The sequence below is a fragment of the Arachis ipaensis genome, chromosome B2, assembly GCF_059453495.1.
Source record: "Arachis ipaensis isolate K30076 ecotype BB chromosome B2, ASM5945349v1, whole genome shotgun sequence".
Classification (NCBI taxonomy): domain Eukaryota; kingdom Viridiplantae; phylum Streptophyta; class Magnoliopsida; order Fabales; family Fabaceae; genus Arachis; species Arachis ipaensis.
In genome coordinates, this window is record NC_142437.1 from 43,051,503 (window position 1) to 43,123,591 (window position 72,089).

A 72,089-nucleotide genomic window follows, 5' to 3' on the forward strand; every position below is an offset into this window, starting at 1 on the left:
CATCCTCTAAGTCATTCCTGCCCTGTAATCCCTGAAATCACTTAACGCACATATCAAGGCATAGAATGGTAATAAGAGAGGATTAATGTTAGCAAATATAAGGCCAAAGAAGCATATTTTCAATCATAGCACAAAATCAGGAAGGAGAATGTAAAACATGCATTTTGTATGAACAAGTGTATGAAAGATTGATAAAATTCACTCAATTGACACAAGATAAACCATAAAATAGTAGTTTATCAACCTCCCCACACTTAAACAATAACATGTCCTCATGCTAAGCTCAAGAGAAGCTATAAAAGAGTGAAGAGGAATGGTGGAATGCATGAAATGCAACCTATCTATATGAATGCAACTACATGCTAAGATGTTTATATCTACTTGGTTAAAAGTAAATAAGCTCTTCAAGACAAACATAAATCAGATTTCACTAATTCAAATTATACAATAAAAGACAAGTAAACTTGTAAGAAGACAGCTTATGAAAGCAGGGAACATAAAATCAAGCATTGAACCCGTACTGATGGTGTATATGCTCTCTAGTCACTCTAGTGTATAGGGTAATCACTCTATTATTCTCTAATCATTCTTTCTAAACCTTGTTCTTCACCTAACCAATCAACAATATTTAATGTACCAATACAAACATCATGAGGTATTTTCAAGGTTGTAATGGGGCTAAGGTAAGGGTAAGGGTATATATATATGGCTAAGTGAGCTATAAATTGAATCTTTAATTAACCTAAGCTTTCACCTAACATACATATACTCTATATAACTCTAGAATCATGCCTAGCTACCCAAAATTTCCCGCTTTTGCATTACATACTCATGCATCAACTTTCTTTTAATTTTTATCACATATTCATTGATCTTGGAGCTTAACTTAACTTAGAATTGGGGTAATTTTGTCCCCTTATTTATTTATTTATTTATTGAATTTTTGATTTTTTTTTTCAGCATGAAAATAAACATAGCTTATCAATGCACATGGATTTTTAATTTTTATAGTTTCACATGAGTAGGTACCCAAATTCCTATTATTTTATCATGACACATTCCCTTATTAACCCTTGTTCCCACAATCTTTCCAAACTTAATTAACACACAATTTCTATCTTAAGCTAACCAAAAATTTATTTTGGGATATTTAATTATTTTTCTGCTTAAGGCTAGTGATGTGGTAAAATATAGAACAAATGGGATTTAAAAGTTTCAAAGTGGCTAACAAAGGTAATTTAAAGAGTATGCTTATTTGGAATAAGTGAGCAAAAATCAAATAATGGCCTCAATCATATGCAAGCATGTAAATACACTAAATATTGGACATATAGGATGAAACAAAATAAAGATTACAATCATAGAGAAGCAAACACACAAGGATAAAATATTTATGGTTAAATAATATAACCATGTAATTAGGCTCAAAATCTCACGGGTTGTGTGTTCTTAGCTTTTTAAACTATGTTCCAAATACAACTTCAAATAAGTTTTAACAGAAAAAATTTTCAATTTAAATTAGTAAAATACTATAAAAATTTCTTAAAAAAGAAAATATTACTTCAACCAAGTAGTAACTAAATGCGTAAAATCAAGAAAACATGCAATCAAATATGCAAATGCAACAATGAGCAAACAAAGAAAATAGAATATTGGTGTTGAGAAGGAAATAACTAACCCATGGAGATCGGTATCGACCTTCCCACACTTAAAGGTTGCACCGTCCTCGGTGCATGCTAAGATGTGCAAGTGGAAGGGTTGCTTCAACTAATGCTTTTCTCTAAATATTGTGCTGATGGACTTGTTTGTCTCCCCATTTAGAAGCTTTCTCTTTCTCTTTCTCGGTGGCCAGCCTGAAAGTAGAGGAAAATAAGAAAAGTAACCCAGAAAAAAAGATAAAAAATAAATAAAATATGGCTGGGTTAATGCCAAATAATGAGGATCACAATTAAATGGTAGCTACAACATGCAATTGAGAAAACAGTGGAAGCAAATGGCATATCAATGTTGCAAAAAATTTGCAACAAAAGGAAAGAGAGTGTGGGTAATGCAAGATAGTATAAGCTCATGTCAATGCAAAAAGAATACAGGTATCAGAAAAGATCAATATTGACTTAAATAATATTACCCAACAGTGAAAAACAAGTCACTAAGCACCAAAATAATACAAGAAAAGATGTATCAATTGAATAAGAAAATTTAACACCATTGGAAACTAGAAAAGAAAATAAAAATATGCGCAAAATTAAAATGTAATGGATGAAAGTATGCAAATAAATTAAATAAAATAGAATGGAAGTGAAGAGGGATGAGAGGTTAAAGAGATGAAGAAGAAGTAAGAAAGAAAGAAAGAAAAAAGAAGAAAAGATAGAAGAAATTAGGATTAGAAAAGAAAAGATAAGATAATTGGTGCTGATCTGGATAAGCTGTGCGGCACAGATGACGCGGACGCGTGGGTCACGCGGTCGCGTGGTGTGTGATTCATGCGAATGGCGCGAGGGCAGCCATGCGTTCGCGCAACTCTCTGTCTCAAACTTATTTTGCCAGAATTTAAGGTGACGTGATCGCGTGAATGGCCATATTTGGAGGACAAGGCGGCCGCGTGGAGCACGCGATCGCGTGATGGGGCTGGTGCTTCCAGCATCATTCCAACCCAGCTCCATCATAACTTGCTGCCATACACCTCTTTTACGTCGATTTTTTTGGGGCACACAGTCGCGTGGGTGACGCAGACGCGTGGGAGGCTATTTGCAAAAATGACGTGGCCGCGTGGGTGACGCGGACACGTGGGCATGTTTGTGCCTAAGGCACGCCTCCAGCTACGCTTTCGCGTGACTTTCTGTTCAATTCTCTTTTCTTCAGAACGCAACTATGACGCGGACGCGTCAGCGACGCTTACGCGTCGCGTGCGTTTTTTTTATATGGAGAATGCAAATGCAAATGCAAACTATATGCAGCTAAATGCAGAGATTATGAATGAAGACTAAGGAAAAATAAAATAAAATAAAACTAAGAACAAAAAGGAAAGAATATACCATGGTGGGTTGTCTCCCACCTAGCACTTTTAGTTAAAGTCCTTAAGTTGGACATTTGGGGAGTCTTTTGTTATGGTGGCTTGTGCTTGAACTCATCCTGAAATTGCCACCAATGCTTGGACTTCCAATAATCTTCATTATTCTCAAGTGAATTTGCCAAGCCTTGAGGGAGTTCTTCACAAGCCTTGAGCTCCCAAAGTGGATCCTCATGTATGCATGGATCCTAAATCTTGTTTCTACACCCGTCTTTAAGTGGATCATGATTATTCCATCCGGGTAGTTCAGCCTTAGAATTCTCATTTAGGCACCCAAACATCCTCCTAGACCCAATTAATTGAGAATTATGCCAACCCTTGTACTTCAATTTGGAACATGCAACCATATTAAACCTTGCAAGACGACTCTTACCACTAACCATCTTCCTCTTGCTCTTATAGCCACAAAGAGCTCTAAGTTGACCATCTGTCTCAAGTAAACCATATTCAAGTGGAATGAGAAAGCTAAGGGATATGAATTTTACCCACTTGAATGTTGTATTGGGTGGTAATGGCCTTTGGAGAGAGGTCTCCAGCAACTTTGGCAAGGTGATTTTAAGCTCCACTCCCTTGTGCTCTTCTTGGACAACTTCCACCTCATTGTAAGCTTCTTCAATTTCAACCTCTTCCTCTTGGTAGCTTTCTTCCAATTCAATCTCCTCTTCATTGCTTTCCAAGGGCATGGGAGGTTGTGCTTCTTCTTCTTTAATCTCCATCTCTTGATCAACCTCTTCAAAGTCTTTAGCCATGATATGCCTTGGAGGTTGTACACCCTCTTTGGCATCAAATTCAAATGTCTTAGAAGGAGGTTCTATGACTGGACTTTTCCATGGAGGTTCTGCTTCCCCCAAGTCTTCAACCTCTTCTTCTTCTTCTTCAATAATTGCTGCTTTGTCTAGTTATTTTAGTATAAAATCGTACTCATCCTTGATGATTTTCTTTCCATGACAGCTCCTTTCAACTATTCCTTCATCTGCAAGGGTCTCTTCCACCTTCACCTTTTGGGCCTCCTCTTGCTCTAAGACAAGATCAGACTCCTCCTTGATGTCTTCCTTCACTAATTCTTCAACCACTCCTTCGACTTCAAGGGTTTCTAGTACCTTCATCTGTAGGGCCTCCTCTAGCTTCTTATGAAGTATGGATTCGCGAAGATGATTCCTTCTTTCTTGTTCCATATCAATAGCATAATTGGGATCATCTTGCTCTTGGATTGATGGATGTGAGTGCTCTTCCATGGAGGGTGGTGATGGGATGGGAAGATTATTATGTGGTTGAAAAGGAAGCGCACTAAAGCTTGAGAGTTGAATATTGGAGGTAGAGGGTTGGTCATGAAGAGTAGAGGTGAGACTAGTGATAGAGGCAAGTGTTGTATGAAGCTTTGTTTGTCCTTGGTGAATAACACCAAGGGTGTTGTCATCCAATGGAGGTTGGGGTGGATAAGGGTTAGGGTCATATGGAGGTGAATGGTGTAAACGGGCTTGTGAGTTTGGTGGTTCAAAGGTATGTTATGGAGGTGGTTCATAAGCATATGATGGGACTTGTTGGTAACTACAAGGGGGTCCACCATATCTATCATCTTTGTACGCTCTCTGGAATGGCTCTTGACCATAGTAATTAGGTGGAGGTGGTTTGTCACGAAGGGGTCCACCATGACTATTGTTTTGGCATGCATTGTAGGATGGTCGTCGTCCATGGTACTTTGGAAGGTGTTGTTGCCGAAAGGGTTGATCAGATCCTCGTGGCTCCTTCCATCTTTGATTGCTTTGACCCTGATGCATGTTCCTGTTATAGCTTCCATTCCTTTCAACAACATTAGAACTAAACTCAAAGCGATGGGGTGAGAACTCATAGTAACTAATAAAAATTAAAAACAAAAACAAATAAACAAGCAAAGAAAAATAAAATAAATAAGAGAAAAGGTTTGAAAAAGATTTGATTTTAAGATTAGAAAAGATAAGATAAGGTAGGTAAGAGAAGATAAGTTTTTAATTTAAAAGGTTTTAAAATTTAAATTTTTGAATTTGAAAATTAAATTTTGAATTTTAAAGTTTGAAATTTGAATTTTTGAAAAAGTCAACAATATAAGATAAAGATTTAAAAAAGATTTAAATTTTGAAAAGGTTTGATTTTTAAAATAAGATAAGATAAGATTTTGAAAAAGATATGATTTTTGAAAAAAAAATTTGAATTTTGAAATTTAAAACTAAGATAAGATAAGATAAAAATTTTAAAATAAAAATTTGAATTTTTTTTTGTAATTTTCGAAAAAAATCAATTAAAATAAAGAGAAAATATATTTTTGAATTTGATGAGGAAAGAAAAAAACAACAAAATGACACCAAACTTAAAATTTTTAGATCAAAACGAAGAAAACAACCAAGAACAACTTGAAGGTCAAGAAGAACACGAAGAACAACTTGAAGATCAAGAAAGAACAAGGAACATTATTTTCAAAAATTTTAATAACTAAATAAAAACTAATAACCTCTTAATTTACAAAAAATCAATAATAAAAACAAAAATAAAAACAAATAAACAAGCAGAAAGCAAATATTTACAATAACCAATAATAAGGCACACGTTTGCAAATCCTCGGCAACGGTGCCATTTTGACGATTGGATTTTATGTCGATAAAGAAATTTTATAAGAATAATATAATCGCGTTGTAAGTATAGCTTCTAAACCAACAGAGAATCCTTTCGTACAAAAGTTTGGTTGTCACAAGTAACAAAATCCAATAAAATTTATAACCGAAGTATTTAAACTTCGGGTCGTCTTCTCAAAGAATTGCAGGGAGGTATGATTTATTATTGGTTATGTAAACAAGATATGTTTTTGGGTTTTTTTTTAAATAAGGAACAAGTAATTTAAATGACAAGAAAAATAAATTAATAATTAATAAAATCTCTTGGCAAGGTATGAGAAATTGAAGTACTATCCTCGTTATCCTTATCAGGTGTGATGAGAATTGGATTCTACTCCCACTTTAATTAACCCTTGCTAAACAAAGGAGAGTCAAGTGGACTAATTAATTTGATCCTCAAGTCCTAGTCAACTCCTATGGAAAGACTAGAGTTATTGGAGTACAAATTAACCAGCAGAGAATTCCAATTTTAATCAACAGCTGAGTTTGATAACTCAAGTATTGCTAATTACTTAACCAAAGCCAAAAGGGAGAAAAATCTACTTGAATAAAAATGCCTTCAGATGGGAAGCAGCAGTAACATAAATAAAAGAAAGAAATCTTAAATCTAAAATACTCCAATATGTATTAATTAAGAAAATCAATCCTAACATGGAGTTCATAAACCAAATTGAAAAGATAGATATCAATTAAAGTAATAGAATAAATAAAAGTAGAAAATAAATTAAAGGAACATTGAACCTGTGATTGTAGAAGCAATCCTAAAATAAGAGAAATCCTAATCCTAAATTCTAAGAGAGAGGAGAGAACCTCTCTCTCTCTAAAACTACATCTAAAACCTAAAATTATGTATTATTAAAGCGTGATTGATGAATGAATGGATTCTCCCACTTTATAGCCTCTAATCTGTGTTTTCTGGGCTAAAAACTGGGCCAGAAACAGCCCAGAATTTGCTGGTTGCGAATTCAAACACGCTTATTTTCGTCACTGCGACGCGTCCGCGTGAAGTACGCGTTCGCGTCGCCTAGCTGTACGGCCACTATGGAAAATTATATATCAAATCGAAACACCAGATGTTAGCTTTCTAACGCAACTGAAGCCGCGTCATTTTGGACCTCTATAGCTCAAGTTATGACCGTTTGAGTGCGAAGAGGTCATGTTGGACAGCTTAGCAATTTCTTCAACTTCTTGTATTCCTTCCACTTTTGCATGCTTCCTTTCCATCCTCTAAGCCATTCCTGCCCTGTAATCCCTGAAATCACTTAACGTATATATCAAGGCATCGAATGGTAATAAGAGAGGATTAATGTTAGCAAATATAAGGCCAAAGAAGCATATTTTCAATCATAGCACAAAATCAGGAAGGAGAATGTAAAACATGCATTTTGTATGAACAAGTGTATGAAAGATTGATAAAATTCACTCAATTTAGCACAAGATAAACCATAAAATAGTGGTTTATCAGCTTGTTTTGTGCATTTGTTGTGCTTGTTTTCTCCTAAATATAAGTATTAAGGGACTAAAAACTTTTGATTAAAAAAAATTGAATAGGCTAAAAATTTTATAAGAAATTGAATAGTATAAATCTTAATCTGTGCTTCTAGTAAAAATTGTTTTGAAATTATTTGGGTGGCTAAGACTTCTTATTTGGTAATGGCTTGGCTAGTGTTATTGTGTACAGGTTTTAAGCTTTGAAGTTTTTTGAGTGACCGTGATAAACCACTATTTTATGGTTTATCTTGTACTCAATTGAGTGGTTTTTATCAATTCTTTACTCACTTATCCATATAAATTGCATGGTTTTACAAATCCTTCCTAATTCTGTGATATAGTTGGAAACATGTTTCCTAGGCCTTTAAACTGTCAATTTTAATTATCCTTTATTACCATTTGATGTCGTGATTTGTATGTTGAGTGCTTTCAGGCTTTATAGGGCAGGAATGGCTTAAAGGATGGAAAGGAAACATGCAAAAGTGGAAGGAACGCGAAAAATGAAGTTTTGAGAAGCTGACAGCGACGCACACGCATGGGCGACGCGCACGCGTGCCTAGCGCAGAAGACGAGCGACGCGTACGTGTGACAAGGAATTTCGCCAAATGACGCGCACGCGTGACTGACGCGTACGCGTGATATGCGCTACTTGCAGAAATCGTAGAAAACGCTGGGGGCGATTTTGGGCTGAGTTTAGACCCAGTTTTCGGCCCAGAAATGCAGACTAAAGCCAGGGGACAAGCAGAGACTCAAGACACAACATTCATTCACAAAATTTTAGGTTTTAGATGTAGTTTTCTAGAGAGAGAGGCTCTCTCCTCTCTTTAGGTTTTAGGATTTCTCTTAGTTTTAGGTTTATTTCTTCTCAATTCCAGGTTCAATGTTCCTTTAATTTAGTTTCTCTTCTACTTTTATTTGTTCCAGAATTCTAGTTTATTTATTTTCCCAATTTGGTTTATGAACTCCATGTTAGATTTGATTTCTTTATTTAATGCAATTTGAGGTATTTCATATTTATGATTTTAATTTAGCTTTTTACATTCTTAGCTTGAATTAAGTAATTGGAGACACTTGAGTTATCAAACTCCTTTGTTGATTGATAATTGGAATTTGCTGGTTGATTTGGATCCCTCTAAAGCTAGTTTTTCCTTAGGAGTTGACTAGGACTTGAGGAATCAAATTGATTAGTCCACTTCACTTTTCTTCATAGTTAGAGGTTAACTAAGTGGGAGTAATGAACAATTCTCATCACAATTGATAAGGATAACTAGGATAGGACGTCCAGTTCTCATACCTTGCTAAGAGCTTTTCTTAGTCATTAATTTAATTTCTTGCCATTTTATTTACTTACTCCTTATTTCAAAAACCCAAAAATATACTTTTCCATAACCAATAATAACTACACCTCCCTGCAATTCCTTGAGAGACGACCCGAGGTTTGAATACTTCGGTTTATTTCTATTGGGTTTGTTTTAGTGACAACCAAATTTTTGTATGAAAGGATTTTTGATGAATGGCGCCATTTTTTGATGAACGGATTTTTGCCAGTAAAGAATTTCATAAATGAATTTCCGTTGCTAGTATAGTTTCTAAACCAACAAAGGATCCTTTCATACAAAAATTTGGTTGTCACTAAAACAAACCCAATAGAAATTAAACTAAAGTATTCAAACCTCGGGTCGTCTCTCAAGGAATTGCAGGGATGTGTATTTATTATTGGTTATGGAGGATTATCTTTTTGGGGTTTTTGAATAAGGAACAAGAAAAATAAATTGCAAGAAAGTAAATTAATAATTAAGAAAACTCTTGGCCAGGTATGAGAATTAGACGTCCTATCCTAGTTATCCTTATCAATTGTAATAAGAATTATTCATTGCTCCCACTTAGTTAACCCTTACTAAATAAAGAAAAGTCAAGTGGACTAATCAATTTGATTCCTCAAGTCCTAGTCAACTCCTAAGGAAAGACTAGCTTTAGAGGAATCCAAATCAACCAGCAAAGACCAATTATAAATCAACAAAGGAGTTTGATAACTCAAGTGTCTCCAATTACTCAATTCAAGCTAAGAATGTAAAAAGATAAATTAAAATAATAAATATGAAATACCTCAAATTGCATTAAATAAAGAAATCAAATCTAGCATGGAGTTCATAAACCAAATTGGGAAAATAAATAAACTAGAATACTGGAACAAATAAAAGTAGAAGAGAAACTAAATTAAAGGAACATTGAACCTAGAATTGAGAAGAAATAAACCTAAAACTAAGAGAAATCCTAAAACCTAGAGAGAGGAGAGAGCCTCTCTCTCTAGAAAACTACATCTAAAACCTAAAATTTTGTGAATGAATGTTGTGTCTTGAGTCTCTGCTTTTCCCCTGGCTTTAGTCTGCGTTTCAGGACCAAAAACTGGGTCCAAACTCAACCCAAAATCGACCCCAGCATTTTTTGCGATTTCTGCAGGTAGCGCATGTCACGCGTACGCGTCAGTCACGCGTGCGCGTTGTTTGGTGAAATTCCTTGTCACGCGTACGTGTCGCTCGTCTTCTGCGCTAGGCACGCGTGCGCGTCGCTGCCAGCTTCTCAAAACTTCATTTTTCGTGTTCCTTCCACTTTTGCATGTTTTCTTTCCATCCTCTAAGATATTCCTGCCCTATAAAGCCTGAAAGCACTCAACATACAGATCACGGCATCGAATGGTAATAAAGGATAATTAAAATTGACAGTTTAAAGGCCTAGGAAATATGTTTTCAACTATATCACATAATTAGGAAGGATTTGTAAAACCATACAATTTATATGGATAAGTGAGCAAAGAATTGATAAAAACCACTCAATTGAGTACAAGATAAACCATAAAATAGTGGTTTATCAATCTCCCCATACTTAAACATTAGCATGTCCTCATGCTAAGCTCAGGAGATAAAAGAAATGAATGGGGGAAAGTAAGACTCATGAGATGCAACCTATGAATGCAACTATATGCTAAGATGATTCTGTCTACTTGGTTAAAAGTAAATAAGTCTTCAAGACAAATATAAATCAGATTCCACTAATTCAAATCATACAATAAAAGACAAGTAAAATTGTAAGAAGATAGCTCAGGAAAGCAGGGAACATAGAATCAAGCATTGAACCCTCACTGGTAGTGTATATGCACTCTAATCGCTCAAGTGTCTAGGGTTAATTCACTCTATTGTTCTCTAGTCATGCTTTCTAGACTTTGTTCTTCATCTAACCAATCAACAAAAATTCAGTATACCAATGCAAACATCATGAGGTCTTTTCAAGGTTGTAATGGGGCTAAGGTAAGGGTGAGGATATATGTATGGCCAAGTGAGCTAAAATATGAATCTTTGATTAACCTAAATTATCACCTAACACACACACACACTCTATGTAATTCCGAAATCATGCCTAACTACCCATAATTCCCACTTTTTGTATCACATACTCATGTACCAAATTTTTCTTAATTTTATCACATATGCATTGATCTTTTATTAAACTTAGCATTGGGGTAATTTTGCCCCTTATTTAATTACTTATTTATTTATTTATTTGAATATTTTTTTGGTTTGATTTTTTTTATTAAAAATATAAAAGTAAACATAACATATCAATCCACAAGAGTTTTTAATTTCCTGGTCTCACATGAGTAGGTATCCAAATTCCCAATATTTTGTCAATAGAACATTGTACACTTTCATCAACCCAAGTTCCCACAGTTTCCCACACTTAATTGACACATAATCTCTATTTTAAGCTAACCAAAGATTCAATTGGGGTAATTAATTATTTTTCCGCTTAAGGCTAGTGATGTGGTAAAATATAGAACAAACGGGGATTAAAAGGCTCAAAGTGGCAAACAAAGGCAATTGAAAGGATAGACTATTTGGGATGAGTGAGCTAATAACAAATAATGACCTCAATCATATGTATACATGTAAATATACTAAACAATGGACATATAGAATGGAACAAAATATAGATTGCAGTTATAGAGAGGAAAACACACAAGAATAAGATATTATGGTTAAATAATGTAACCATGTAATTAAGCTCAAAATCTCACAGGTTGTGTGTTCTTAGCTATAGTTCATGTTCCAAATTACAGTCTTCAAACAAGTTTAACACAAAAGTTTTAATTTAAATTAGTGAAATACTATAAAAAGGGTCTTGAAAAAGAAACTCATTACTTTAACCGAGTAGTGGTAGAAGAACATGCACAAAATCAAACAAACATGCAAATGCAACAACGAATTAACAAAGAAAATTAAATATTGGTGTTGAAATAGGAAGTAACTAACCCACGGAAGTTGGTATCGACCTCCCCACACTTAAAGATTGCACCGTCCTCGGTGTATGCTAAGATGTGCAAGTGGACGGGATGCTACAACTGATGCTTTTCTCCAAAGAATGTGCAGATGGACTTGTCTGTTGCCCCATATAGAAGTTCTTCCTTTTTCTTCTCGGTGGCCATCCTGAAAGAAGAAAAAAGGGAAGAAAAGTAACCCAGAAATAAAGATGGGAAAACAAATAAAATACGAGTTGGTTAATGCTAAATAATGAGGATTTCAGCTACATGGTAGCTACAACATGTAGGTAAGACATCAATGAGGAATAAGAAGGCAATTCATAAATAAATAGATGCAAGAGGTAAAAGCATGCAAGTAATGGGCATGAGAAGCATAACTCAATCATCAATAATTAAGTGTGCCAATTTAGAGAATATGTGTATGATGACAATTGTGAATGATAATCCCAAATACATGTGGAGTGCAAGTGATGTGAAAAAGAGGCATTCAAGTAAAAGGGTAAAACAAAATAGAGTTCAAGATGCCATAGGTTTTTTCACGAACACTTGGTGAGCAAGTTAAAGTAAGAATGAAAATAATGTAATCTAAATGTATATGAGAGCCGAATTAAAATAACAATTGTCAAATCACTCCTCAGAATATCCACAAGTTTCAGTATAATAAGGCAATACCCAAGTAAAACTCCAACACCAATATAAGAATGCATGAAAAAGAAAAGAAAAAGAAACCATGGATAATGAAACTAAAAGAAAAATAAAGAAGAAAGAAACATAAATTAAAGTAATAATGAAAGAGTAAAAGGGGAAGAAGAAAAGAAACCTGATGAAGAAGATGAAGAAGGAAGGAAGAAGGTAATAGAAAGTAAGAAAGAATAAGGAAGAAGAGAGAAAGAAAAAGGAAGAAATAATTAGGATTGAAAAGAATTAGGATTGGGGGAGGGTGATTTGAAATCAGGCGCTGAGGTTGTTTAATTGGGTGTCGCATGCGACGTGTACACGTGCATCACGCGCACGCGTAGATCGCGCTATTTTCAGGTGACGTGTACGCGTCAAGGACGCGTACACGTGATATGGGTTGTGCAATTGGCGCGAAGGCAACCCCGCGCACGCACAACTCTCTCTTTGATACGCACGAGAGCAAAAAATGCATATGACGCGTGCGCGTCAAAGACGCGCACGCGTGGAGGGCCATTGTGGAAAAACGATGCGCACGCGTCAGGGACGCGTACGCGTGGTGGGGCTTGTGCTCCCAGCATAGTTCCAACCCCACACCATCATAACTCTCTGGCCATACACCTATTTACGCCGATTTGTAGGGTCATGCGTACGCGTGGGGATGCGTACGCGTGGACTTGCTTGTGCGCAAGGCACGTGTCCAGCACCACTCCAGCCAACTTTCTGTTCAATTTATTTATTTCACGTAGGCACATATGACGCGTACGCGTCGTAGACGCTCGTGCGTCAACTGTGTTTTTTTTTATGCAGAATGCAACATGCAAAATGCAAATAATTATGCAGAAATTATGAATGGACACTAATAAAAATAAAATAAAATAAAACTAAGAATAAAAATGAAAGATCATACCATGGTGGGTTGTCTCCCACCTAGCACTTTTAGTTAAAGTCCTTAAGTTGGACATTTGGTGAGCTCTTTGTCATGGTGGCTTGTGCTTGAACTCATCTTGAAACTTCTACCAATGCTTGGACTTCCAATAAGCTTCAACATCTCTAAATAAATTCACCAAGCCTTGATGAAGTTCTCCACAAGCTTTGAGCTCCCAAAATTGATCCTCTTGTATGCCCGGATCCCAAATCTTGTTCCTATACTCATCTTTAAGTGGGTCATCATTGGTCCAACCGGGTGACAGACAGTCTGAATTCTCTATGCAATACCAAACTCTTCTCTTAGATCCAACCAAATGTTCACTAGTCCCACCCTTGCATCTAGCTCTTGAAGTATCAACCTTGATGAGCCTTGATTTGCAACTCCAACCACTAAACATCCTTCTCTTACGCTTAATTCCATAAAGTCTCCTAAGTCGACCATCTGTTTCAAGAATACCATATTCAAGTGGAACGGTAAGGCGAATAGAGACAAGTCTTACCCATTCAAATGAAGGGATAGATGGCAACCTAGGTGGAGAAGTCTCCAACGTTCTTGACAAAGCGTACTCAACTCTCGTCTACCCTTTCTGAAGGACTTCCGCTTCCACATCATTCTCAGACTCAATCAGAGGGGAGTCTTCATATTCAAGGAGTTCATTTGCGGATGTAGATTCATCATTAGGAGGACTTGATTCATGATCCTCATCACCAAAGGAACTTGCTTCTTGATCTATCCCATCCAAGTCTTCATAAGGAATATGCCATGGGGTGTGCACTAGCCTCCTTGACATCAACTTCAATCTTCTTGGAGGAATACTCGACAACTCTAGATTCCCATGGAGGTTCAACGTCTCTTAAGTCTTCAACCACTTCTTCCTCTTCAACTATTACGGCTTCCTCCACTTGTTCCAATACAAAATCACGTTCCTCATTGTCCACTGGAGTTTCTAGTGTCTCCTTCATGCTACGCTCTTCTAATGATTCTCCACATGTAGCCATGGGAGTGCTTTGAGTATCGAAGTGCAGAGAGGCGAAATTATCTACCACCTCGGTCAAGGTAGCTACGAACTCTTGTGTCGTCCTTTGCATCTCTCTTTGTCCTTGAAGAAGAACACTTAAAGTGTCATTCATTGGAAATCGGGGTGGATATGAGGGTTCATTATTTGGGAGAAAAGGTTCATGATAAGAGGGTGGTTCATCATATTCAGGATGTGGTGGTTCAACACTCTCCATCTTTTCCACTTGTTGCACAACACACTTCAATCCTTGGTCCTCAAGTTGAGATTCTTTAGCCATGTGAGCTTCGGGTGCTATTCGGCTCACCATTTGGTCCAATTGATGAAGGGTTGCATGAAACCGATCCACTGTTTTCTTGAGACGATCCTTTGATTCTTGTTCCGCTCGGATAGTATAATTAGGATCATATGGCTCTTGGATTGATGGATATGGACAGGGTGTATATGGAGGTAGTGGTTCTTGGGAGTAATTGGGTTGGAATTGGGGTGGGTCTATATATGGTTCATATGGTTCATATGGTGGGGTTGGGTGGATAAGGGTTAGGGTCATAAGGAGGTGAATGGTTGTAGGTGGCTTGTGAGTATGGTGGTTCAAAGTTATGTTGAGGAGGGGTTCATAGGCATATGGTGGGGCTCGTTGGTAACTACAAGGGGGTCCACCATATCCATCATCTTGGTACGCACCCCTGGAATGGCTTTTGACCATAGTAATTTGGTGGAGGTTGTTGTCACGAAAGGGTCCACCATAACCATTGTCTTGGGATGCATCGCAAAACGGTCGTTGCCCATGGCACCTTGGAGGAGGTTGTTGCCGAAAGGGTTGATCAAATCCTCGTGGCTCCTCCCATCTTTGATTATTCCGACCTTGATGCATGTTCTCATTATAGCGTCCATTCCCTGCAACATAATTTGAACTAAACTCATAGTCAAAGGGGTGAGAATTCATAGTAACAAATAAAAACAAAAACGAATAAAAATAAGCAACTAAGTCCTAAAACTAATAGAAACTAACAAATAAGCAAAAAGCAAATATTTACAATAACCAATAATAAGGCACATGTTTGCAAGTCCCCGGCAACGGCGCCATTTTGACTAACGGAATTTATTGTGAATTCTTTACCATCTAAAAATCCTCTCATAAGACCGGGTATAACATTGTTGTTGCTTCTGTTATTAAGTTTTTTGTTTCTATAATGTTTATGAAACTGAAATAACTATTGATAGTTGATTTTAATGATTCTAGTATAATTTTGTTGATGGTGCTGTTAAGGCTAGTGATGAAATACAAGAGCAATTAGAGTTCAAGAAAGCTCAAGATAGTGTGGCTTAGCTATCAAGTTATTATTCAGTTTGTTAAAAGTTGATTAGGGAGCCTTTAGCTTTATTATCAACAGTCTCCCGCTATATAAGCCTAATACTTATTGTAATCAATTAGCACTTTTTACTCATTGTCAATTTCGGTCAATTCAGTTCTATTTTTTCATTCTTACTATACTTCTCTATTTCCAAACTTTTTCTGCATCACTATTGCTTCTGCAATAACAAAAATTCTGTTCAGGTGCTTCTTTATGTTCTTATCTCGTGTTTTGACATAAACCTCATTATGGAACTTTATGAGTGTAAAAGCATAAAAAAAAGTCAAGTATACTTGTTCTGAAGATTTTGGTAGAAATTGTGTTTTGTAGTGATTGTTTGACAATTGATACTTATGTAAATTTAATAACTTTGTTTACTAAGTTGTGATTGAATTGTGATTAATTAGCCCAAGTTTATATATTGAATTTATAATTCTTGATAATTTGTATTTTTTGATTGGCTAATTTTAAACTTTGAGAATAGATTCTTAAAGAATTAGTTAATTTTAACTTGTAAATTCTAACTTAATTTTTATTCGGATGAAGATAGTGTTATGTGTTATTTTTAATTTTGGTTTTCATTGTTTATATTTGCAGGTATACAAAATTGATGCCAACATGCTAGACTTTATATTGACTGAAATATGTTTAAAGAGTCAATAATTATAAATTCGATATAATACAATTTTATGTTTGGAAAAAAGTGTGTTTAGTTGAATTTGTAGAACTTATTTTATTGTAAAAGAATTTTAATGACATGTAAGATGTTTTAATTATCTATATGATTATATATTATATAAATGTTGAGTTAGTGGGATTAGTAAATTAATTGATATATCAATTATATAATTAAATATTTTAAAATGAATTTTCTATTTTGTAACTAAAAGAATAAAAAATGTTACAAAAGCAAGTAGTATTTTGTAACAAAATATTATGACACAAAAATCTAAATTGTTACGAAAAGTATTTTAAAAGTAAAAAAGTGTTACCACTTTTGTAATAAATTTCGTTTTTTGTATCAAAAAAATTTGTTACAAAACATTACTTTGAATTGTAACAGTTTCATTTTTTGTTACAAAAACTTTTTGTAACGGGACATACTGCAACGCCCCTTTTTTGTTACAATTTTTTTTGTTTTAAAATTTCGATTTTTTGTAACAATTTTTTTTATTACAAATATTGTTTTTTCTTGTAATGATTGGATATCCTCCAACTAAGAACCTTAGATATTTTACTGACTTTTTTAGGCAAGACTCATATCAAACTACAATTTGACCTAAGAACCCTACATATTCTTTTTTTTAAGCCTTTTCCTAAGAATCACTACTATATCAAGTTTCAATAAGAAACTGTAGAGTTCAAAAAATTGCACTATGAACTTGCCGAAAAGACTTTTTCAACTTCTATAATAGAGTCGAAGAAAATTTTTTCAGATTTTCTGAGACTGTTTAAAAATGTTTTAAATGAACATAGATAAGTTTAAGAATTACAAGAATACAATTTGGTTTAAGATGTAGAACTTTGATCTGCCAATATTACAACTTAAAGAAATGAGATTTCTTTTAAGATAGAAGAACGAAGATGAGAATAAATAGGAACAAATAAAATATGAAACTAAAGAGCAGCATTTCATTCTCTATGGTCGTTCTTATTCTTCAAGGGTTTGGATGACGAAAGATGATAAAAATTAACACTTTTAGCTTGTGTCAACGTCTTTTTCCAGGAATGAAAGCTTCGTATTGTACTATATATTTCATTGAGAGAGTAGAAAAAGCTTTTTCTAATGATTTAACGTTTTGAATATGCTTTAAATTTGAATGTTAAAAGCAAAGATACTTTTCTTAAATAAATAATTTTTCGCTTTCAATTATTTTGTAAGTGAAAGTAAAATAGTTAAATTTTTGAGGTGTGCAATCTCACTTTAAAGCTAGTTAGTCAGTTTTTGAGATAGTCAGATACTCAACTTAGCTTTTGATGAAGTTGTTTTCATTTAAATTTTGGTTTTCTCAAGTTAAGAAGACATTTAGTTTATGTTTATTACTTAAGAAAAATTTCTTAATATATCAACACACTTAACTAAATATTAGATATCACATTAATAAAATTATTAAATTATATTTAAATTTGTTAATCATCAAATATATTCTAAAACATCATAGAACTAATACTTCTTTTGAGCAACATATTTTTTTCCTTTTTATTCTTCTTCTTGAATTCTTCTTCTTGAATTTGGCAAATTGAAAATTAGAAACATTGAGCATTTTGACTTTTGAATTTGAATTGGGTAAAGGTAGCATTGGGTTTGTTGTCATACTCATGTTTATAGATCAAGAGAAAGATAACGGGATGAAGAATTCAGGAGAAAATTTTGAAAAGAAAAAAGGAATGGAGTTTTTTGAGAAAAAAGAAAATAATACCAAAAAAATTGTAGAATTTGTGTGCCGCTGTATCTTTTAACTAAATTATTTTATGTTGTTTTCGTAGAATTTCTTTTTTATCTTGTCAGAATTTTTGCATTATTTTACTAGAATTTCTATGTTGATTTGAAAATTTTTTATATTATTTTAAAAACATATATATATATATATATATATATATATATATATATATATATATTGTGTTAAAAGAAACAGATGAAAAAAGAAAAAAGAAAAGCTTTTTTCCATCTAGTTAAAAATTTGGTTAAAGATTATTTATACCCCTAATAACCTTTCTCTTAAAGAGAATATGCATATGTTAATTTCAAGAATTAATACGAAGATAGTATAATTTTTTCAAATTTATAAATAGATTCTTATATTTTATAAATTTATAATTAAGTTTCATATTTTATAGCGGTTAAAAGGAAGTTAAAAGAAATAAAATATTTCTAGATGTATATTTATAGGGATTAATTTAAAAAAGATTGCAAATAATAATGGCTTAATTGTAAACTAGACTATATTGTCATCATATATCAAAGTTTCTTTTTTAAATTAAAGAAAGCTCTAATTGTTTGGTTTTTGTGATATATGTTTTGGTACCTGTACGGAATAATATATAAAATTATATAAAAATTTTTATTAAAAAAAATTAAATAAAAAAATATATATAATAATTATTATTATAAATATTTTATAAAGTTATAATTAAAATCAAGTTCTAAAGAATTTTAATATTAAAAATAATTAATATTTATCTTAATCAATTTTAGTTTGTTGAGTGATCATCTCACTCATCCGCTTAAGTAAGTAGTAGGATGTTCGAATCACGTTTTACGTGCGTAGCAATCCATTGGCAAGTGATTGATCCTTAATAAAAGGAGTATCGATACGTGGTTAGACTTTGCAGGAGTATTGAAACCCGTGAGTACCCGACCCTTCTCTATCCGGTCAAGACGAATAATAACTCGACCCGAGGTGAGGCAGGATTCGTTCAGGGCGAGTGTTTGAGCGGGGCAGAACGGGGTCGAGTTTAAGGTGTACCCGCCCCAGGGTATATACATATAAACACCTTTTATGGATTAGAATTTGCCTCACATCACAGATTCAATGATTAGTCTGAGTCCATACTCCATAGTCGCGCCAGAGAGACTCAGTCATCCTCACCCAGAGTCTTCTTCTTCTCGACTTATCTACAGTAAACCCCACAGCTCTCATTGTCGTCACAGCTTCGTCGTCTAGCTACTAAGCCCGTCACTGCTTACCTTCACAGCTTTCGTCGTCGCCGCTGCTTAGCCCGTCACAGTCGTTGTTGAGCCCGTCGCTACCTTCTTGCTGAGCCCCTTTTTCTCTAGATAAATTCCTTAAACCCGTCGTCGCTTCCTCCTGTTGAGCCCCTTTTCTCTAGATAAATTTCTCTCTCCCCCTCTCTCTCTCCCATCACATTGTGAGTCTATTAAGTTCTTCTTTTCTTCTTCCACATACTCTTCACTTAGTCGTCGCTGTGACTTTGTGTGAGTCTGTTACCGGAGCCCCTTTCTCATGAGCGTGTCGCTGTCTTCCTCATCTATTTATCTGTCTGCAAATAAGTTCCCCCCCTCTCTCTCTCACATTATGAATAACTGTATCTGTATTTCATTGAATCTCTACTTGGTGAAGTTGTGAGTTTGTGTTGTAATTTTATTGGTGAAGTTGTGAATTTGTGTTGCAATTTTATTTATATATGTGCAGTGGGTCTAATCTACGTTTCAATGATTTCTGTCCATATTATGTACTAATATTTTTTATGATTGATTTTAAGATTATTTTATATAAAAATAAATATGTTTCATGATTGATTCTTCATTGAAGTGTGAATGTTCTCATTACATAAAGTTCATTTTATATTTTTCATTTTAAATCGTTGTTGACTTTAGGTTTTAATTACTGATGTTGGCATGTTGCAATAGTTTATATGTGTTGATTGAGAATTAGAGCTTTTGTGATTTTGGTTGATTTATATATGTGCAATGGATCTAATTACTGATGTTATAATGGTTTGGTCAGTTTTTTCGATAAGTACTTTATATATGGTTTGTTTAGATTTTTCAATTTTTTCAATATATGTGCTTTAATATTATTTCATGGCTAGTAATGTTAGAGAGGACGCACAAAACAACAGTGTTGCTCATAATGATATTGAGATTGACATTTAGAGTAATGCTAATACACTTTATGTTAAATTTGTAATTATTAGACATTAGTTTTTTTTATTTCATGTTATTAGACTTTATATGAATTTTATGTTTGTAGTTTAATTTATGTATAAATTTTAATTTTTTATCTTAATTTATATATGAATATGTAAATCTTAAAGTATTATTTAATTGTTATAGGATGGGTAAGAGTGGGGAGGGTACTCGCAGGAAAGGGTTAGGGTACAATATTTTACTACTCGCAGGTATAGGTGGAGCGAGTAGTTAAGAAGTTTAAGGACGGCGGGCAGGGCCGGGTAAGGCAAAAACCCGCCTCACTGCTAACTCTATACGTAGTGGATTAGTTTTCGATCTGTCCAGTTAAAAAAACATCATAGAAAAAAATAGATTTTTTTAAGTAGAATAATTTCTCATTGATAACAATATTTATGGAAATTTGTTTTTGTTGGAATTTACTTGCGATAATTTTATTTGTTAGCATCATATTCATTCTTGAAGTCAAAATCATATCATCAATATTGTTACCTATTAAAATTTCACATTTTATGACATGATTTTCAAGTTTTCAAACTCAGACTTATGCCATTGCAAAAGCAATTAAGTTAGTTAATATTCCTTAATAATATTCGATATATAATTTATTCTATTATAAAATGAATTATTATTTTACTAAATTGCTAAATACATTTTTTTTTAGTTTCTCACACCATTTTATTTGGCAATGTTCTCATACAGTGTACGGAATAATTAATAAAAATATATGAAGTTTTTATTAAAAAATTAAACAAAAAATATATATAACAATTATTACTATAAATATTTTATAAAGTTATAATTAAAATCAAAGGTTAACAATTTTTAATGTTAAAAATATTAAAAATAATTAGTATTTATTTTAATTAATTTGAGTTGGTTGAGTAGTTATCTCACTCATCTATTTACGGAAGTATTTTCTATTCTCGCTTATGTATATAATAACTCCTTGGCTAGCGACAGACCCTTGATAAATGGAGCTTCAATCCGTGGTGGATTAGTTCTCGACTTACCGAGTTGGAAAATACGGGAAAAAAAAGTATTTTTCTTGAAAGTAGAATAATTATCATTGATAGCAATACTCGTGGAGATTTATCTTTGTTGAAATTTAAATGTGACAACTTTATTTATTGATATCATATTTATTCATAAAGTCTAAACAATATGATCAAAGTTGTTATCGGTTATATTTCACATTTTATGACATGATTTTCAAGTTTTCAAACTTATATATAGACTTATTTCTTTACGAAAGCTATTAGATTGATTAATATTCTTTAGTAATATTACTAAAACATTATCGTTGAGTATTAATTTTTGTGGAAAAAAACCATAATAACTTTGGTATTCTATATATATATATATATATAATTTATTCTATTAAAAAAATTATTATTCCTAGATTAGTAAATATATTTTTTTCCATTTTTATACCAGTTTATTTGGCATTAATTACCGTTAAAAAAATGAATGACTACACTATCTTATAATATGATGTATAAAATAATTTTTTATTTTAAAATTAATTTTGGTTAATAAAATAAAATTAAAAATAATTTTTTACACAAATTTAAATTTGACTTTAAAATTGATTAACAACTCACTTTTTTAAATTTTAATAACAAAAACAAAATTAGTTAAGTGCAAAATATTCGGTATTTAATAATTTCAATCATTTAAATTTCAATTAACGAAAATTGGGTTAGAAATTAATTATAACTTAATAATCGATAATATATATTACTACACAAATAACAATATCTAATATATAATTTATTTATTTTTTTGATAGGATTAATATATAATTTATTTATTTTTTAATAGGATTAATGTATAATTTATTGAAAATTGATTTATTATCTAAATTTTTTTATAAACATTGTAGTAGGTGAAAATAGTGGTCTTATTCTTCTATTATTATTTAAAAAATTATTCATAATTTTTTTATTACGTAATTAACTTAATTAATAACTTTTATTATTATTTTTCTACCAAAAAAATTATATTTCTACTATTTATATATTTTTTAATACTAATAAATAAGTGGATATTTATATTATATTTATTGTCCTAGTTTGAGTTGCTTATTTCGTATATTAATAATATAAATAGAGAAAAAATTATCTCATAAATCATATATTATAAAAATTAATTAATTTACACATAAATTAATTTTATTAAAAATAAATTTTTTATATATATAATCATCGTTAATATATATAATATCATGTATATATTACGATGAAATTTTAATTATTATGTGAGTAATTATTATTATTATTATTTATTTGTTTGTTTTATTACGTTAGTAAATAATATTTAGACTAAAAGAGAAAAAATATAATTAAATTTTTTTAGTTTGATTAAAAAAATTTTTGTAAGCATATCTAACTTTTATATATATTAAATGTAATAATATTTAATAGTATAGTATGTTTTGCAATAATGACTTAAAATATTAACTCAAGTGAGTAAGATCAACTTAGGTCCATTGTTCAGATTCTAAATCCGAATTAGGTTCATTATCTTGGGACTCAATGTAGATGAAGTCCACGTGTCCTCATCTTAAATCGGCTCAAATTGAATTTCCGTTGTTAGTTAGAGATGATAATGGATGCTCGTGTGGACACGGCAGACTTTCATTCCCGTCATTTGCTCCTATTTTTTAAAAAAATACCCTCCGTCCCCTCTCCATTTTCGTCGCAAATCCCTCTTTAATTATCCCCTTAAGAAATGCAGATATCCACAGTTATCTATAGATATTTTTTAATTTTTTTTTAAATTAAAAAAATTATAATATAATAATCATAAAATAATAAATTCAATATAATTCAACACAATTCATAATATATTCATTATAATAAATAATATTTCAAAAAAATATAAAAACATCTTCCAACAAATTACATAACATAATTTTTTGGAACGAAACTGAGCAATGTAGTGACAAATTTAAGAGGCAGAGAAAGTGAGTTAGAGAGAAAGAGATGAAAAATTAAGACTAAAGATGTGTCTAAAAAAAAGTGTTCAAATTGGAGGCAAGAATTAAAGTTACTAAATTAAAAAGTATATATATTAGGAAAAATCGGTAATTTTATATTCACGGTGTTTTAACATATTTCTATTAAGTCTCAAATTGCGATTAATTTCTACGAATATCTATTTGGCTTTTTTTTTTATGATTTCAATTGCTAGTATTCGTCGATTCGTAACGTGAAATTATACCAGTCACTTAGTCAATTCTTAGATAACCAAAGTCCAGATTATATCATTCTCATAAAATTATATATATCTTATTATAATAATATTAATAAAAAATAAAATGTTAAATACTAAATGAGTCACATTTTTTATATATATAAAAATGACTAATATCACATTTTATAACTTGTGAAATCATATTATATACTATTGATAAGTTTGAATTGATGAATTATAAAAATAAATTGAAAAAAGTTAACTATAAATTTAAATGGCCTTATTTTTAAATTGTATAATTTAATAATTTTTTTCAATTTCTATACTAATAATATTAATTTTTCTAACTTTTTTAGTCTATGTTCCCCAATATATTGTTCCTTTAGAAATATTCAATTACATAAATACTATCTACTTCGTTATACAGCAATCCAGAATCTTAATTATTTGGTTTCTAAGGCAAGGGCCGCTACATTTTCAAGAATGTGATGAAATTTCTTTATTTATATCACCATCTTATAGCAAAATACACCAACCTCTAAATGGAGATCGAAATCAATAACCAAATAGAAAAAAAAAAGAAAAGAAAAAAGTCAAATACATGAATGTCTAATTACTATTATACATAAATAAATGTAAAAGGATTCGGATCCTCTAAAGTTTGAATTTGACTTTAGAAAATAAAGTGTGATCTTTCACCATTTATTTCATAGGTGGGACTAAGAATAAATAAGAAAGAGAAACTATTCAAGGGTAGAAGATCACACTTTACTCTCTAAAATAAAATTCAAACTTTAGAGGATCCAAATACACAAGAATTTTTCTAAGCCATAATTCAAAATTCACCTATCCATTCTATCAATTAAACAACATATTCGAGCGTCACAATCTCTGTAGGCGGCTACGTAGACTTTCGAACACCTAAAAAGCCCTCATTTTCTTTAGTGTAAGTCATGCAAATCTTCCGGTTCATATACTTCACCATGCTCTCAAGCTCATTAATTACCTCAGCAGTATCTCGAACAATAAGCATATTTTTTGGCCTCAGAATTTGATCAATCTCAGCCACAACAACTTGAAAATTGCACCTAAGAGACCAATAAATATATCAGCAAAATGACACAGATAATTATTATCTATTGATATGATCTGACAAACTATTGGTTTTGATGAATGAGAAATGAAATAATTATACACACATTTTCTTGAGTCTTGAAAACAGATAATCTGCGTGGAAAAAATTGTAGGACCTAGGATAAGTGCAAAATGATTTACACCAATTCTGATACATGTCAAAAAGACCGTATTCATATATAATAGAAAGTGTATTTGGAGTATCTACTAAAATCACATTCATGACCTAAATATTTAAATCTTTTATAGCTGCAGTAAATCTGGAGACTAAAAAATAATTATAAAACAAAGGTAGTAACAATGATAGATTTATATAATTCGGATTAACATTTCAAAAGTGATTTTTCTTACTCTCTGTAGATTGCTCTTATATCCATAACATTTTGAATATTTGGCCATTGAATTTCTATTCCAACAAATTTTCAGTATTCGTAGTCCATGTTAAAATTGTCAGAGACAGGCTTTTCATAAACTCCAACTTGAGAACTTGTCAACCATGGTCCATGAATATTTCATGGTTAACATATTATATATAGCTCTGAGTGGGAGTTGGAGAGTCTGGTGGCTTGTATCTATAATAAGTCAATAGTTGCCTTCTTGCCACGACATCTCATAGGAAGAAAAAAATTGTTGTAAAAACTAACAAATAAAAGAGTAATTGATAAAAAAAATGAGATCCTCTTCTAATATATATGACCTTTTATAATGATAAAATAAAAATAGAAGGAATAAACTTTTGTATTTTTATATTAGAAATAGAATTTAATATTTATCCTAATAAAATTAAATAATGGATTAGCTATAATTAATATATTTAAATAAATAAAACAAATCAAATAAAAATATTTTTAAGAATTAATCAAATCAATTAATTAATACAAATAATTAGTATAATTGTTTTGATTTGATTTAATTTATTAAATTCAAAAAAAATAAATCAAGAAATAGTTGATTAAATTTAATGAATTAAAAAGATAAATAAAGAAACACTCTCTCTTAGGAGACAATAATTTTTTTAACTAAATTAATCTGTATTTATTATATTTGATTAGAATAAATAATAAATTATCTATTTTAATATGCACCTTATAAATTAATAAATTAAAATAATTGATATAATGAATTATAATTAATTAATTAATATAAATATAAATTATAATAAATTATGTGATATTTAAATATTTAATCAAATTAATTAGTTGATACAATTAATTTATTATAATGAATTGTATTTAATGAGTTAAAAGAAATATATTGAAAAACACTTTTAATAATTAATTGTTTAATATAAATTATAATAAATTGTGTGATATTTAAATATATAATCAAATCAATTAGTTGCTATAATTAATTCACCGTAGTAACTTGTATTTAATGAGTTAAAAAAAATAAATCAGAAAATATTCTCAGAAGCATGCCACGTCAGCTCCATTATTAAGTGCAAAAATCCGATTTTTATATAATAAAATAGATAGATAGATTATAAAAAGTATATAAAAGACAATTATTTTCTTTTTGAACATAAATTTTCGAAACAGATGTTTTCACTTGATGAAAATATGAATAAAAAATGTTAAAATTTTGAAATTAAGAGGATAGTTTCGAATTTCTAATTATTTTTCTTAAATATATCAATGACCTAAATAAAGTTAATGCATCAATTTTAAAACTTTTATAAGATTAAACATATTATCTTTTATGTATTATGTTATTTATTCCACAATATGAAAAAGGACAACTTAATGGAAATTTGTTATTTTTTATATAATTGTAACTTGTTTTTATTTGCAATTAAGCCTTTATTATTTATAAGTTTTTTAATTAATTCCTTATAAGAATATATCTAGAAATAATATTTTATTTCTTTAACATTATTTTTGTAATAGCAAAAACTTAATATGAACATTCAATTATTACAAAATATTAAAATATAGAGATTTAGTTACAAATTCAATAAAATTATAAAAACTTCATGTTAGTTAAATTTTTTAAAGAATTTATAATTGATGATGGGAGCAAATATAGGAGTGGCAAGTGAGTTAGTCCGCCCGTCTTGTCTCGTTCCGCCCTGCTAAAAATCTGTTATGTCCCCATTTCGCTTAGTGAAGCGATCCTAAATTTCTATCTCGTTTTGTTTAATAGCGGATTGTCAGGTTGGCGTGCTAATTCCGCTACTCTCTCTCTTTTAAATTATTAAACTATTAAATATTTAAAAATATATAATTTACAAATATTTCAATAAACTTATAATTTCTAAAGACACAAAAAATTATAATTTCTAAATCACAAACACTAAAGTCTTTATAATTCTAAATATCTAATAAATATAATCATCAACGAAATCTTTTGAAACAAAATAATAAAACCAACATTGTCCAAAACATATAATTAAATAGGGTAAATTATATTTTTTGTTCCTAAAGTTTACTAAAAGTTTTAAAATTACCCCTAAGTTTTAATTTGTTTCAATTTTATCCCAAAAGTTTTCGATTTGCATCAATTCTACCCCTGAACATTAACAGCATTGAAATCACTACCAAACGTTAGTGACGTGGCAATAAAGGAGTTCTATATGGCAACTATGTGTGTGAGTCATTTCTAAAACCTTTTTTTAAAAATTTATATTACAAAAATAAAATGGCTAAAAATACCAACCTCAAACCCTAAAATTTACTTCTTCATTTTCATCTTCATCTTCTTCACTCTCTGTAAAAATAGGAAACCCTAACGAATGGCTTCCCAAGGCTCTGTATCATCACAAAAAAGCAGTCGGTGACGACGAATGCTTACATGCAACTGTGGTGAACCCCCTGTACTGAGATGGTCGAAGACACCAGAAAATTCCGGCTGAAGATTTTGGGGCTGTGTATACATTGATGTAAGTTTGAGTGCTTTTTATTTTGATGTCTTCATGAGTTTCTTCAAGTTTTTTTATTTTTGTTTATGTTGCAGATTGGGAAGGAGTGCACATTTTTTTTCTGGGCAGATGGAGTTGCAGAGACAGAAGAAGCTGAGGTTGCAAAGTTGAAGATGAAGATTTCCACCTTGAAGGCTAAATTAGTTTATGCTAAATGCAAACTGTTGGTGGCTGTTATTTTTGGTGTGTTGGGTTGGTTTATGGTGATTTTAATATTTTATTTGTGGGTGAAGAATGGAACCCATTTGAGATTAGGGTATTAATACGCTTGGGACTGCTGAAATTAGCAGAAATAAGAATAGGGTGGCCGTTTGTAATCAGTTACAAAAGTGTACTCAACTCAAAAATTTGTTAATGTAGTTGTCCTTAAAGTTTAATTTATGTTTCAAAAATATCCCTGAAAGGATTAAAATAGTTTGGATTTAAAATTGGCATTAAGAACCTGTTGTGGCAAAGACAAACTCAAGTAATGAGAGATAATTTCAACAGTGCACTAAAATAAATTTGCATGAATGAATCCATCACATTAGTCATTATCAAAATAACATAAGTTGTTAATCAACATAATCTCTAATTAACATAAGTCATAACCAAAGTAAAAACTTAATTACATAAGCCATAAGCAAAATAATTCATCAACAAAGAAAGAGTTAATCCCACGCATAGTTTAATACAAAATGCCAATATTTTTCAATCTTTCAAAAAAAAACACTAAACACAAGGTGTGACACAACTAAGACCCTGTGAGAGTACTCTGAGTCAGACTCCCTTGTGATGAGGGTTGTCATTGTGCACTTGAAGTTGAGTTGCTCCTAGGCATTCTAGTTGGTCTTGGTGGCTGAAATTTTTTGTGTCCTTTTGGTTGGGTATTAGGCCTTGCTGCAATATTGGCCAACCTGGTCCTCTTATGCACTGAGCCAGCATTTCTAGCAGTGCTGTGTTGGGCTGGCAATGCTGAGGATGTGGCAGTAGTTGTTTCTTATGATGAGGTAAACATCATAAGAAACAGTGTTATGTATGGAACCATAATTAATAGACAAGTACTCATACTTGGCCTTCTAAGAGGGCAGCCTCGCTTGTTGTGACCTAATTTTAGACAACGAGAGTATTTTTGTTGTAACCCGAGCCTAGATGTGCTTGGGCCCTGTAGTTCTTCACCCTCCTCTCTTGCTCTTTTCTTCTTAAGCCTCCTAATTGGCACTCTGTGTGGTGGAGGCATCACATCTGGATGAGTAGTTCTCTCCTACATAATATGTCCATTACAAGGGTTAATCATGGGGTATAATAAGTCACATAAGCAGCTTTATTGTAACAGCTTGCAACATATTTTCGAATATTATCTTTAGAACAATTAATTGCACTAACTGCATGTGGACAAGGTAAACCAGTCATCTGAAACTTTGTACAAGTAAATTCTTTCTTCAGAAGATCTACTACAAATTTGTCCCTACCTCTTATGACTTCAAATTTTGAAATTCCGGCAGCAACCGGAAACCACCACCTAGAAGCATCTATTTCCTTTTGTAACTTAAGCTTAATCCTAGGAAGAATGTCATCCTTATACTTCTCAATTAGTACCCTATTTTCAACCCATCTCTTCATCAAATAAACTCTAATATCTTCTAGCATTGTCAATATTGGTTTTTTCCTTGATTCAACAATTGTAGAGTTGAAGCTTTCACGCATATTATTGACAAGAGCGTCATATTTAGGATAGAATTTAAACATTGATTTAGTCCAATACTTTGGCCGAATTCCTATCAAGTGTTAATAGGCACCCTCACTAATGGCTCGGATATCCATCAACTCCTTTTTCCATGCTGCTAGATATGTACATTTTGCAGCTCTCCACATCCTTTTTTTAAGATTCAGCCTTAAAATTTTTGTTTGAAATTGGCATAAAGGTGTCTCACACAGAATCTATGATCAACACCTAGAAGTAATTCATCAAAAGTTGGCACCAAGACCTGCATATCCGAGGTGCAGAATTTTAGCCCAAAAATATAGTGCGCAGAATTCTAACTAATACAAACTCATCACCACTACGTATAATTATCACAAGAATAAATTCAATATTGATAAAAAATCCTATCAATACTATTTAATACAGCAGCAAATATCATCATTTAATATAATGATCAAATAAAAGAACATTAAAAGATGTAAGCGCAGAAGCCAAATGATTAAATTCACAGCATTTTTTAACTACACATGAATATATAGTGCAGAATCTTAATTACACTAAAATACAGGTTAGTAGATTATCTTTTGTTGGTCAGACATGAACGTGCTACGTAATAATTTATCCGCTCTTATGTCATTAATTAAGTTTGAGAGGAACCACGTCCATGAATCTTTTGTCTCAACCTCCACGACTGCATATGCGATCGGTAGCATCTCGTCATTCGGATCCCACCCCATAGTAACCAATAGCCATCCTCCATATGGTGTCTTCAAAAAGCAGCCATCAAGCCTTATCATAGGCCTACACTTCATGAAACTCTCCTTGCAAGCCTTTAAACAAATATAAATTCTATGAAATCATGGACTTAAGTCGACTGATGTATCGGGGTGCTCAGTTTAGGCTGCTGGAGGTAATTGGACTTGCAACTTCACAGATGAACCAGGATTGATGCACAGCAACTCATGGCAATAGTCGTAAAGTCTTCTATACTACTCCCTAAAAGTTCCAGTAATGTCAACCAGTGCAATATGCTTGGCCCGAAAAGCCTTTGCTCTTGAAATCTGCACATTCCACTTCCTAACAGTCCTACTTTGTATAGTGCCCAGCTTCAACTTCAGATTCTCTTCTACTTTCCTTCTGAAGACCTTCGCCAGTCACTTCGACTTCATCACTTTTATGTCAAATACAGTGTTACAAGAATGATGATCATTAACAGTTCTTAGCTGTCAACTATCTTCATTGGCCATCTTCACCGCATATGCAAACCATTCACAACCATCTCCACACTTAGCCCTCACCTGGACATTGTCCACCATTGGAAATTTTATGTTTCTCCCAGTATGAATAGCATATGATGTCACAGGTTCCTTGAACTCCTCTCTTGTTTCATAGAGAGTTCCAGCCTCCCACTTATAATTGCTCATATCCTTCAACTCCTTGTGAACGGAAAATTTCTTCTTGCTGACTTCGTCATCCTCACTCGATACCTCCTCTAACTCATCACTGTTCAATCCTTCATCATCACTTAAACGAGAGCTCTTTCTCTTTCCAACAGCTACATTTTGAGTTTTCTTTAACTTCTTGACAACACTCTTACTTTTCTTAGACTTTCTTATGTGTTGATGCATCTCCCTAGGAGTTATATCAACATTAAATAGCCCATCATCACCACAATAATCATCTTCACTATCACTAAAATGAAGATCAGAATCAGCCTCATAATCTGGGTCATCAGTGCCATCCTCTTCTTCACTATTGTCCCCATCACCAACATTCTGAAGCACTTCTTCAACATTTAAATGGACATCAACTAATCCATGCATTTGGGCCTCCATATCCACCCCTCCACCTTGGGCCTCTACTTCAATATTTTGGGCCTGTCTAATATTACTTAGCCCACTATCAGCATCCACAAACTCTTCCTCAACAACCTTGCTCCTACCCCCAACATCTAAATAACCAATGTCGTAACAAAAATCATCAGGGATTGAAGTCTTATGCACCACATACAAATCAACCACCTTTTTTTTAACTCCTATATTTGCCATTTTAATTGCTTCTTTATCACCTTTCAACAACTTCAACCCTTCTAATCCTAATTCAGTATCTTTATACCACAGTACCGCAATGTTCTCAATAATGTACCCACATTTTTCAACCACATCATAAGCCTCTATAACACACCATCTATCTCTGTCATACCAGTCAACCATTGTCACTTCACCATCAATATACTCAGTTTTACCCTTATCACTACAAAACCTACCCCTGTGATGAACTCTAACACTGAAATCATCCATTCTGCCGTCGTAAAAATATTTTTAGACCAAAGAACAGAGTAACTAATCATTCAAAAATATAGACCACGTAAAAGTTATATTTTTCACAAAAACAGAACAGAAATTCCTTAATCCCTGAATGTAATAGAACCTTAACAGCAATCAAGAGTGATAAAATAAACCCTAAATCTTAACCGTTCGAACATGCAGTTTCAAAATTAAATGGTGGCCTACCTCGTCAGAAACCTTGATCAGAATGGCGCTATCCCAAACTGAATCGTTGATGACTGAATGCTATCCCAGACTCCTCCCTCTGCCTCGACAGCGTCGCCACCTGCACCGTCCTGCAGGTCGCCGCGGCGGACTGAAGACAACGGTGCGACGTCTGACCACCCACCAAGTTTCTTCGTGTGACTCTGTTTCTTTGGCTATGTTCCTTCGTGCCAAAGGGAAGACAAAACGGGTTATGTTTGAAAAAGGAAGCCAATTGGTATACCTGGGTTTAAACGGCGTCAATTTAAAGGATAGAATTGATGCAAATCGAAAATTTTTGGGATAAAATTGAAACAAATTGAAACTTAGGGGTAATTTTGAAACTTTTAGTTAACTTTAGGGACAAAAAGTATACTTTACCCTAATTAAATATTATCCAAGTCTCTAAACAATCAAATATAGTCCAAATGATAACTTAAAATAAAATGAAGAAACATTCTAAATTCAAACACAAAAATAACATTCTAAATTCAATTATAATCATCTTAAAGCTAAAAGCCCACTAGACAAGTCCACTAAACAAAGCTCCCAAAATTCATGAATTAGATAGTACGAATTAAATAAACATCTAATTATAGCAGTCTCAAATTTTTAATTTGATTGACTTAAATATACAAAATAAATTTAGATTTTTTTGAAAAAAATTATTAATAAAATAATAAAATAAAAAATTAACCACTATTAAATTTATAATTTTTATTATATATAAATTTTATTATTTTAATTTAAAAATAATTAATCTTTAACTTTATTACTTTATCAAGTCACTTACTTTAAAAGAGATGGATTCATATTAGCTATTATTTGAATATTAAATATTAAATTTCATCAATTTGTAGAAAACATCAAGGATTAAGTGAGCGCTAGGTTATCTTTATCCATTTTTCCGCGAGACACCGAACTAATAGTCAATGGCAATATTTCTTGTGCAAATAAACTAGCCAATAAGAAATACAATGTAAAACGCCAACCAATTGCGCTAAAGAACTTGCATAATGCTGAAAATAGGCATTCTTAAATTTTTTATTGTTAACGTAAAGTGTGATTTTATATATTATACGCGTTAAAAATAATTATTTTAGTTTAATGTTTTTTATAGTTATTCATTAATCCTTAAAGAAAGCGTTTAATGATATGTTTAACGGTGAATAATTGTACCAAAATTGTATTAAAAAAATTGTTTCAAAATGCTTGTTAAGGCCAAAATGAATTTCTTCATATTATTTTTATTATTGTCATTTATTTTTAAAGGTCAAAAAATACTAAGTATTGATAAAAACATTAAAAAGAAATATAATTATTAGCTGCCAAAAAGTGCGCTATAATATAGAGATATTGAAATAGCTAGTAGAAATAAAAAAGGAAAAAAAGTACTAAGAACTGTTTATGTACCTATCTTATTATAGCTCTACAATCAAATTCATATTACTCAATCTTATCTTCTTTAACAGTGTTTTAACACAGACTTAGTTACTACCTACTACACTTGAGGTATACGCTTTGGAAAAAAAAATCTTAGGAATTGGTCCGACTTATCACCTTCATATGATTGAGTGTAATATTCATTAATCAATAATAACCATATCTTATAAATTGATAGTCAAACAAGTAGCTAAAACCTTGATGTACACCTTAACCAGCTGACCTTGATTAATTCACATTACCAACCATGGATAAAAAAAAGATGAAACGTGTAATTACAGGATTGGTTCATAAATAATATAAAGAGGAAGGACATTGCTCATTTTATTTGCACCACCATACAAACAAACACACACAACAATCTAAGAGCAAAATCAAACATGTCTCCTAAAGTGTCACTCTATCTTGTAGTATTAGGCTTGGTGCTTCTAGTAGCATCAACTACTACCATGGCTGATCATTATCATGATCATGATCATGATCATGATCACTACCATCACCACTATCCACCAAAGAAACACTGGCCTCCAACCACCACACATGTGACGGACCAGGAAACACCACAAAGCAGTGAAGCACAGGAGGATACCTACCATCACAAGCCTCCTTATCATCACAAACCACCTTACCATCACAAGCCTCCAACCAAAAATTAATAATATTTATGTGAAGCTACTTATTCCGTGCACTCTGTGGACCATGGACTATATGATATGATATGATATGAATATATATATGATAAGACTTGAAGTCGTGAAAATAATAGCTTCATTATTCTACGTTATTTATGTTTATCTTTTGCTGTTGTGTGTATCTGAACTTTGGTTATATATGTATGTCGAAAAGAAATAAAGCTGTAGCATGTGCTACGTGTATGCATGTGATATGATTGGATTTCGAATTTTCATTTCTTTCCATTTATGTAAACTTCTTCTGTAATCGTTGATATTATTTATGAAATAATAATAAATAGTGTTTCCATTGTTGTTGTTCTGGATATGATCAATCTTGTGCATACATTGAAAATTTGAAATACTACCAATACGGTAATATTAATATCTATTATGGTACGTACATATTAAAATTAACTACTAAAATTAATCACCAATATAAAATATATATTAAAATATAAATTTATATTAAAAATAAATTAAATTATATATATTTATATATAAATACATTAATGATTAATTTTTATAGCTGATTTTAGTATACGAATAATATTTTTGTAACAATACGTATGTTAAAATGATACACAAGAAAATTAGGTCCATATATCCCATCCCATATGCGGATAACGCGGTTAAGATTAAAAGTTACAAGAATGTCATCAATATGAAAAAGTTTTTATAGAGCAACATCGTCTTTAAAAATGTTACCAATGGAACTGTGACCATGTTATTAGCAGCAGATATCAAGTATCAACGAACATAGTTTTAGAAGATTAAATCATATGGCTAAGCCAAGTGTAACATCTTTTATATGAACTTATAAATTATAATGATTAGGTCATATGTTCATACTAATTCAAATATCACAAGATCTAAACAATCAAACTCCTATATATTATTATAACCAAGTTGGTTTGATTTAGTGATTAGTTTATTAATTTATTTAAATAAGTGTTGAAGTTTAAATCCCGCTTTGTCCATGCAATAACTATATATTGACCAATAACAAACTCTTAAATGGAGCTCCAATTCAGTATATATTAGTCTTTTGACCTGCCCCAAATACCGTAAAAACTAAATTTCTATATATTATATATTTTTATTTAGTTGATTTAACAATTATATAAATCTTTGTGGAAGTTAAGTTCATCCGACTCAAAATTAAATCTGATACAAATTTAAAACATATTTTGTCATCATGTTTGAATTTATTATTTTTAATTGATATAATTTTCGAGTCGAATTTGGTCATGTTTCGAGTAGACCTATTCTAGTCCAAAATTGTATTTTATATTTAAAATATAATGAATTATTATGTTTTTATTTCAATCAATATATGCTATTGTTTTTATTTTAAAATAATTTATTTTTTATAAATATTAGATAACATTTATTGTATTTAATCTTTAAAAATTATATTAATCTATTAGATAAAGTTTATAAAATTATATACATTAATATATATCAGATGAATCCGCTTTAATTTATTTTATTTCGAATTAATTTTAAATTGAATTAAAGTTTTTAAAATAAATCTAATAAAATATTACCAATTTACCACTGAGTCTGATAAACCCTTTTCGGTCCAATCCATGTGCATCCTACTTGATATCTTCATCTTTTTCTTTTTGGTTGTTTGACAGAATTGGTATGTATGAATAGGCCTTAGAGAGAACCCTATAGTAGGCCAGTCCCTCAATTTAGGAAAACAGTCCGGTCCACGAAAGAGTATTATGGCCCATAGATTATCCCACTAGATTTTACTATTATCGACTCTCACCAAAAATAAAAAATAAAAAATAAAGAAAATGCAAATCCCAATTTTTTATTTTTATGTGAAATAAGTGAAATCTTACGATACCCTAGTTTATCCAAGAAATTCCTAATACGCTTCACACTATCGCTCATTCGCTCTTTGCATCTGAAGAGCGAGGAGCTCCTGAATCCCAAGGTTCGCTTCTCCTAACTAACACCGCCTCCCTTCTGGTTTCTATAGCGGTAGCGATTCTGAATTTTGCCGTTCAGGATATTCCTGTTTCTGATCTTGCGTTCCGCTCTTAAACTCTTTTGTTCGCATCTGTTTTATGTGGTTATGTGGATTTGCATTGTTATTTGGTTTAAATTTCTGCTTTACATTTCACTCTTTAATCAATGTTGTATTTTGATATGTCCATTTAACTAAACTGAATGTGTTATAGTGATTCTGTGGTTTTACTGTGCCCCCTCCTCCCCTCTTTTTTTTTTTGTTGGGGGGCGGGGGGGGGGGGGGATGGGGTCTTACTGTATTTTGACAATCTTCTAACTGTTTTGGATAGATTAGGAACTACTTTGTGGCATTATGGCATCCCATAGAGAATATTGACACATAAATAACTTACCATCATCAATAGCATCACTACTGTTGTATGAGTTTGCCATGAGTAGAACATGGATACACATAAAAGAGCAATCTAAATAATTGAATTTTACAGTAGGAAGAAACTTTAAGCAGGGTGTTAGCACTTGCTTATGAAGGTATAATAATAAATGTATGAAAGGGGTGTCTTTACTACAATTATGTATAAATAAGAAGGTTTGTGTTTCTGCTATTGTTTGGGTAAGTTTATTATTAAACATTTTATTTCATTGTTTCTTTTTCGTTTTGCTTGGTTATGTAAACCGTAATCGAAATGAATACAAAGCCTCTCATATGATCATCGTAGGGATTTACTTCTTTTCCCGTGGACCATTCTATCTATTAATTGCTACGCTGCATAAGATTCCCTTTTATTGTTGATTGTATGATATTGGATCCTCAATTTGTATACCATATCATATGTGTCTAGTTATATACAAGGTTTCTTTTGTGCCTTTCTCAATTCCCCAGATTTATTTGTTTAAGATTTTCAGTTTCTGATTATTTTCTTTCCAAATCTAGGATTTTGAAGCGAAGCTGAAGATTTGATATGGAGGAGGTTGAAGTTTTCCAGGAGGCAATGGAGCCAAAAGATCATTTGGATGATCAGGAAGTAAAGGACAATCATGGAGATGCTGTTGTTGATAAAGGAGATGATGCTGCCACAGTTAATGCTTCCCCTTTAACTGTGCTTGATGAAGCTCCTAGTGCTGCACAGAATACGGATAAATTTGAGGAGTCTATTGGGGTTGCTGAGGAATCTGCCCAAGACAATGAGAAGGTCGAACTAGTTGCTAGCGATGAGGTGGGCAAGGTTGGGCAGGAACCACCTGATAGTGTTCATCTAGATGGAGTTGATTCTGGAGGAACTGGAAGAGAAGTATCTTGTGATGAATCTTCCAATATCATTGATGATGGTTTACAAAGGAGTGAGTTAAATGGCGCACAGGAGCAGTCTGACTTAAATACTGACGAAGTGACAGTTGCTCAGGAGAATGGTGCCATGGTGGATGTAGACTCTGGTTTAGTCAGTGAGAAGTCTGAAGATGAGGATTCTGGATTTGTGACACCAAGAGAAAATGGTGGTGTAATCTGGGAAAACAGGAGCACAGAGAAGGTAGATGATGTTGTTCCTGAGCCCAATACAGAATCTGAATTCAATAAGATGTCAAACCAGGATTTTGATGCTGGGGATTTGAAGGAGAGTAACTTTGATCCTGAATTCAGAGGCAACAACACAAAAGAACAGTTGAATGCTTCAGCTATGCCATATAGCGAAACTCAAGATCATGCAGGTGAAGAAGTACATGAAAATTCAGCACTTAGAAATTCAGAACTTCCAGAGGAAGTGATTACAGATTTGAAGGATAATACCCTTGACATCGATATAAACAATGAGGGTACAGCTGGTGATGAAATTAGTTCATCTTTTGGTCAGAGTACCAAATGCAAAGATTACAACAATGATGATGCTAATGATAGTAAAGCTGGATCAGATTCAGAGGACCAGGAAGCAGTTGGTGAAATAGGAGGAACTTCTCCCGACATACATGATGCCATGGAGGATAGGGAACTGATACAAGCTACTGGAAGCTCATCCTCATTGCAAAATTCTACTGCTGATGAGATACCAGTTCAGATTACTGCAGCTGATTTAAAAGGTCTTAAGGATGACCAATCTCAGGTTTCTGCTGTAGATAATCATGGAGATCAAGGGTTATCATCTGTGGCCGGGGAGCATGAAAAGATACAGGAGAACAATGCAAAAGAGAAGGAAACCACTCAGGCCACTAGAGACCAAAACAGTGAGGTTTCCTCCTCATCTGGAAATCCTGTTGCTGCTAGCAATCCTCCAGTTCGTCCAGCTGGCCTTGGTCGTACAGCCCCATTATTGGAACCTACCCCAAGGACAGTGCCACAGCCTCGTACAAATGGCACTGTATCTAATACACAGTCCCGACAAACAGAAGATTCCTCAAACGGTGAGACTGAGGAGTATGACGAGACTCGGGAGAAGCTTCAGATGATTAGGGTAAAATTTTTACGGTTGGCTCATAGGCTTGGGCAGACACCCCACAATGTTGTTGTAGCACAGGTTTTATATAGACTGGGCCTGGCTGAGCAACTCAGGGGGCGGAATGGTGGTCGAGTTGGTGCATTTAGTTTTGATCGTGCAAGTGCAATGGCTGAGCAACTTGAAGCAGCAGGTCAGGAGCCACTTGATTTCTCTTGTACAATAATGGTTCTTGGAAAGACAGGAGTTGGTAAGAGTGCAACAATCAATTCTATATTTGATGAGGTTAAATTTAATACTGATGCTTTTCAAAATGGAACAAAAAAGGTTCAGGATGTTGTGGGAACAGTGCAGGGTATTAAGGTACGTGTGATAGATACACCAGGACTTTCACCTTCCTGGTCTGACCAACGACATAATGAGAAGATTCTGCACTCTGTCAAGCGCTTTATTAATAAAACACCACCAGATATTGTGCTCTATCTTGATAGGTTAGACATGCAGAGCCGTGATTTTAGTGATATGCCACTATTGCGCACAATTACTGAGATGTTTGGACCTTCAATATGGTTCAATGCTATTGTTGTTCTGACTCATGCAGCATCTGCACCTCCTGATGGCCCAAATGGTACTGCTTCCAGTTATGACATGTTTGTCACACAGCGCAATCATGTTGTGCAGCAAGCCATTCGTCAAGCAGCTGGAGATATGCGTCTAATGAATCCTGTAGCATTGGTGGAGAACCACTCTGCATGCAGAATAAATAGGGCTGGCCAGAGAGTGTTGCCTAATGGCCAGATTTGGAAGCCTCATCTGTTACTCTTGTCTTTTGCCTCAAAAATTCTGGCTGAAGCAAATGCCCTTCTAAAGTTACAAGATAGTCCACCTGGAAAGCCTTACACTGCTCGAGCAAGAGCACCACCTTTACCATTTCTTTTGTCATCCCTTCTTCAGTCAAGGCCACAATTAAAGTTGCCAGAGGAGCAGTTTGGTGATGAGGACAGTCTTGATGACGACCTTGATGAGTCATCTGATTCTGATGATGAAACAGAACCTGATGACTTGCCACCATTTAAACGTTTGACGAAGGCCCAGGTGGGACAATTGTCTAGAGCTCAGAAAAAGGCATATTTTGATGAGTTGGAGTACCGAGAAAAAATTTTTATGAAGAAACAATTGAAGGAAGAGAAAAAGCAACGGAGGATGTTGAAGAAAATGGCAGAATCAACAAAGGAGCTGCCAAGTGATCCTAACGAAAATGTTGAAGATGAAAGTGGTGGTGCAGCTTCTGTTCCTGTTCCCATGCCAGATTTGGCCTTGCCGGCTTCTTTCGATTCTGATAATCCCACTCATCGGTATCGGTATCTTGATTCATCCAATCAGTGGCTTGTAAGACCTGTCCTAGAAACTCATGGATGGGATCATGATGTGGGTTATGAAGGATTAAATGTAGAAAGATTGTTTGTTCTTAAAGAGAAGATGCCATTATCTTTCACTGGTCAGGTTACCAAGGATAAAAAGGATGCTAACGTTCAAATGGAAGTTGCCACTTCTCTTAAGTATGGAGAAGGGAAATCAACTTCGTTAGGCTTTGATATGCAGACTGTTGGGAAGGATTTAGCTTATACATTGCGAAGTGAGACAAAATTTAGTAACTTCAGGAGAAATATGGCTACTGCTGGTCTCTCATTTACTCTCCTGGGTGATGCCCTGTCAGCTGGAGTTAAAGTTGAAGACAAATTTGTTGCCAGTAAACGATTCAAGGTGGTTATTGCTGGTGGTGCAATGGCAGGGCGTGGTGATGTTGCTTATGGTGGCAGTTTGGAGGCCCATTTGAGAGATAAAGATTATCCTCTTGGAAGGTCTTTGTCAACACTGGGGCTTTCTGTTATGGACTGGCATGGTGATCTTGCTGTTGGTTGCAATGTACAATCACAAATCCCAGTTGGTCGGTATACAAACCTTGTTGCCAGGGCCAATTTGAACAACCGAGGTGCAGGACAAGTCAGCATTAGGTTAAATAGTTCAGAGCAGCTTCAAATTGCTTTGATTGGTCTCATCCCTCTACTTAAGAAGATGGTTGGTTATCCTCAACAATTGCAGTTTGGACAATGATGATGATGATGATAATGTTAGGGTACTCAAGCTGCACGACTTGCAGGTAATGAGTAACTGCTTTAAGATGCATTCCCTGCTACTGCCACGAGATGAGACTGATACTAAATATGTTTTTCATGTTATGTTTGCTGTTTTCTATACCTGAAAGTATCTATCATTTGCTTTCAGTAATTGTAGTTTACCATGTTAGATATTCTCTTGGTATTATTTGCTATATTATGCTGCTGTACTCCAAATAATTTATGCCTACTTTTTCCTATTCTCTCTCTCTCTCTCTCTCTCTCTCTCTCTCTCTCTCTCTCTCTCTCTCTCTCTCTATTTTAATTTAATTTTTTATGTAAGGCCATGTAGGCGTGTCAATTCTTGGAATGTTATGTCTTGCCCTTTTCAACCTTTAGTAATCATTTCCTCTCTTTTCCTTTGTCAATTTGGCAAATTTTACTCCCGATTTAAATTGAATGACGGACCTCCAAGAAGAAATTACACTTTGTTTAGAGATTATACATTGATTTGCTAGTAATGTCTATGTTTGCCAATTGTAGATTGAAAGTGTGTGTTTGTTCTGTCTATGATGGGATGACGTTTTGCAATTGAATTGTTTTTGGGTATATCTGGCATTCACTCCGGAAACATGTTGACTAGATTAGTAGATTATGCTGCATTGATGCCGTGCTGATGCTTGGGAATATGTTTTGGTCGTTTAGTTTTCAACCAGAAGTATGTTGAGGTGGTGTTGGTTGCAATGGAATATGTTTTGGTCGTTTAGTTTTCAACCATAAAATATCATCCTTGTGGTGGTGTCTAAGGTACCTTGCTAGCGTATAGTGCATGAGTCAATTACATGGAGAGATGTCTACATGGGGTGGTTCTTTAATATAACATTTGGTGATTTGAAATAGTGTTCTTGTTGAAGTTGCCTACATGGGTTTAGGGTTTAGGGTCATGGTGTGCCGGCACCCATTGGGGATATACTTCAGGGTGATCTTAATGCTAATATGATATAGGTTTAGATGGCATTGATAGTACCCTCGCGGTGGTGTTTTAATTCGTATGTTATTTGTTGTTCACCACAGTTTTTCTTTGGGGTTAGGCATGGTAATAATTTGTTTGTTGTCGTTGTTGGTACTTGTTTTTATGCTTCATGCTCGCTGTTTTTCTCATTCTTCCTGTTTTGATAAATCTGAATTGGTGGTTGTTACGGTTAATGTTTCATGAGATGCAGGATAACATCAACTCTTCTGTGGTGGCTTGTGTTTCACGCGGTTGTTGCAGTCTTACAATATATTTCTTCCTAGTGAAGATTTTAATTTTTAAATATTGCTGGGCAGAGGATTATGCAAGAAGTACTGGGTGTGATGGATTGTGCTCATGTTAAGGTTGTTGGTGCAAGCGATATCGCACTTTAGAGTTGGCTGTGTTCCTTATAGCTCTATGATGTATTAAGCAAATATGTTTTGATCGTATCTTAAATTAGTAGAAGTCGCTGGTTTTGAAAGATTTTTTGCTCGTGTTTATAGCTATGCAGGAAGTATGTTGTCGATGCAAAGATTCGCTATATAAATTATGCTTGATCGAATGGCATATGTGCAAATCCATGATAATAAATGAGATGTTCAGAGTATGGTTGTGTTATGCTTGTTTGGTGATTTGTCTTTATTCATGGTGGTGTTAACCATTTTATAACGAAACGGTGACATTAGCCACATATTTTTCGTTCACTTTAGTATTTCCCTACTAATATTGAGCTTCTAATGTTTTCTTAAAAAAATAAGAGTAAATTACAATTTCTATTGAAAACGTTGACATATTTATTTATAATAGATGGAAATTATCATTTGTATCCATAAAAAATGGCTTTTGTAAGCAAAATTATTCAAATTTAAAAAAATTCAATAAATTTTTTACACTATCCTTCTCTCGACCACCAATATTATGTCTCCCTCCTCCTCCCGTCTCTCTTTCAATGTTCTCTCTCATTGTTTCTTCCCTCCTCCCCCGTCTCTCTTTCAATGTTGCGAAATCGGTTGAAAGGTGAATGGAGCAGAGCGAAACGGCTTTGGATCTAACTCCGAGAAAATTAGCGAGGCAGTTGGATTTTACAGCACACCTGAAACTGCCGCTGACTCCGCTGTTGCAGTCGCTGGTACAGACGATTCCGCAAACGCCAGGACGATCACCGTTGCAATTGCAATTGACTCTATATCAGTTAGGGCAACAACAACAGCAGCAACAACCGCAGCCGTGGTTGTTTTCGCAGGGACAGTAGCTGAGAGCGCCGCCACAGCCACGGTGCAGCAGCAAAAAAAGCTTTCACCATTTTCTTGAATTCTGTTATACTGTACAGAAGCTTCCAGTAAAGGTGTTGAAAGTGTCATAAATCTGAAATTTTGTAAGAAAATATTCAAGAAAGCTTTCAAGGGAACCTTCATTGACAACCCTCTCTTCTTCTTCACATCGTAGATCTGAAATTCACAATTTGAATGAAATTGAAGAAGGACTCATCTGGGTTGTTCTCAGACACCATTTTTTGATCAACCATTGAAAAAGTTGCAGCCTTTAAGTGTGTGTGCAGAGAAAACCCAATCCGATTCTCTAGAACTCGATTCGACACCGATGGAGGAGTATGCAGCGATGGGGTTAGGGTGACAATTGAGGAGGAGGGTGTGGCGGTGTTACTGAGCGGCGATGTAGTTGATGTTGGGATTGGATCGCTGAGAACATTGAGAGAGCCGAGGGGAGGGGGAGATGATAGTGGTAGTGGTAGAGAGAAGGATAGTTTAAAAATTTTATTTAATTTTTTAGGGTTTGGATAATTTTGCTTGCAAAAGCCATTTTTTATGGGTATAAATGGTAATTTCCGTCTGCTGTGGATAAATATGTCAGCGTTTTCAACTTTTATAAGTAGAAAATTAGAAATGATAGTTTACTCAAAGTAAAATAATATTTTTGAATCCGAAAAGCATTTCTTTTACTCTATTTTAGTGCAGAAGTCTCAACTGTTATGAAAGAAACAACACTTAACCTTTGTTTGGATCAATGAAAAATGGATGCAAGGAAAAAAAAAATGAATAGAATATATTATTTTTTTCTGGTTGGTTGATGCAAGAAATTGGAGGAAAAGAAAATTGAGGTAGGATTGATATAAAAAGTTCTCTCCTCTCCTTAGCCGAAAAAACCACTTTTTCAAGCTTCTCTTCAAAGCTTGAAAGTGGGATTTGCAAATTTTTTTTTTCTTTCTAGCTAAACAAATATATATATATATATATATATATATATATATATATATATATATATATATATATATATATATTATTCATTTTTCTCTTTTTATTTTTCTTTACACCCAAACAAAATATTAGAAAATTTTTGCGAGGTCACTGTATAAAATTGTTGGTAATAATTTATTTGATTTTTTAATTATTTATATTTAAAATTATTATACTTCCATAGCATCATTCTCATTGTCTTTTCAAATACTCTTTCATATGTCTTTTTCAATATTTAGTAAAATTAATTTAATTTTAAAATTTTATTAAAAATTTAAAAATATTTTAAATTAATCTAAAATATATTTTTAAATAATAAAATTCATATTAGTTTGATAAGAACATAATTAAATTTTGGGTTAAGTACGATTTTAGTTTCTGAGGTATAAGCTGAAAATTTTTTCCAATCTTTTTTTGCATACAAAATCGTCCCTAAGGTTCAACATCATTTTAAAATTGTCCTTAAGACCAAAATACTCTTTTCTTCTTCTTCTTCTTCTTCATCACAACATCTCTTCTTCTTCATCAGAAGCAAAAACATAAGCAGAAACAAACGCAGAAACAGAAGCAAAGAGCCAATGATTCCTCTTCCCCTATATCCAAAAAATAGAAGCAGAAACAAACGCAGAAACAAAAATAGAAACAAACATCTCATCATACTCATAGTTTCCTCCATGGTCCTCATCGCTGTCATCATTGCCGCCGTCCTAGGCACCATCTTACACAGCTGCCGTTCCTCCTCCTCTTCGTTTGGCCCCTCAAAGGAGCTATCCTCGCAAAAACAAATGCAGAAACAGCCACTCATAGACGTGTAATAAGATCAAAAAAATAGAATCCGAATCAGAAGCACGAGAACAATAATATCAAAATCAGAATCAAAAGCATAAGAACAATAAAATCAGAATCAGAACCAGAAGATCGAATCAGAACCAGAAGAAATTAGAAGCAGAAGCAGAACGAATCAAAAATAGAACCCTGTAGAAGACCAGCGGCGAGGAGCAGGGTGAGGACGCGAAGCGGCGGCGAGGACCAGAAGCACTAGCGGCAGTGGCGGCAGTGGAAGACGCGAAGTAGCGGAGGAGCTTCGGCGACGGCATTGGGTTCAACGGACGACAGCGGTGGCAGCTGGCGCGATGGCGGTAACACTCTTCCTCTCCCTTCCTCTCCCTTCAGCTCGCGCATCCTCTCTCTCTTTGCGGTCAGCGATGGTGGCGGATCTAGTGATGACGGAGCAGCTCAGAACGGCGATGACGACGTGGTTTAACGGTGGCGACGAGCCCAGTACGACGACGACGGCCTCCCTTCCCCCCGCGTGATTCCCTTCTCCCCATCTTCCCTTTCCCTTTCCTCTTCCCTCCCCTGCATGATCCCTTCCCCATTTAACCCATTTTTTTTCTCTTTTTTTTTTCTTTTTTATTTTATAATATTTTTAGTTAGGAATAATTTAGTAATAAAAATTAAAATTTTAGTAAAAATGATGATTTTAAAACTAAGTTGAACCTTAGAAACGATTTTGTATGAAAAAAAGGTTGGAAGCGAAAAAAATTTTCGACCTATATCTTAGAAACCAAAATCGTACTTAATCTTTAAATTTTGAAAACACGTTTTTAGACTTTTTTTTTTTTTTTTAATTAGAGTTCATAGCATTGAATTAAATCAATTTTATGTTGTCAAAGTTTGAAAACGAAATATTTTTTTAGAAGCAGTGTTATGACGTGACAAAGTAGATTTTGTAACCAAATCCAAATAAGCTATCTAAAATTGAGCATCATTTTTCTTTTCATTCTTTCTCTTATCTTATTTTCTAACATGCTGGTCTCTTCTATTTCTTTCTTTTCTTCTTATAAGTTCATTATTTTTTCCATTCTCTTTTCATCTTTTCTTTTCTTTGGTTCTTCTATTTAGTTAATTTTCTTCTCTTTTTTTTCCTTTTTATTTCTTATTCTCAAGTACTTTCTCCCTTTCAAATATTCATATCATTCAATTATTTTGGTTCAGTTTAAATTCGCCGTTAATGGAAGATTAGATTTCATTCAAACAAATCAATTTTAAGGTGAATTGTATAGAAATATAATATATAGAAAAAAATACATAAATTTTAGTCAAAAATAAAAAAAAGTTCAAAAACACCTATATTGTTTTTTGAAGTAGGTTCACAATGACATACAGATTCAAAAGGTACATAGCATACATAGTAAGTACAAATTAAAAAAAAAAAAAAGAGAAGGGGTTCAATATAATATTTACTCTCTCTCTCTCTCTCTCACAAAAATGTAAGTTGAATAATACAAGAAAAGTACAAAAATGTTAGATTAATAATACAAATATAACTTGAATATTGAGTTTGAGTGTTTATCGTTGTAAATTTATGAGTTTATTATAAAAATTCTTGTGTTTATTTCCTATGCTTCTCTTCAAAAGTTTATATGTTTATCTTTAAAAATTTACTATGTTTATGGTAAAAAAATTCCAATATTTGCTTCCTGTGTTTTTTCTTTAAAAGTTTGTGTATTTACCTTTCGTAAAATTAATGTATTTATCGTTATAAAATTTATGTGTTTATCATAAAAGTGTTTGTTTTCCTCCTATGTTTCTCTTAAACATTTCGTATATAAAAGGTGTAATGAAGTATTCGTAGCGATTTATCAAGCACCTATTGATGAAAAATTTGACACCTTTGTGAAAAAGATTGGATATGGTAAAGTGCTTATAATGAACTAGAATAAAATCCAAGTTTAATCTCTTTTTTAAATTCTTTAAAATTCTCTTTTTTGAGGATTTGAAGTTGAATAGATAATGGAATATTTGTACAATACGTATAATGGAGGTTTAGAGAGTATTAAAGATATAATCATTAGTGTTATCTTTTTTAATTAGCATAAGTATCTGAATGAGTGGTATCATAATATGATATTAGAATTTTAGATTCGAAAGGTCAATAGTTCGATCCTTGGTAAAGATTCCACTGATGAATCAAATGCTCGTTGTTGTAGTAGTTTGTAATGGTTTAAATTTTTGGGAAAATTATTCTAAAGGACCGTTAGGAATATTTAATTATTAAAAATGACCTTTAATATTAAAATTATTAAAAAAGACCAAATCTTTTTATAATATTTAAGAAAAAAATTAAATTTTTTTATAAAGAGACAAATATATCTTTAATTATTTTTTATTTATTTTTTATAATCTTTATGTTGATAAATTTTATTCCTCTTAAAATTTTAATAATTTTTATTATTTATTTATTTATTTTTATTTATTTTTTTATTTTTGCGATCTTTATTCAACAAGAAAAAAAGACAAAAGATTAGAAAAAATAAATAAATAAATAATAAAAATTACTAAAGTTTTAGAAAAAAAAATTGTTAATATAAAAATTATAAAAAATAAGTAAAAAATAATTAAAGATATATTTGTCTTTTTATAAAAAGATTTGGTCGTTGTTAATAATTTTAATATTAAAGATCTTTTTTAATAATTAAATCTCCTTAACGACCTTTTAGAATAATTTTTCCTAAATTAATTAACTAATTAATCCCAAGTGAATATTCATATATAGCTATATAGTGTTGAGAATCAAATAGCATATATTAAAGATTTTAAAAAAATAAATAAATAAATAATTAAAGTCTCCTTATAAAAAGATTTAGTTCTTCTTCTTAAATATTATAAAAAAATTTAGTCCTTCTTAATAATTTTGATATTAAAGATCCTTTTTAATAATTAAATCTTCTTAACGGTCTTTTAAAATAATTTTTTCTAAATTTTTAGTTTGGATACCTTTTTTCTTTATGAATACAGATAAAATTTTGTTCACAAATTCACGTTTATAAGAAGCAAAAATTATTAGTTTTTGTTTTTACTAACAAGTGATCAGCCATTAACTCCAAAACCTTTAATTGCTTCTTACCAATCCTACTCATCATATATGTAACATGTTATTATTTTATTTATAAAATTTTTATTATTTCACTTTATATAAATTCTTTTTTTATTATTTATTATTTTTATTTTTTGTTAATTTTGATTTAGTTTGACATTGTATACTTTTATAATTGTGATTCTTGTGTATTATATTTATTATTATTTTTTTATAATGTGATTTATTGGTTCCATTAAATAAAGTAAATTAAACAAAAAAATTAACTAATAATAATAATAATAATAATAATAATAATAATGAAAAATTAGAGGATACTAAAAAAGAGTATCAAGAGTACTAGCAAAAAAATACTATATAAAAAATATACTAGAAAAAAGTATAAAAAAAAAATTAAATATGGTTAAAAAATATTATAATTTAATGTCATATTTTTTTTAGTAAATATCTATTTAAAAGTGATTTTAACTAATATTATTAAAATAATATTTATTTTATCAAAATCAATTTTAATATAAAATTACCAAATATAAATAATATTGACGCAAATTTACTTCTACCCAAAATTAATTCTATAAAATTACTTTCCTTCAAACTCCAATTTAACAAATGCTAATCCAAACGCATACTAAATTATTGTGCTTGTTGGCTAACACACTTAATTGCTTTCGTAGAGATTAAGTAGGATTTTTATCCGAATCTGGTTGTTGCTGCCTAAAGTTCTTTGATTTATATGTTTGATGTTGATAATCAAAGAATTGAGTTTAGATTGGCTGGAATAACTTGTATGATTACTCTAGTTTAATTGGCTCAGATTTCGAATTTGACGTATGATGGAGCATTTGTTTAGAAGTGGCTTTAAGGCCGATGATTGTTGGAGTCTGATTTGTGAAATTGAATTAGAGGCTATACTCAACTTGCACTCATCTCCCTAATGAGCAACGGATTTTGCACTAGCTCATCACTTATCTTTCCACACAAAGGAAAAGGAATCATGTGTTGTTTATGATGATGATTTAATTGTGATGTGGGCCAAATTAACGAAAAGGATCAATTGGCCTTTCTTCATGGTGAAACACATTACACATGATAGATCTCAAGGTCGAGAGACAATGGATATTGGTTATGTGTCTTGTTAGACCAGGATTTTCGTTGAATATTCATTTGTCTGACACAATTGTTGAAAGGACTAGATGTAGGTACAGAGAGGCGTAACCAAACCAAAATATCCACATTTGTAACCTCTCTTTCTCAATATCACCATTTATTGTTTTGAATTTTGGTTACTTCGTTTGTCTTTCACCAAAATATACACAATATTATCTGCTTTTGTAGGGATTATCTGAAGCATTTATTGAAGATTCAATCATAGAAGAAGCACCAAATGAATCAACTAGATTTAACCAAGTCTTTTTAATGCAAAATTTTTTAAAATTATAACTCAACAAATGCACCAAATTGTCTCGAGTAATACTATGATAAATAGGTTATCGATCCCACAAAAATTAAAGGATTAAGCAACAATAATTAATTGATTATTCTAATTAAACAAACAAAAACAAAGGAGTGAGGAATTTAAACGTGTAAACAGAAACAAAGTAATAGCAAACCGTGAGTGGAAACAATAATGGTGAGCATGTTAAGATTTTAGAGAAGTTCACTCTCTAGAAAAATAATTTTTGTGTTTATTTATTTGAGACATGCAAAGATCAATCACGACACATTCATATGTAATTGAATTTCAATTCCTTGACAACCCAATTTTTTCTTAATTAACTAATCACTAATTCCTTGGTCAACCAATTAACAAAAGAGGTTAAGCACAAATCTGATTTAGTTTCAAATAAGATTCAAGAATAATCCTAAAGTTGAATTATATGTCACTTATCCAAGTTAGTCCTAAACAATCAAAACTTATAAGAAAGAATGATTTCCAAAAGTTTTCTAATCCGAATTTTAGGTCACTTATTCAAACTAGAGCAATTAAAAATCATAAAATGTCGCACACTCTTTGAAACACTATTTCTAGTTAAATCAAAAAGTCATGAGAAAAGAGTTTTCAAACTAATTCCAATATTAAGTTTTCCAAAACAATATTATAATCCAAAACGGAGTCAGAATATTTTCCAACAATTCTAAATCTTTAGGGATGAAGAACAAAAACTCAATCATGAAATAGATCAAAGTATAAACCTTAAATAACGTAAAATACTTAGATTTATAATCCATACAAAAGATGAACAGAGCTCCTAATCTTAACAGAGGAGATTAGTTGCTCATGATGCAAATAAAACAAAAAAAAATATGAATTGAAAACGGCTCTAGGAAGTGAGAAGCACGTGTGTCTCTTTCTCTTTAAATACTAACCCAAAATCTAATTCAGAATTCAAACTAAATCAAAAAGAAATAAAATCAAATAAAATCAAATCTAATTAAGTCTTCTCAAATAGTTTTCCCTCTCAAGTTAAACCATAGGTGATTCTCTTCATAGTTGACAATTACTACTTGATTTCATGGGCTTGTGCTAATCTTAAATCATCCAATTAAGTGCTTGAAGAATTGAAGGATTAGTGAAGGATTTGGAAGGTTCAGTAAAGGATCTAAAATCCTGGGAGTTGCGCTTATGTCATGCGTTAAACGCATGCTCCTTGAGTTGTGCGCATGGGCTTGTAATTTGGAATCCTTGGCATCTGTGAGCCATGCGTATAACGCATGGTTAGGCAAGTATAATGCATGATGGAGTGGTAGCCACTGGAGGGGTAGATTGGCTATGTGTTATATGCATAAGTCCATGCGTTATACGCATGGCTTTCTTGGCTGTCTATTGGAGGTGCACTTTGGTTGGTGTGTTATACGCATGGCTTTGCTTGGTTCAAGAGCTTCTCTGTTTGCTCCCTCCATGCCTTGCTCTTTAATGCTATGGTTGCTTGATTTTCTCCATCCTTGTTCTTGCTAGATTTTTTTCAAAATCTCCTATAACAAAAGAATTCAAAGTAACTCCAAGAGATATTGATTAAAGTACAAAAAATCTCAATTATAACAAGAAAATCACTAACTTTATTCAAGAAAATAATAAAAAAAATAACTAAAGATGCTTATGCATCACTTTTCGAATAAGTTAAGGGTCTGATTTAGTTATTAGTATGAGGCTTGCAGATGATTGATACGGAGAAAAATTTAATTCTGTAATAACTACCGGCAAGTATACCGGGTCGTATCAAGTAATAAAACTCACAAGAGTGAGGTCGATCCCACGAGGATTAAAGGATTAAGCAATCAATAGTAAGTTGATTATTCTAGTTAGACAAGCATAGTTGAATGATGAGCAACAAGAAATGTAAATGGATAGAAATGAAAAGAATGCAATAAAGTGCAAGGAAAGTAAATGACGTAAAAGTAAAGTGCAAGAAAATAAAGTGTTGGAAAGTTAAATTGCAAGAAATGTACAGTACGGAAAATGTAAAGTACTAAAATAGTGCAAGAAAGTAAATAATAAAAACTAAGAATGAAAAGAACATTGGGATCAAGAGATATTACATTCTCAGGATCAACAATTCTCATCTCCTCTTCAATCATGCAATTATTGATCTCTTGGCAAATCATAAGTAATCAAATCCCAATCTCTTGGTGATTTGATTTCTCTTAACTCGATCAATTTCCAATCTCTTGATCTAATTGTTCATGAGAAGAGATGAAGAATGGTCTCTGATTTAGAGCCACAAAATTTCATGAGTCAAGTATTGGAAAGGTTATATGTCACGTACCAATCCCAAACCCAATTTCATAACCATTGTGAGAAAGAACTTCAAGCACAATTCTATGTTCCTTCTCTCGAGGCTCCCATAGAATCCAAGTTAGATTCAATTTCTTTCTTAAGATAATTGAACCCCTGTGATGAAGAACGAAGATTCTTTCTAAAGAAACAATAAAAGAAGAATTGAAGATGAAGAATGAAAATAAATCAACCCATCAAATTGCAATAGAGCTCTATTTTCCAATGGAAAGAGTTAGTGGCTCATAACTAAATATTTACAATGTATGAAAGAAATGGAAGAGAAGATGAGTGTGTGAACTGTGAAGGGAGAGTCCAAAGATCCCTCCCCGAATTGGTGCCTAATTCTATGAAACTAAGGCCTATATATAGGCTCTCCTAAATTAAAAACTCAAATGAAATTGAAAACAAATTACAATGAAATGAAAATTAACTATTCTAGATGCTTCTTGTGGCCTTGATTGAGTGATATTAGTGGGCTTTGCTTGCTTGAAATTTGAGTGCACTTGGAGTGAGTTTAATTGAACTAGAATGATGCTCTAGGGGTCCTTTGGCATTATTGGTACCAACGCCTTTAATACTTGGCATTGCCAATGCTAAAGTGGCATTGTTTGGCACGAACGCCTTCAGTACTTGGCATTACCAACGCTCATCACACATACACGTTGACCATGCATGCGCGTCGCCACTGCTTCTGGCACTTATCATGCGTACGCGTTGCCCAAGCATACGCGTCATCACTGTTTTTGGCACCTGTCACGCGTACGCGTTGCCCATGCGTATGTGTGACCTTCATCGCTAGCGTTGTTAAGGTAATGTAATTGTCCATTACTCCCACTTAGTTAACCTCTAACTATGGAGGAAAGTCAAGTGGATAAATCAATTTGATTCCACAAGTCCTAGCCTAATCATGATGAAAGACTAGCTTTAGTAGCATTCAAGTTAATTAGCAACTTCTAATTATCAATCAACAAAGGAGTTTGATAACTCAAGTGTCACTAATTACTCTACCTAGGCCAAGGGGAACAAAGTCTAACTCATAGCTAAAAGAGGCATTTCATCAAACACATAAAAGGCAATAAAGGTAAACATATGAATTGCAAGAATTAAAGAGAGATCTAACTACAAGGCAATAGATCCATAATAGAAAATCAAATCAAACATGAGAAGACATGGAAATCATAAATTGCATTGAAAAAGAAATAGAGATCTACATAAGAATTCATAAAGCAAAAGGAAAATTGAAGCAAGAGAAGAAGGAGATCTAGATCTAGAAGAAGAAAACTAAACCTAATCCTAATCCTAATTCTAGAGAGAAGTGAGAGCTTCTCTCTCTAGAAACTAACTTTCCCTCCAAAACTAAACTAAACTAATGTATTCAAAAGTTGTGATTCCTCTTCAGTCCTTGGGTTAAATAGCATCAGAGATGAGTTGGATTTGGGCCTGGGAAGCCCAGAAATCGCCCCAGCGGATTCACTTTAAGTGGGTCACGTGCCAGCATCGACGCGTACGCGTACGTCACGCGTACGCATCGCCATGCGACCTCACAATCCATGCGTGTGCGTCTGCTGTGCGTGCGCGTCGTTGATCTCATCCCAAATCCTTGCTTTTCCATGATTTCTCCACTTTGCATGCTTTTCTCTCCATTCTTTTGATCCATTCCTAGCCTTTTCAACCTGAATCACTAACACACATATTAAGGCATCTAGTGGAATCAAAGGTGAATCAAAATTGGCAATTAAGGGCCTAAAAAGCATGTTTTCACAGTTAAGCACTGTTCATATCCTGGGTCGAGCTATCCGACCTGAGATGATTGGCGACAAAGCGACCGACCTCTTCAGGTCAGGCTACCCGACCTCTTCTCAAAGAGATCGACCAAATCGACAGGAAAGCCCAATAAAGGGCCCAAATAGAGGAACACGACCCAAATCCAAAGGCAATCCAAGCCTATAGAGATAAAGGCGGTTCCCTTGAAGATAAGTTGACTTCACTCAAAATAAGATATGATAAGATAAGATAACTAACTTATCTTATCAGAAAGGTCAGTCCACACTACTATAAATACACTGGAGCACCCAGGTATAACTCATACTCTGATTCTACTAAAAACATGTTTAATACCCATGCTAACTTAAGCATCGGAGTCTCTTGCAGGTACCCCCCCACCCTCCGGTGACCAAGGATTAGCAGTGCAGCCAGCCAACAAGTCGGACACGACAGCTCCGGCCGCCACTCACCAGCCGGACACGTTGGCACCGACCAGTACAGAAGATCTCGACCGAGATCGACCTCCAGTTTCAGGTAACCCTCGGAACATTGGCGCCGTTGCCGGGGAACCTGGAAGTCATCCCACCACCATGGCGGACGACCATGACAACGACCATGATTTAGATCTAGAGGATAGAACACAAAAACGCGGGTACTACACCAAAAGATAGTCCGGAATCTAAAGGAGACAAAAACTCATCAAATCCAGGAGTAATAGAAGCGCTTCAAGATCGTTTAAAGGAACTTGAAAAAGAAAGCCAGCATCAACGAAAAGTTGGCAAGGATCTACAAAGAGAAGTAAGGTGACGTCGAGACTTAGAAGATAAAATCCTACAACTCAAAGCCGATCTCAAAGCAAAGGCCACCCAGACCACCCCTGAGGACAATTCACGGAGAGATCAAGATCCATTCACTAGGGAAATCATGAAAACTGAAATTCCTAAGGACTTCAAACTCCCGGATATGACTTTGTACGATGGCACTACAGATCCCAACCATCACCTCAGCAACTTCAGAAGCAGAATGTACCTCACCGACGCCTCAGACGCTGTTCGCTGCAAGGCTTTTCCAACGACTCTCACGAAAACAGCAATTAGATGGTTCGACAATTTACCTCCTAAGTCCATCTCAAGCTTTGACGACCTAGCCAAAAAATTCCTGGCCAGATTCTCCATCCAAAAAGACAAGGCCAAGCACGCCCCCAGTCTACTGGGAATCAGGCAAGGAGATCGGAAAAGTCTTCGCAACTACATGGAAAGATTCAACAAAACATGCCTAGATATACAAAGCTTGCCAACAGAGGCTGCCGTCATGGGCCTCATCAACGGCCTACGAGAGGGACCTTTCAGCCAATTTATATCAAAGAAATACCCTACATCTCTGGATGAGGTACAAGAGCGGGCAAAGAAGTACATCAACATGGAAGAAAATTCCCGACTTGGAGAAGCCTCGAAATCCGGTTTCACCTACCGAGATAAAGATAAAGAATCCAAGAAGAAGGAAGATCGAACGGGGGAAAAAATAAAAAAGTATCATAATTACACCCCTCTTCGGGTGTCCCTTGTGGATATTTACAAAGAAGTCTGTAACACAGAAAAGATACCCCCAGCTCGACCACTCAAAGGCAAAAGAGGAGGAGGAAATCGGAACGAATACTGTGAATATCATCGGGTTCGAGGACATTCCACCAACGAATGCTTCGACTTAAAAAACATCATAGAAAAATTAGTGAGAGAAGGAAAACTAAATCGGTATCTGGCCACCCGAGATGATGAGCAAAGAAAAAGACGAAGGGATGAAGATGTCGGACGAGCTGAGCGATCACCTCGTACGCCAGAAAGACATGTCCATATGATACACGGAGGATTTTCAGGAGGAGGAATCTCCAAATCATCCCGCAAAAGATATCTCAAAGAAGTATATCATGTCGAAGGGAAGGAGGAAGCACCCGACATCCCTTCAATCACATTCACCAAAGAAGACACATCCGGTGTCATCTCTGGACACGATGATCCCATGGTCATCACCATCATACTGGCAAACGCCAATCTCTACCGCCCATTAATAGACCAAGGGAGCTCCGCCGACATCTTATTCAAAACTGCCTTCGACAAGCTCGGCTTAGAAGAAAAGGAGCTTAGAGCATACCCGAACAGCCTGTTCGGACTGGGCGATACCCCAGTACAACCACTGGGATACGTGTCACTACATACAACCTTCGGAAAAGGGAACCAATCTAGAACACTCAAGATAGACTACATCGTGGTCGACGTGAGTTCAACCTACAATGCCTTAATAGGTCGGACAACACTAAATCAACTCGGCGCAATAGTCTCAACTCCACATCTATGCATGAAATTCCCAACTACAGAAGGGATAGCTACGATAAAAGCAGATCAAAAGATGGCACGCCGCTGTTATAACAAAAGTCTAAACCTCAGAGGCAGAGGAGAAGAGTTCCATACGATTGAGCTTGGTGGAGTTCAGAGACGAGAAGAACTCCGTCCACAATCCGAAGGTGAAGTAGAGAAAGTTCAGATCGGAGACACCTCGGACAAAACAACTAATATTGGCACGATCCTGAAAGGAAACGCAAAAGAATTACTAATACAGTTCTTACGAGATAATGTCGATCTCTTCGCATGGAAAGCTGCAGACATGCCAGGCATAGACCCAAGCTAATGTGTCACAAGTTGGCGGTTTATCCAGGATCTCGGCCGGTACAGCAGAGACGAAGAAAACTTGGGCCAGAACGATCCCAAGCTGTGGAAGAACAGGTACAAGCACTACTGGAGGCAGGATTCATAAGAGAAGTCAAGTACCCACTATGGCTAGCTAACGTCGTCTTGGTGAAAAAATCAAATGGGAAATGGCGAATGTGCACCGACTACACCGATCTCAACAAAGTCTGCCCAAAAGATCCTTACCCACTCCCAAGTATCGACGCTCTGGTAGATGCTTCATCCGGATATAGATACCTCTCGTTTATGGACGCATACTCTGGATACAACTAAATCCCCATGTATCCACCAGATCAAGAAAAGACCTCGTTTTTAACACCAAAAGCAAATTACTGCTATATTGTGATGCCTTTTGGTCTTAAGAATGCGGGAGCTACTTATCAAAGGCTAATGAATAAATTCTTTTCAGATCATATCGGAAAAATCATGGAAGTCTACGTGGACGACATGTTAATAAAGACACAAAGCGAAGAGACATTATTGTCCGACCTGGCCCAAGTGTTCGACACTATAAGGAAGCATGACATGCGACTCAATCCCGCAAAATGCACCTTTGCAGTAGAAGCGGGCAAATTCTTAGGTTTCATGCTCACACAAAGAGGAATTGAAGCAAATCCAGACAAATGCCAGGCTATACTCAACATGAAGAGCCCAACTTGTGTCAAAGAGGTACAACAACTCAACGGGAGATTGGCAGCCTTATCCAGATTCTTAGCAGGATCAGCGATAAGATCTCTCCCCTTCTATGCCACTTTAAGGAAAGGAAAGAAGTTCGAATGGACAATGGAATACGAGTAAGCCTTCCAGGATTTTAAAAGTTTCCTGGGACGACCACCTATCCTAACTCGACCACGAGAGGAATGATAAACCCCATTTTTAGGGTTTATCTTGTATTGAATTTAGAGTATTTTGATGACCTTTTCTCGCATTTAACCTATGAATTAGCATGGTTTTGTTATCTCTTCCGTATTTGTGCTTAAGTGTAAAAACATGCTTTTTAGGCCTTATTTTGATGAATTTTGATTTCTCCTTGATTCCATAAGAGGCCTTGATGTGTTTGCTAGTAATTCCAGGATTGAAATAGGCCAGGCATGGATCAAAGGAAGCAAGGAAGGAAGCATGCAAGTGGAGAGAAGCACAAAAAGCCAAAGAATTGATCACGGCCATGCACGCGCACGCGCACAAGGCGCTCGCGCGCACAAGGCGCTCGCGCGCACATTACGGAATCAGCCAGGTACGCGCACGCGTACCATGCGCGCACGCGTCGATGTCTGCACATGACTTCATTAAGGCAACACGTGCCTGGCGATTTTGAGGGGTTTCTGAACCCATTTTTTTGGCGCCAATTGTTGATAGAAAGGGATAAAAGGATCAAGGATTAAAGGGGAGAGAGAGGAGATTAGAACTTAGTCATAGCTTTAGTTTAGAGTAGTTCTAGAGAGAGAAGCTCTCACTTCTCTCTAGGATTAGGATTAGGTTAGGGTTAATCTCTCTTCTTAGATCTAGGTTTAATTCATGTCCTAATTCAATTCTCCTTTGCCAATTCTTAATCTTCTCCTCTTCCTCTCTCTAGTTATGTACTTTAATTCTTGTGATTCTTCACTTTGTTTTGGATAGATTGTTGTTTCTTTTATTCCCTTTCAATAATGCAATTTGAGGTAATTCATGATAATTGTGATTTCCTTGGTTGTTGTTGTTAATTCTTTGTATTCAATTATAGTTAGAATTCATTCTTGTTGTGATTTGCTATACTTTTCTTTTGTGCCTTCCGAGTGTTTGATGAAATGCTTGGTTGGATTTTTGTATAGATTTTGTTCCTCGTGGCCTAGGTAGAGTGATTAGTGACTCTTGAGTTATCTAATTCCTTTGTTGATTGATAATTAGAGATTGCTAATTGATTTGAATGCCTCTAAAGCTAGTCTTTCCTTTAGGAGTTGATTAGGTCTTGAGGAATCAAATTGATTCATCCACTTGACTTTCCTCCATGGTAGAGGTTAACTAAGTGGGAGCAATGAACAATTCTCATCACAATTGAGGAGGGTAACTAGGATAGGATTTCTAGTTCTCATATCTTGCCAAGAGCTTTGTTAGTTGTTAGTTTATTTTCTTTGCCATTTATATTTCTTATACAAAATCTTAAAACCCCAAAATAACTCACAACCAATAACGAACCACCTCATTACAATTCCTAGGGAGAACGACCCGAGGTTCGAATACTTCGGTTTATAAATTTAGGGGTTTGTTTTAGTGACAAACAACTTTTTGCATGAAAGGATTCTTGATTGGTTTGGAAACTATACTTCACAATGAGACTTCATTAGATAAATTCTAAACCGTCAAGAAATTCGTTCATCAAAATGGCGCCATTGCCGAGGACTTGCAATGGTTTTGTGTTATTGGTTATTGTATATATGTGAATAGTGTGAATATCTTATTTTTTTTCTTTATTTGCTAGTTTTTGTTAGTTTTATTTTGCTTTTCCACTATGAATTCTCACATTGGCTATGAGTTTGGTTCTAATTGTGTTGTAGGAAATATGAACTTCAATGATGACACTCATTATGGATGGAACCAACAAAGATGGGAGGAGCCTCAAGGAATTGATCACTCCTATTGGCAACAACCTCCGGATACTTATAGGTATAATTATCATCCTAATACATGTCAATTCAATGGCTATGGTGACTCCTTTTGTGATGATCAAGCACCACCACCATATGCTTATGATTCTTATCCTCAACATGAACCTCAACTATACTCACAAGCCTTCCAAACACCACCTTATGATCCATATCCATCATATAACCAATCGTCCATACCATATTTTTATGGCCATTATGAGCAAGAACCTCTAGAATCACCATAACCATATCAAGATTACTGCCAAGAACCACCTCAATACTCACCATCTCCATACCTTTACCAAGAAGAATCACCTTCCTACTATAAACCCTCTCTCCAAAATGATGAACCTTCCTACCCACCCCAAGCCCCAATAGACGATTCTCTCACTTTGTTACTTCAAGGACAAGAAGCTATGAAGCAGGATACACTTGAGTTTGTGACCAATTTGACCAAGGTGGTGCACACTTTAGCCCACCAATGTTTGAATACTCGAGGTGCTTCCGTAGCCACATGTGGAACCGCAAAAGAAGAGCAAAGCATGAAGGAGAGATTGGAAACTCCGGTGGGGGATGAGAAATGCCATTTTGTGTTGGAGCAACTAGAGGAAGCTATAACCATTGAAGAAAAAGAAGAAGTGGTTGAAGATTTAGGAGATGTTAAAAGTCCAAGGGAATGTAGCACCATGGAGCACTCTTCCAAGGAGCTTGATATTGAAGTTGAAGAAGGTGCGCAACCTCTAAGGCATACCGTCGTTGGAGACTTGGAAGAGGTTTATCAAGAGATGGATTCAATCATGGATGAATTTCTCTCTACAATGGAATCTTCTCCTATTGGACATGAAGTTGAAATTATAGAAGAGTGTGCACAACCTCCCATACCCTTGGTGAGCAATGAGAAAGAGAGCTACCAAGAGGGAAACGTTGGCACGGTGTATATTGAGATTGAAGACTATAAAGAGGTTGATCAAGAGATGGATTTAGTCATCAATGAATTTCTATCCAAAATTGAATCACCTCCCATTGGGCAAGAAACCGAGGTTCTTGAAGACAACACCAAGCCAAGTAAAAGGGAAATGGTTGAAATTAAAGAAATTTGTCAGGAGGTGGAAATACACAAAGAAGAGTACAAGGAAGTAGACCTTGCATTGTCTAAGTGTGGGGAGGTATCCCTTCCCAAGTTACCATCCAATACAACATTTAAGTGGGTAAAATCTCTATCTCTAAGCTTTAATTTCTCACTTGAATATGGTTTGATTGAAAATAATGGACAACTTAGAGCTCTTTGTGGACTTAAAGGGAAAAGAGAATTATGTAATGGTTGCAAGTTAGGAATTAGGCTTATTAAGGTCAAAGTTTCAAGGTATAGGAACGACGATTGGAAGAATACCACTTTGCATGGGTCTCAAAGGAAGGCTTGGTATATTAAAGAGAATTCTATATGTCTACCACCCGGAAGGAAAAAGTATGAAGATCAAATTGAAGATGGGTGCGAGGATAAGATATGGGACCCCGGCTTGCTAGGTGAAGACCAACTATGGGGACTCATATCTTGGGTAGAACTTTGCCCAAGCTTGACGAAAATGGTTGGAAATCCTGTCAACCAATTGAGAAGCAAGGATCCTTGGAGATTCAAGGATGAGTACAAATATAAGCCACCATGACACTAAGCTCCTCGAAATGTCCAACTTAAGGACTTAAACTAAAAGTGCTAGGTGGGAGACACCCCACCATAGTAAAATCTTTCCATTCTCTTTTAAATTTGCCTAATAAGTGATTTGAGTTGCCATTGTAGGTAGATGTTTCACATAATTTGGTTGTACAACTTAATTGTTAGCTTAGTCACGTGTATGTTGTGTTTAGTAGTAGATGAATAATATCAAATTGCATTTTTGTGAATTGTATGATGGTTGATTGAATAAAGAGTTGCGAGCAGTATAGGGAGCACCTGAGCATAATTTTTCTGCAAAAAAAAAAAAAGGTGGGGAGGACGCGCGCGCACACCGTACGCGCACGCGTCCCTAAGAGGATGCATCATCACCCATATTCCAGAGAGTTGGGCCTCTCTTAGGCCAGCGTTGTGCCTCAAGCCCAATTCCTTCCACGCTGACGCGCACTACGTGCATGCGCGTCCATACAACTATAGGGAAACGCACGCGTAAGCGCACTTGCCGCGTACGCGTCGATCCGCTACAACAACTTCTGGGCCAATATCCAGAGAGTTGCGCTGGATCTGGGCCAACTTTAAGCCCCCAGCTCAACTCAACTCACGCGAACGCACGCTGTACGCGTCCGCACCCCTCTCTGTTTCGCTGTCCACGCGTTGGCGTACTTCACGCCTCCGCACCCATCCAATAAGCTCAAGCCGTCCACGCGATCGCGCACAGTGCGCTCGCGCGTCGATGCGTCTTAGCATCCTCTAAGCCAAAGGACCCGAGAGTTGTGCCAACTCTGGGCCCCTTTTATGCCTTCAGCCCAGCACATCCGCGCCAACGCGCACCTTGCACGTCCGCGCCCATCCTGATTCCTTCATCTACGCGTAAGCGCGTATGGCGCTCTCGCGCCGTTCTTCCATTTCTTCCACTTACGCGAGCGCGCACAGTGCGCGCACGCGTGGATTCGAATTTTCACTTTCCCCAGAGACGCGAAGCCCTAGCGCATTCGCGCATCACAACCTTTCCACCAGCAACGTTCCATTTTCTTTCTCCCACCATTCAACACCCCTTTCCCCCCCGCCAGCAAACTTCTCGCAGTGACCATCACCTCCGGCGAGCACCCCAATCCCGTCGTCGCCGCCGATTACCACCACCGCGCCGTCTTTTCCCTCTTCTCTCATTTTTCTTTCTTTTCTCTTTCACTGCCCCTCTGCTCTCTACTTCTCGCTGCCTCTGCGCAACCAGCGCCGCCGCGGCTACCGTTGTGACCGGTTCTCCATCTCATTACTCCACTCTATTTTCTTCTTCCCCGTTCTGCCTCTTCTCTATCTCTGCAACCAGGTTCCACACCTCCCCTGCTTTGTTGCATTTTACTGTTTATTGTTGTTTATGTTAATGTAGTTAGAATTAGATTAGTTAGTTAGTTTAGTTTGATTTAGGTGGTTAGCGAATCTGGGCTGAGTAGTGGATTTAGGCATGGTTTGATTTTCTGTTGCTGTAGAATTGCTCTGTTTCATTGCTGTTTGTGCTGCATTACTGGCTTGTTCGCCCATTCATATGAATTCAATCCTGATTTCTGTGTTTCTGATTCCTTAATGAATCCATATGGAATTTGTTGCGACTGTTTAATTTTGGGGATTAGCCAATTTGCTGCTGAAATGCTGCCGGATTTTCATTAACCACAGTTTTTATATTGATCTTGTTTGATGAATGTAACAACCCTAGTTGATGAATTCTGTTCAATTAGTGTTCTGTTGCCTATATGGTTTTTGAAAACTCCTCAAGAACAAGTTCTTTGGTCATGTTTCCATATTCCTGCTTGTTATTCATGTTGATTTGCTTCTATGCATTGCATGGTTGAATAAGCTTTTCGATTGACCATTGCTTGTAGTTCTCTGGAAGTTATACATTACTAGTGATCCTTCACATTGATTGATGGTTTGTTTCATATTAGTTGCTTTCTAGCAATCTCATATTTCATCATCAATGACTTGTTGTAATTCATGATCGTGAATGTGCTTACAGCATTGTTTTGTTCACTCTTTTCAAATTGAGATAGTAATTACCATATCACTAATTTTCAAACTGATTTCTAACTCTAACTCGTTTAACCACCTAAATTCTTTTGGTTTTCAACCTAACTCTTTATGTCATTCTTTTGGATATGGTGCTTTCTGAACTCAATTAATGAATAATGTGCAAGACATGGTTTGCATTCTTGGTTTGAAGTTCGATTTGAATTCTGTATTATGTTGCTTGCATTCCAAGAAACCTTCTTCCTTTATTCACTTCATGAATATGCTTTGCTTTGAGTGCTTTGTATCTACTTGGCTATAGGCTTATGTTATCTAATCTATGTTTTCAGGATGGCGGATAAAGGAAAGGCTATAGCCACTGCTTCCAAAAAGAGGAAGCGCTCTAAGACCTCTACACCCTCACCATATGCTAACTATGCTAAGAATCCGCTGAATGATGAGGAGAAAGAAAATCAGTTACTTCCATCCACTGATCCAACCAAGTTTCCAAATCTCTACTGCGAGCTACGCCTTTCCCGTTATGCAAAGAAAAATCTGAATATTGAGAAGAAGCTGAATCTTCCCAATGATGTGAGGCGTGCCATAAACGCCCGTATTTCTGAGCTGGGCTTGGATTTCGTCGATAGAGACTTGGGACAGATTAACATCTCGTGGGTCAAGGAATTTTACTGTAACTTCTTCCGACAAAACTTGGATTCATTATACTTGAGGGGTAGAGAGATTATGATCACTGAGGATGCCTTACAGGATGCACTGCTCTGTAGAGTTGGTACTCCTGAGACTTGTGCCTACCAGCAGGCAGAGGTAGCTCTCCTCTCCATGACTTTTGACTATGAGTCGCTTAGGCGCGTGATCGCTACACCAGATGCTTCCTGGGTGATGGATTCGAGCAACACAAAGCCCAAGGGCATGCTATTTGCATATCTGACTAGGGAGGCTAGGACTTGGCAACAAATATTTGCCCACTATGTCTTCCCTATCACTCACTTTTCAGAGATTCCGATGGATATGCTAGTCTTGATTGGGTGTGTCATGAAGGGGAAGGAGGTATATTTTCCCCGACTGATTAGGCATAGCATGTGGAGAGCTCATATTCGCGGCTTGTTACCGTTCCCGACACTGGTTACTAGCTTAGCTGAGCTAGCTGATGTCCCGTGGGAGGACAATGACGTGACACCACCACCTCCAGATGACGATGACAATGAAGTTACTATTCCCTGGGGTGTATGGGTGCACGAGAAGCCCTCGACTAGCCGCCGTTCTCGAGCTAGAGCGGCAGTCGAGGCAGCTATACCATCTTCTTCGACAGCAGCCCCACCTCCTTCAGCACATGAGCCCACTTACCTACTGGTCCAGCGTCTGTTTCAGTTTTTGGAGCGCGAGAGGCTCCATGTCAGACGCCGACTGGATCGGATGGATCAGGCACTCATCTCCCTTGGCGTTGAGTTACCTCCGCTTCCAGACTCTCCGGCCTCCGATAAGCAGGATCATCAGGAGGAGGATGCGGATGAGCCGACTCAGCAGGATGCACCTCCAGCTGCTCCTGACACTACAGAGATTCCACAGACCCGTGAGGAGCCGGTTCCACAGCCTCAGACAGATTCCGCAGTTACCGTTGTGCCTTCCACTGATCCTCCGGTTTAGCATCGAGGACGATGCTTGGTCTTAAGTGTGGGGAGGTCTCCGGTAGCATCATTAGAGGACCGGTGAACATTTTGGCCACTTTCTTAGTTACCTTACTTTGCATATCTCTTGTATATATTTGATGCATCTTGAGTTTATTTTGGATACTCTTGCTATTTTGGCTCGTTTTGGGATACCTTTACTGCTTATTTTGGATTTTAGATATTTTGATACTTCTGGATATCTTTAGATGTTTTAGATGGCAGATTCCATATTTTTAGTTGGATTTTTCTCTATACATTTTTGCTTATCTTCTTTTGTACATCCTTCTTTTTAGTTTGTGGTTGTGATTAGAAATCATGTTTTAAGTGAAAACTTAGTCATCCTTTTTGCATAGGAAATTGGTTTTAAGTGAAAAAGAAAAGGGTAAATTAAGGAAAATTTTTGACTTTTTCAATCACAACAATGCGTAGTCAAATATTGAGATTTTCCAAGAATTTTAATTAAAGGACATAGGGTACCAACCCAATTGATTGAAGGAAACTTTTGGTGCAACTTGCTTGAATTTCATACTTTGTGAAGCATGTATTGAATTAAGAACACAAGCTTGTGAGACTTGAGCCTATTGATGTGGTTACATTTTATAACCACTTATTTGCCATTCTTGTGTGCAATTGTTCTCTTTCTATGATTGTGATCCTTGATTTGCTTGATTCTATATGTCCATTTATTTCTTGTATTCATGCATTTGTATGATTGAGGCCATTATTTCATTAGCCCACTTACCCAATTAGCCTACCTTTTTACTCTCCATCGTTAGCCAATTTTGAGCCTATGCTTAACCAACTTATTCTCATTTTAGCACATTACAAGCCCAAGGTAGAAAACCAATGAAAAGTCATTGTTTGGATCTTTGATTAGCCTAGGCTAGTGAGAGTGTTTATTACTCAAAGTTGGTGAGGCTTGGGAACATTGGATTGGATAAAAAGGGGTAGTACACTTCCATATTTAGGAATTGGGAACATACTCATGAATTGATTGAATGTATAAGACCTTATGCAATCGATGTCAAAAAAAAAAAAAGAGAAAAAAAAGGGAATATAAAAAAAAAATTTAATAAACGGGGACAAAATGCCCCAAGGCGAAGTTCAACAAAAAGGGAATCAATGCATAAGTGTTATGAATCAAGAAATAAGATGTATGAATATGTAAGAAAAAAAAAGTGAAGAATGGGTAGTTAGAGTAGTTTGAATTTGTATAGGTTATTATATAGTTAGGTGGGAAAGTCTATACTAATCAAAGATCTAAACTCTAGCCCACTTAACCATAAATGATCCTACCTTGACCCTAACCCCATTACAACCTAAATGAAAGACCTCATGATGAATTTATGCATACATTGAATAAGTGTTGATTGTTAGAAGAAAATCAAATTTTGGAAAGCTCGATTAGAAGAGAATTGAGTGAATTAACCCTTAAACACTTGAGTGAATAGAGCGGATACACATCCGGTGAGGGTTCAAAAGTTCAAATACATGTGTTCACCCATCTTATTTATATTCTTGCAAGTTCGGATTTTTGATATTTCAATACAATTGTGGTTTGGGATTAATTCCTATTGCCTAGCTATTGTGCTTATACATGTCTCTTGGGAATTGATTTGTTTGAGCTAAGCATTTCCATTTGCTTTCGGTACTTGCATATAGATAGGACTCATATAGTTTAGTTGCATTTAATAAATGTCATACACCTTAGTTCCTTCATATTTTAGCATGAGGACATGCTAAGGTTTAAGTGTGGGGAGGTTGATAAACCCCATTTTTAAGGTTTATCTTGTATTGAATTTAGAGTATTTTGATGACCTTTTCTCGCATTTAACCTATGAATTAGCATGGTTTTGTTATCTCTCCCGTATTTGTGCTTAAGTGTAAAAACATGCTTTTTAGGCCTTATTTTGATGAATTTTGATTTCTCCTTGATTCCATAAGAGGCCTTGATGTGTTTACTAGTAATTCCAGGATTGAAATAGGCCAGGCATGGATCAAAGGAAGCAAGGAAGGAAGCATGCAAGTGGAGAGAAGCACAAAAAGCCAAAGAATTGATCACGGCCATGCACGTGCACGCGCACAAGGCGCTCGCGCGCACATTACGGAATCAGCCAGGTACGCGCACGCGTACCGTGCGCGCACGCGTCGATGTCTGCACATGACTTCATTAAGGCAACACGTGCCTAGCGATTTTGAGGGGTTTCTGAACCCATTTTTTTGGCGCCAATTGCTGATAGAAAGGGATAAAAGGATCAAGGATTAAAGGGGAGAGAGAGGAGATTAGAACTTAGTCATAGCTTTAGTTTAGAGTAGTTCTAGAGAGAGAAGCTCTCACTTCTCTCTAGGATTAGGATTAGGTTAGGGTTAATCTCTCTTCTTAGATCTAGGTTTAATTCATGTCCTAATTCAATTCTCCTTTGCCAATTCTTAATCTTCTCCTCTTCCTCTCTCTAGTTATGTACTTTAATTCTTGTGATTCTTCACTTTGTTTTGGATAGATTGTTGTTTCTTTTATTCCCTTTCAATAATACAATTTGAGGTAATTCATGATAATTGTGATTTCCTTGGTTGTTGTTGTTAATTCTTTGTATTCAATTGTAGTTTCATTCTTGTTGTGATTTGCTATACTTTTTTTTTGTGCCTTCCGAGTGTTTGATGAAATGCTTGGTTGGATTTTTGTATAGATTTTGTTCCTCGTGGCCTAGGTAGAGTGATTAGTGACTCTTGAGTTATCTAATTCCTTTGTTAATTGATAATTAGAGATTGCTAATTGATTTGAATGCCTCTAAAGCTAGTCTTTCCTTTAGGAGTTGATTAGGTCTTGAGGAATCAAATTGATTCATCCACTTGACTTTCCTCCATGGTAGAGGTTAACTAAGTGGGAGCAATGAACAATTCTCATCACAATTGAGGAGGGTAACTAGGATAGGATTTCTAGTTCTCATATCTTGCCAAGAGCTTTGTTAGTTATTAGTTTATTTTCTTTGCCATTTATATTTCTTGTACAAAATCTTAAAACCCCAAAATAACTCACAACCAATAACGAACCACCTCATTACAATTCCTAGGGAGAATGACCCGAGGTTCGAATACTTCGGTTTATAAATTTAGGGGTTTATTTTAGTGACAAACAACTTTTTGCATGAAAGGATTCTTGATTGGTTTGGAAACTATACTTCACAACGAGACTTCATTAGATAAATTCTAAACCATCAAGAAATTCGTTCATCAAGGAAGAACCACTTGTATTGTACCTTGCGGTAGGAAGTCGGGCAGTAGCCTCAGCACTGGTTCGAGAGGACGACAAAGGGCAACAACCTGTATACTTCATTAGTAAATTACTGCAGGGATCCGAGCTAAACTACCAAAAAATAGAAAAGTTCGCTTATACTCTCATACTGACATCTCGACGACTTCGTCCATACTTCCAGGCTCACACCATTAAGGTTCGAACCGACCAGCCCATAAAAGGGATATTGCAGAAAACAGATCTAGCAGGCAGAATTCTACAATGGACAGTCGAGTTATCCGAGTTTGACCTCCAATATGAAGCTCGGACAGCCATCAAATCACAGTACTTGGCTGACTTCATTGCAGAATTCACAGATACCCTGGAAACCCCCACAGAATGGAATCTCTACGTGGACGGGTCCTCGAATAAGACTGGAAGCGGTGCAGGTGTGATAATAGAAAGCAACCAAGGAACCCAAGTTGAGCTTTCTCTCAAATTTGTGTTCCTGGTCTCAAATAACCAGGCGGAATATGAAGCGTTACTAGCTGGTTTGAAGCTGGCTAAGGAGGTTGGAGCTCAAAAACTCAACATCTTCAGCGATTCACAAGTAGTTGGTGCACAAAATTGTGATCATCAACAATGGCGTCAAAGGACTTGGAGCTTTTAAACGTGAATCACACTTTGTCACAATTCCGCACAACTAACCAGCAAGTGCACTGGGTCGTCCAAGTAATAAACCTTACGTGAGTAAGGGTCGATCCCACGGAGATTGTCGGCTTGAAGCAAGCTATGGTCACCTTGTAAATCTCAGTCAGGCGGATTCAGATGGTGATGGAGAATTGATAATTAAAAGATAAATAAAACATAAAATAAAGATAGAGATACTTATGTAATTCTTCAGTTGGAATTTCAGATAAGCGTATGAAGATGCTTTGTTCCTCCTGAACCTCTGCTTTCCTATTGCCTTCTTCCAATCATTCATACTCCTTTCTGAAATTCCAACCGAAGAATTACATAAGTATCTCTATCTTTATTTTATGTTTTATTTATCTTTTAATTATCAATTCTCCATCACCATCTGAATCCGCCTGACTGAGATTTACAAGGTGACCATAGCTTGCTTCAAGCCGACAATCTCCATGGGATCGACCCTTACTCACGTAAGGTTTATTACTTGGACGACCCAGTGCACTTGCTGGTTAGTTGTGCAGAATTGTGACAAAGTGTGATTCACGTTTAAGAGCTCCAAGTCCTTTGGCGCCATTGTTGATGATCACAATTTCGTGCACCAAGTTTTTGGCGCCGTTGCCGGGGATTGTTTGAGTTTGGACAACTGACGGTTTATCTTGTTGCTTAGATTAGGTACTTTTCAGAATTTTTAAGAATGAATTCTAGAGTTTCAAGGTGATGTTTTAGCATCACAAAAGCTGATTGATTCTCATCAATTTAGCTGCTGAATGTAATGTCCTGCTGAAGCTTGGCCAAACATGTCTAATCTTTTTAGACTGAAGCTTTAGACTAACATTGCATGATTCCTGGAATTCTCATTAAAAGTTTTGATTCTCTTTATTTTCTTTTTCCATATAAGTTTCAAAAATCACAAAAAAAAAAAAATTTATAAAACCATAAAGATAAAAAATATTTTATGTTTCTTGTTTGAGTCTAGTATCAATTTTTAAGTTTGGTGTCAATTGCATGTTTTTATTCTTCTTGCATTTTTCGAATACATACAATATGTTCTTCATTGATCTCCAAGTTTTTCTTGATGACTTTAGTGCTCTGATCTTTAAATTCTCTTGTTTTGTGTGTTTTGTTGTTTCTCATATGCATTCTCAATTTGGTAGTGTCTCTTATATGAAAATTTTTAAGTTTGGTGTCCTGCATGCATTGTTTGATTTGAGTTTCCTAAGATTAGTTGTATTTTGATTGTTTCTCATCATTAAAAATTCAAAAATATTTTCAAAATCATGTCTTTTCAAGTCAATAATACAGAGAATTGAAGATTTAGAACATTCAGCAGAGGAATCAAACAGAAAAAGCTGGACGTTCAAAACGCCCAGTGAAGAAGGAAAACTGGCGTTTAAACGCCAGCCAGGGTACCTGACTGGGTGTTTAACGCCCAAAAAGGTAGAGTTTTGGGCGTTAAACGCCAGAATGGATGCCATTCTGGGCGTTTAACGCCAGGATGACACTAGAGGGAAGATTTTGTTTTTAATTTAGATTTTTTTCAAATCTTCATAATTTTTCAAAATCAAATCTTTTTCAAATCACATCTTTCAATCATATCTCCTCAAAATCAATTTCTTTCCATTTTTTATTTTCGAAAATCCATGTTATAATTAAAGATTTACTTCAAAATTTTCAAGTTGTTACTTGCCTATTAAGAAAGGATCAAATTTTAAATTTTAAGAATCATATCTTTTAATTTCTTGATTAGTCAAGTAATCAACTTTAATTTTAAAACTTTCTCTTTTTAATTTGATCTTCAATCATATCTTCTCAATCACATCTTTTTCAAAATTAACTCTTAATCATATCTTTTTGATTTCTAATTTCAAAATCTTTTTCAAAAATCACTTAATTTCTTTCCCAATCTTAATTTTCGAAAATCTCAATCAAATTTTCAAATTTCTTTTAATTATTTCAAAATCTTTTTAATTTATTTTCAAAAATTCTTCCCCTCTTCTCACATCCTTCTATTTAAAGGACTAACACTCCTCCTCAAGGTACAATTCGAACTCCCTCCTTCTTTATATGTTCGAATTCTCTTCTATATACCTCCTCCTTCTATTCTTCTTTTCCTCTGACACCTCAAGGAATCTCTATACTGTGACATAGAGGATTCCCTGCTTTCTTGTTCTCTTCTCTTTCATATGAGCAGGAACAAAGATAAAGGCACACTTGTTTAAGATGATCCTGAACCTGAAAGGACCTTGAAGAGAAGCTAAAGAACATCTCTCTTTAGAGGGCTTAACAGAGCTTTTCAAGGAAGAAGAAACCATGGCAGCCGAAAACAACAATGCCAACAATGCAAGGAAGGTGCTTGGTGACTTTACTGCACCTACTCCCGACTTCTATGGGAAAAGCATCTCAATCCCTGCCATTGGAGCAAACAACTTTGAGCTTAAGGCTCAATTAGTTTCTCTAATGCAACAGAATTGCAAGTTTCATGGACTTCCATTGGAAGATCCTCATCAGTTCTTAGCTGAATTCTTGCAAATCTGTGACAATGTCAAGACCAATGGGGTTGACCCTGAAGTCTACAGACTTATGCTTTTTCCTTTCGCTTTAAGAGACAGAGCTAGGACATGGTTGGATTCACAACCTAAAGAAAGCCTGAACTCTTGGGAAAAGCTAGTTAATGCCTTCTTGGCAAAGTTCTTTCCACCTCAAAAATTGAGCAAGCTTAGAGTGGAAGTCCAAACCTTCAGACAGAAGGAAGGTGAATCTCTCTATGAAGCTTGGGAAAGATACAAGTAATTGATCAGAAGGTGCCCTTCTGACATGCTTTCAGAATGGAGTATCATAGGAATCTTCTATGATGGTCTGTCTGAACTATCCAAGATGTCATTGGACAGCTCTGCTGGAGGATCTCTTCATCTGAAGAAGACGCCTGCAGAAGCTCAGGAACTCATTGAAATGGTTGCAAATAACCAATTCATGTACACTTCTGAAAGGAATCCTATGAATAATGGGACAACTCAGAAGAAGGGAGTTCTTGAGATTGATACTCTGAATTCCATATTGGCTCAGAATAAAATATTGACCCAACAAGTCAATATGATTTCTCAGAGTCTGTCTGGAATGCAAGCAGCAACAAGCAGTACTAAAGAAGCTTCCTCTGAAGAAGAAGCTTATGATCCTGAGAACCCAGCAATGGAAGAGGTGAATTACATGGGAGAACCCTATGGAAACACCTATAATCCTTCATGGAGAAATCATCCAAATCTATCATGGAAGGATCAACAGAGACCTCAACAAGGTTTCAACAACAATAATGGTGGAAGAAACAGGTTTAGCAATAGCAAGCCTTTTCCATCATCTTCTCAACAACAGACAGAGAATTCTAAGCAAAGCCACTCTGACTTAGCAACCATTGTCTCTGATCTAATCAAAACCACTCAAAGTTTCATGACTGAAACAAGGTCTTCCATTAGAAATTTGGAGGCACAAGTGGGTCAGCTGAGTAAGAAAATTACTGAACTCCCTCCTAGTACTCTCCCAAGCAACACAGAAGAGAATCCAAAGAGAGAGTGCAAGGCCATAAACACGTCTCACATGGCCGAACCTGGAGAGGAGGAAGAGGCAGTAATCTCCACTGAGGAAGACCTCAATGGACGTCCACTGACCTCCAAGGAGTTCACTGATGAGGAACCATGGGAATCTGAGGCTCACACGGAGACCATAGAGATTCCATTGAATTTTCTTCTGCCATTCATGAGCTCTGATGAGTATTCTTCCTCAAGAGGATGAAGATGTTACTGAAGAGCAAGTTGCTAAGTATCTTAGAGCAATCATGAAGCTAAATGCCAAGTTGTTTGGTAATGAGACTTGGGAGGATGAACCTCCATTTCTCATCAAAGAATTGGATGACTTGACTAGGCAGAAATTACCTCTGAAGAGACAAGACCCTGGAAAATTCTCAATCCCTTGTACCATAGGCACCATGACCTTTGAGAAGGCTCTGTGTGACCTAGGGTCCAGTATAAACCTCATGCCTCTCTCTGTAATGGAGAAGCTAGGGATCATTGAGGTACAAGCTGCAAGAATCTCACTGGAGATGGCAAACAATTCAAAGAAACAGGCTTATGGACTTGTAGAGGATGTCTTGGTAAAGGTTGAAGGCCACTACATCCCTGCTGACTTCATAATCCTAGAGACTGGGAAGTGTATGGATGAATCCATCATCCTTGGCAGACCCTTCCTAGCCACAACAAAAGCTGTGATTGATGTTGACAGAGGAGAATTGATCATTCAAGTGAATGAAGACTCCCTTGTGTTTAAAGCTCAAGGATATCCCTCTGTCACCATGGAGAGGAAGCATGAAGAGATTCTTTCAATACAGAGTCAAACAGAGCCCCCACAGTCAAACTCTAAGTTTGGTGTTGGGAGGCCACAACCAAACTTTAAGTTTGGTGTTGAACCCCCACATTCAAACTCTAAGTTTGGTGTTGGGAGGTTCCAACATTGCTCTGA

General features: G+C 34.9%; 1 protein-coding gene, 1 non-coding gene and 1 pseudogene across 3 annotated transcripts; 1 reads left to right on the forward strand and 2 right to left on the reverse strand.

The window, feature by feature from the left end:
• Positions 1–29,650: 29,650 nt before the first annotated feature.
• On the reverse strand, positions 29,651–31,381 carry LOC148573774 (uncharacterized; annotated as a pseudogene).
• A 4,157-nt stretch (positions 31,382–35,538) lies between these two features.
• LOC107625317 (translocase of chloroplast 120, chloroplastic) lies at positions 35,539–41,874 on the forward strand. 2 transcript variants are annotated; one of them, XM_016327931.3, is made up of 3 exons: positions 35,539–35,677; positions 36,644–40,296; positions 41,476–41,874. In XM_016327931.3, the coding sequence occupies exon 2, from the start codon at positions 36,672–36,674 to the stop codon at positions 40,248–40,250; it is 3,579 nt and encodes a 1,192-aa protein (XP_016183417.1). In that variant the 5' UTR covers positions 35,539–35,677; positions 36,644–36,671; the 3' UTR covers positions 40,251–40,296; positions 41,476–41,874. The 2 variants fall into 2 exon arrangements, with proteins under 2 accessions (XP_016183417.1, XP_016183418.1); XM_016327932.3 differs by having other exon boundaries at positions 35,559–35,724.
• Positions 41,875–70,295: 28,421 nt separating this feature from the next.
• LOC148573775 (small nucleolar RNA R71) lies at positions 70,296–70,403 on the reverse strand. The gene has a single exon (XR_015906266.1). It is a non-coding gene; the product is annotated as a small nucleolar RNA R71 (small nucleolar RNA).
• Between the last annotated feature and the right edge of the window lie 1,686 nt (positions 70,404–72,089).

Excerpts from the sequence above, each read along its gene's own strand:
- LOC107625317 (XM_016327931.3), top strand. The coding sequence starts at position 36,672 with ATGGAGGAGGTTGAAGTTTTCCAGGAGGCAATGGAGCCAAAAGATCAT.